Consider the following 72,089-nt stretch of genomic DNA (forward strand, 5'->3'; position numbering starts at 1 on the left):
AGCTGATTTCACTGCCTTTCACCTTATTCCACCGCTACTGCTAGAGTCTCCATAAATGAGGCACACAGCTGACGCTACTCTGCACACCTATGGGAAATGAAATAAACCCTTGTATATCTAAACCCCTTTCCATTTTTTCACAGTTTATTAAAACACTAAAGTGCCAAATATAGGACTATTTTTATCTTTAGCAGAATAAACAACAGAAGCAGCATCGCTGCCAAGATAATTACCTGGAAAAAGCTGAACTACGTAGTGTATACTTTTGGATCACAGAATTGTGTTACTGTGAATACTGTGTAAATACCAAAGTAACCACAAACCAAACTAAACCAACCTGTTAAAAAGTCTATTTCTGAGCTGTCACAGGAATTAGTCACATGTGCGCAAAAAACAGGGCATTGTTAGCCTGTGAATTAAAAACAAAGACTCATTATTTATTTTTCAATAGTTTTCTTTTTGTTTGGTTTAAAAATTGCATGTGAAAGGAAAACTGATTCACTTGGATTCCTCTTCAGTGACCTGACTGGCTCAGTCTACCTTCATGGTGTTTGAAAAAATAAAAAACTATTGTTCAGTACCAGAGCATGGCCTCAAAGACATCTCCTCACAGCTCCCATGATACAGGGGAGCATATTGGACGCGCGTAGCCACTGCCCCATCCTGCCCGAACTTTAATTGTTCAATAATAATTGAGAACCACAACAAAGATCAGACGGAACAAAACAAGGAAAATTTATCGGAATGCCTGGAGTGTGTCCACAACTCCTAAAAAGCCAACCTAAGGGGATGGGGAGAGCACTGTGTTAGAGTCACTCTCCGGTTTCGCAGCATTGCAGCTTGTGACCGTGGTGGGATGTTGCTTTCTCTTCACCTGGAAAAAATAGCAAGAAAATGAAAAGTTACAAAAATCTTAAAGTGAGACCATTCAAAATCATACATTTTTGTGATTACTCCATTACTTTGAAATCAGAAGAGGCTGGAGACTGAGTTTGGTTTCAGATCCTTAAGAAACCAGCAATTGAAGGAACCAGCCCAGCAGCTCCTTGCCTTTCTTTCCCCTCATGAATGGTAGGCTGCTTACAAAAACAGTTTAAAGAAATCGGAGAACCACAACTCCAGCAGGACCTATCCTCTCTTTGTTGTTTTTTCTCCATACCTCTGCACATTCTAATGTGCACTGTCCTATAAATGTCTCAATGTGATCCTGGTGATGCAATAAGAGGGGGGAACTAAGGACAGAGCTGAGAGGAGCCCTGTTGCAGGCAGGCTGGCCCTGGAGAGTGCTGCAGAGATCTACCTGCTGTGTGAGAGGGAGAGAGCAATGCTAAAAAAAACTGAAGGGAAAACTGCCAGAAAGGTGCAGGGCAGGGGAGAGATGAACCCATCTAAAGGCCTGAGAAAACAAGGGTTCTACTTTCCTTAGGAATAGCTGGGGTCCCTGGGCTGAGCAGAAAATGGAGGGAAAGCCTGCTGCTGAATGGCAGGGGAGATGAACCCTCCCCCACAGTGACAGAGACAAACAGCAGTGATGTTTCCTGCACAGAGCTTGGAGACTGCAGGGCTAGAAAAGGGCTTAGCTGGGGTGGGGGGCAGGGCAGGAGCTGGCCAGCCAGCTAACAAGAGTAGGTTGCTGAGAAATCAGACAGGCTTTCAGGGCACTGGTTTTCCAGTGAGGAGTGTGTATTGGCTCCCTGAATAGAGGTACAGGGAAGATTCGGACCCCAGGCATCCAGCACCTTAGTGTAGCCAATTACTTCATTTTATCACTATTTATTCTGTGTTGTGTAATGTTATGATTAACTGACATGCTATGTCATATATGCTAAATAGATGTAAATTGTAGGATTATAAGACTGATCAGTAGTCAGACGCAATAAGATCCCCCACTCGTAAGAGTCTAAGAAGGGCTAAAATGAAAGGCCCACAGGCTGAGGCCTGTAAGATGTCAGTGTAGCCATACTAGGCCATTGGCTTAAGAAAGACTTGACATAAGTCCCGACCAAAGAATGACCCAATGCTACAAGATTATGGGAAAAGATGTACCAATGGGTGGTATTGCAAAATATTAACCGCAAGAGTAATTTTGACTATAAGATACCTGATAGTCACATTTTTCTAACACATACACATGCGCAGAGTGTAAGGTGTAGTCAGAATCACAAGATAAAAGAGGGTTCCCAGACTGGGTAAAATGAGTTTCCTATGGGAAAACTCCAGCAGGAACCATCTCTCTACTGATGATCAATTTGCAAAACATCCATCAAACCCGAAGAATATCGTTAAGGATGTGAGTATGACTACATTTGTAACTTGTGCATAAGTCTTTATAGGACTTCTATATGCTTGGGTAATCATAATCCTAATTAAACCTTTAATAAATCTTGTAAACCAAACTAGACCTTGTACATGCGAATGTATATGTGGTCACTATCCTTGGTCTTTATGTGTTCCTAGAAACTCGAAGGGCTTGGCTACACTTGCGAGTTAGAGTACATTAAAGGAGCCCCCGGTGCACTAGCTCACTACCCGTCCACACTGGCAAGGCATTTCGAGCACTCTGACTCAGCGGCTAGAGCACTCCTGGTACTCCACCTCGGTGAGTGGAATAACGTTTTGTGCGCCCTCACTGGAGTGCTGCGGCGCCAGTGTGGATGCCCTGGTCTGTTAGTGTGCTCCAATCGGCCTCCAGAAGTGCCCCACAATGCCTGTCCTAGCCACTCTGGTCATCACTTTGAACTCTACTGCCCTGCTTTCAGGTGACCAACCGTCAGACCCGCCCTTTAAATTCTCTGGGAATTTTGAAAATCCCCTTCCTGTTTGCTCAACCAGGCATGGAGTGCTCTCAGCGAATCTTTCCAGGTGACCATGCCTCCATGCACCAGGCAATCCCCAGTATGGAGCAATGGCAAGTTGCTGGATCTCATCAGTGTTTGAGGGGAGGAAACTGTCCTGTCCCAGCTGTGCTCCAGCCGTAGGAATTACGATACCTTTGGGAAGATGCCAAGGGACATGATGGAAAGGGGCCATCATTGGGACGCACTACAGTGCAGGGTTAAAGTGAAGGAGCTGCGGAATGCCGACCTCAAAGCCCGTGAGGCAAACAGCCGCTCCGGTGCTGCCCCTGCAACCTGCCATTTCTACAAAGAGCTGGATGCGATACTTGGGGGCAACCCCACCTCCATTCCGAGGACCACCATGGACACTTCAGAGCCCAGTGCAATAAGGCAGGAGGAGGAGCAAAGCGGGAGCGAGGGTGCTGAGGTGGAGGAAGACACCCTGGAATTCTTAGATGCATGCAGCCAGGAGCTGTTTTCAAGCCAGGAGGAAGGTAGCCAGTCACGGCGGCCAGTGCTTGGGGAAAGACAAACACCAGAGGAGGTTCCCGGTAAGCGGCTTTTATTTTGGGAAGGAAGCTATTTGGTGCGGGCTCTTGGGGCGAGGGGGGTTAGGGCTGCACGCATGCCTAGATGCAGAATAGGGCATTGATGTGCTCTCTCACATCGTGGTAATCGGCCTCAGTGATCTCTTCAAAGGTCTCATTCAGAACTTGGGCAATGCGCTTGCGCAGGTTTCTTGGGAGAGCCACTGTGGTCCTTATCCCATGCAGGCTAACTTGTCCATGCCACTGTGCGTGAGGGGCAGGGGGACCATTGCTGCAGAAAGGCAAGATGCATATGGGCCAGGGCAGAAACCGCATTGCAGTAGAAGACCCTCCCTTGCTTCCCAGGTCACCCTCAGCAGCGAGATATCTTCCAGGACGAACTCCTGTGGAAAATGTGGGGACAGTGTTCAGTATAGGGGCCTCCTGCTGCTGTTGGCTCTTCCCAAGGCACAGAAACCCAGAGAACAGTACAGCCGTGAAACAATCAGTCACGCTTCACCCTGTGCTTACTCACCATTTTGGGGCTCCCATGGGTTATGTGCACTCACTTTGTGACGGGGAAATTATGCTATTGTGTAGACTGTGCTTGCCCTTAAGTACAGGGGAACCATTGCTCTGTCTGGTGTGAATAATGCTGCCTCTGTTAAGTGTTACATTTTGCCTTCACAGATGCAACCTTGAGATCTCAGCTGTCCGTGTTATCACCGGCCGAAAGACTCCAAAGAATCAGAAAGAGGCCACGCAGAAGCAAGGAAGACATGTTGCATGAAGTAATGCAGCAGTCAAGTAATGAAAATCGAAAAGTGCAGGAGTGGCGGGACAGCGAAAGGAGGATCTGCCAGCAGAATGAGGAGCACTGGCACAAAAGCGCGGTGCTCTAGCAGCAAAGCACGGATCGGCTGATAAGCATAATGGATCGCCACGCAGACTCGATTCAGGCGCTCATAGCCATGCAGGCAGAGCACTACCGCCCGCCCCCCCACGCCCCAGCCCTTGTCCCAAAACTCTTTCCCTTGTGCCCCCGTGTCACCTCCAACCCACTTTCCCCAACATCCGGGTTCTTACTACCACCAGCTGCCTCCAATACCTGTAGCTTCACCACCCAGACCTGAAAACTACAACCCTTACCCACTGCACTCACCCCCCATCACCATGCAGTATAGCCATCCTGAAGTGCAGCACCCATTGCACAGCACTCCAGACAGGAAGGCTGAGTATGATAACAGGACATACGCAAATCTGTGATTGTACCATTCCCCACCCCACCCCCTTGCCCCTTCTGTTTCCCAGGTAGTTGTGTTTCTTTTCAATAAATGGATTTTTTGGCTTTGAAAACATTCTTTATTATTGCATAAAGTAAAAGATACCTTAGCCCAGGAAAGAAACAGACACTGCAAGTCAGTGTAGCAAACACAGATTCCTACTAACATTGGAACCACTGCACTTCACTCCCGTGAGGACACCAGACATTACTGTTGGCTTTCAGCCTCAAATTGCTCCCTCAAGGCATCCCTAATCCTTGCAGCACCGTGCTGGGCCCCTCTAATAGTCCTGTTCTCTGGCTGTTCAAATTCAGTCTCCAGGTGTTGAACCGCTGAGTTCCATGCCTGACTGAATCGTTCACCCTTCCCTTCACAAATGTTATGGAGGGTACAGCACGTGGATATAATCGCAGGGATGCTGTCATGGGCCAGGACCAGCTTCCCATACAGAGAGCACCAACGGCCCTTTAAACGGCCAAAAGCCCACTCCACAGTCATTCTGCACTGACTTAGCCTGTTGTTGAACTGCTCCTTGCTGCTGTCAAGGCTCCCTGTGTAGGGTTTCATGAGCCATGGCATTAAAGAGTAAGCGGATATTCTCCAAGGATCACAGTGGGCATATCGAGTTCCCCAACAGTGATCTTCTGGTCTGGGAAAAAAGTCCTGGCTTGCAGCTTCCTGAACAGGCCAGTGTTCCAAAAGATGCGTGCGTCATGCACCTTTCCGGGCCAGCCTGCGATAATGTCATTGAAACGCCCACGGTGATCCACAAGCGCCTGGAGAACCATAGAGAAATATCCCTTCCGATTAATGTACTCGGAGACTAGGTGGGCTGGTGCCAGAATTGGAATGTGTGTGCCATCTATCACTCCTCCGCAGTTAGGGAAACCCATTTGTACAAAGCCAGCCACAATGTCACGCACGTTACCTAGAGTCACAGTTCTTCTGAGCAGGATGCGATTAATGGCCCTGAAAACTTGCATCAACACGATTCCAACAGTTGACTTTCCCACTCTACGCTGGTTAGTGACCAATCAGTAGCTGTCTGGAGTTGCCAGCTTCCAGATTGCAAAAGCCACCCACTTCTCCAACGTCAGGGCAGCTTTCAATCTGATGTCCTTGTGCCTCAGGGTGGGGGGCGAGCTCCTTACACAGTCCCGTGAAAGTGGCTTTTCTCATCAGAAAGTTCTGCAGCCACTGCTCGTCATCCCAGACTTGCATGATGATGTGATCTCACCACTCAGTGCGTGTTTCCCGAGCCCAAAAGTGGCGTTCCATGGTGGTGAGCATGTCCGTGAATGCCACAAGCAAATTCGTGTCATATGCATTACTCGAGTCAATATCATTGAGTTCTGTCACTTTGGATCATAAGGAATAATGTGACTGCAAAACGTGATGTGCTGGCGAGACTCGTCAGCATACTCCTCAGCAGTTCGGGGTCCATTCCCACAGACTGAAAGGGAAGACAGAGTGAGCAGTACAAAAAAACGTTGAAAGATGGCGCCAAATGTGGGGATGGAAGCACAGGGATTGCTGGGATGCAAACCGATGCATCACAGGGCATTGGGACAGGACACAGAATATCCTGCACCCCCCCACCCCCTTCCCACAAGCCACAGCTCCAGAATGGGAAGAGGTGCTCTGTGGTATAGCTGCCCATAATGCACCGCTCTCAATGCCACTGCAAGTGCCACAAATGTGGCCACGTCAGTCTGCTTGTTCCTGTCAGTGTGGATAGACTGCAGTGCTTTCCCTGCTGAGCTCTCCGAAGGCGGGTTTAACTCAAAGCGCTCTACACCTGCAAGTGTAGCAATGCCCTAACTCTGAAGCAGGTAGCCGAGGTGACTTTCACTCTCTTGATCTTGAAACTGTAGTCACAAAAGCTGAATCCACAGTGGTGTAATACAACATTACTAAATTCACTTAAAATAAAATAGAATAGGCTACATTAGAGATGTGAATTGCATTGTTCACCTGGGAAGAGACTTGGACTACAGCATGCTGAGCGACACTGGAGGGGGCAGCTGAGTCTGGAATGGTAGGAGGAGCAGAATAAATACCCACCATTACAGTGTTGCCAACTCTCATGACTTTATGGCAAGTGTCGCAATATTTGGTGTTTTTGTTAAAGGCCCAGCTCCAGTCATTGGGAGGAGGGAGGAGAGTAAGTTCTTAGCCCTCATGGTTGCACAGAAAAGCTTGAAAACATGACCTGCACACATAGGGGTGCTGGAACTAGGGGTGCTGCTGCACCCTCTGGCTTGAGGTAGTAATAACAACCCAAATACATGGTTTCTGCCTTAAGCACCCCGCTATAAAAACTGTACCAGCACCACTGCCTGAACATAACCTAAAGACTCAGAAAACAGAAGATAAGGCTGGGGGAGGGCAGGGATTTGTTAGTCTCTGAGGTGCCACAAGTACTCCTTTTCTTTTCATGATTTTTTTAAGACACTCATGATTTTTAGGACCTGACTGATAATTTTGGCATCCTTGGCATTGGCAATACTGGACTTAACAGAACCGGCGCTGTCTGGAAGACCGTAGCTTCAGGAACCTGAACATCTGGGACACCAACTCCACTCAGTGTGAGCCAGAGTGCTGACCTGACAACTGAATCAAAACCCACTTTGATGTTGATGTATGCCATGTGAATTGGGTGGTTAAATTCTCAGTGAAGCTCAGTCAGAAACTGGAGGGTAAGGACAGCATCCATTGTCCACCACCCAGCAGTGAAACCTGATTGCTGTGGAAGCTGTTAAGGAGCAGCTGCACTCTACCAAGCAGAATGTGAGTGAAGATCTTTCCTTAGAGGCAAAGCTCTGCAGTAGCGTGGAAATGCCTTGTTGCAGTGGGAGCCCCAAGGGGCTTTCTGGCTCACTTAACCAGAATGCTGCCTTACTCTCCCGGGGAGTGAACACCATAGGGGGAGCTCTACCATCTTTTTTGCAGGATGTAAACATGTCCTCGCCTCCAGTCTTGTCCAGATCCACTGGTTGGTACAAACAGTGAGACAAGAGGATGGTCTCATCTCATATCTTTTGGGGATGCTCACACCAAAAGCAAGTGCTAGCTTTATGCAATACTTTATGTTTCCCAGCTGCACTGTGTATAGGAGTGAAAGACTCCTTGCTCATCTCCACTGGACCTGACACAATCTGAGCATCTGTGGTATTTTAAAGAGAGGTTTCTTTTTGCTAGCTATTTTGTGTTTTCTGCAGATGGAAAATCATGCTGGCGGGGGAAGTTTGGCTACTCCTTTTGCCGTCTCATATGCATTCTTAAAGATTCTTTTTCTCCTGATCAAACTTTTGATTGAGCCTGTTGTGATGCTGTTTGCCATATATTGGGTCAGACTGTCACATGGGGCTGCAGGTTTCTTCAGCTGGCTAGTCAGCATGGGAGGTAAAGTGCAATGTGGCAAATTTCTAGTGCATCAAGAGGAGATGGGAAAAATCTGTAGGAGCAGTAACAATTACTCCATTTTACATGTCCTGGGGACTCCACTCTATTTTGGTGATTGGTTTTGGTCCTCTCCTTTATGTTCCATTTGAATGACTTCATGTCGGAGTGGGTAAGAGTCCATGATATTTGACTGGGAGGATTATTAGCTAGAAATGGTTTTCCAAGCTTAAGATACGGAAATAATAATAAAACGATATGGAACATGGAGGGCTGCATGGGTGACTAATACAGGCAGTGTAAAACACACCAGAACCTGTTGCTTCTGATATTAGTTTATTGCACATAACAGTCTTATTCAAAAAGCATACATCATGCTGAGGCAGTGATTTAAAAAAAGCTGGCAGGAGCATATAATGCTGGATGGATTTTGCCACTTAAGCTACATGTGGGTAATAGCTGGTAGTGGGTAATATGTAGTGTTTGACCTTTACATAAATGAATGAATATTACACTAGAATGTTGATTGATAAGAACTTTACTTCTATTAAGCAGTAGGAATTGTTTCGTGCTGTTTGGGGCAAAAAGGTTTTATATAATTGGAGTTGTAATTAGAAATGCCAGCCCTAATTACCCATTACCTATTTCTGTTTGAGGACTGTAGAAAAAATATTCACTTTTGACAGCTATTTCCACCCTCTAATTACTAGTGAGAAGGTCTGGACAGAAAACAGAGTCTAGATCATCTAGTAATAGGAAAGCCAATCAAAAGAAAAAGCAAGCCATTATTTAAGTTCTCTGGATGATTCATTGAATTATTGTGATGTCATTATCATCACACATTATATTCCTTCCAGTTTATTGGTAGTGTAGGGCTTTACACTGAGGCCCCTTTACCCTGCTCTGTCTGTTTAAAGGAGCCATACAGTAGGAATAAATTGCAGTGTAAAGGGACCTTTGAGCAAATGAGAATCAGGTCCCAAGTCTTCACAAATACTGGGTATCCCTTCACCACCCAGCCGTAAGGGTAGCAAAGAGTATGTCAATATGAATTCAGCTCTTTGGGTCACTTGCCTTGACATGCATGTCCATGGGGTTTGTCATTTCTCCTTGAATCAACAGATCCCACTGACACCTCTGAAAGCTAATTAACATGAATTGCCCACAGCCAGTATTTTTAAAGCAGCTAGTCCAAAGCAGAGCTCAATCTCCCATCTCCACATAAAGCACTGCAGGCATTAATGGAGGACAGCATTGTGGAAGCATTTCTGAAGTCTGTCCCCCCAGCAGAGATAACACAATATGTTAGCACTGGTATCACACTGGTTGATCTAATGTATGAGCGTGGGGGCATACTATATAGCCACATAATACTGTTGCTATACTCTGGGCCATTCTGTTTCTCACAAAGCCACCCCCTTTGTTGATTTTAATTCTCTGTAAGACAACTCTGTAAGCCATGTTGTCAGTCGCCCCTCCCTTCGCCAGAGCAACGGCAAACAATCGTTTCACGCCCTTTTCCCTGGATTGCGCGAGCAGGAGCAGATGCCATAGCACAGCAAGCATGGACCCCATTCAGCTCACCACAGCAGTTATGACCATTGTAAACACTCGCGCATTATCGTGCAGTGTATGCAGAACCAGCACCTGAAAAACCAGACAAGGAGGCGACAGCAGCGCGGTGATGAGGACATGAACACACTTTTCTCTAAAACCGCGTTCCCCTGTAATTTGGCGATTACGGTGTTAATGGGGCAGGCTCATGCCATGGAATGCTGATTCTGGGCCCGGGAAACAAGCACAGAGTGGTGGGACCACATAGTGTTGCAGGTCTGGGATGATTCCCAATGGCTCCGAAACTTTCGTATGCATAAGGGCACTTTCATGGATCTTTGTGACTTGCTTTCCCCTGCCATGAAGCGCAAGAATACCAAGATGAGAGCAGCCCTCACAGTTCACAAGTGAGTGGCAATAGCCCTGTGGAAGCTTGCAACGCCAGACAGTTACTGGTCAGTCGGTAATCAGTTTGGAGTGGGCAAATCTTCTGTGGGGTTTGCTGTGATGTAAGTAGCCAATGCAATCATTGAGCTGCTGCTATCAAAGGAAGTGACTCTGGGAAATGTTCAGGTCATACTAGATGGCTTTGCTGCAATGGGATTCCCTAACTGTGGTGGGGCTATAGACAGAACCCATATCCCTATCTTGGGACCGGACCACCAGGGCAGCCAGCACATAAACCGCAAAGGGCACTTTTCAATGGTGCTGCAAGCACTGGTGGATCACAAGGGACGTGTCACCAACATCAACATTGGATGGCCTGGAAAGGTTCATGATGCTCGCGTCTTCAGGAACTCTGGTCTGTTTAAACAGCTGCAGGAAGAGATTTACTTCCCAGACCAGAAAATAACTGTTGGGGATGTTGAAATGCCTACAGTTATCCTTGGGGACCCAGCCTATCCCTTAATGCCCTGGCTCATGAAACAGTACACAGGCACCCTGGACAGTAGTCAGGAGCTGTTCAGCTATAGGCTGAGCAAGTGCAGAATGGTGGTAGAGTGCGCATTTGGACATTTAAAGGGTCGCTGGCACAGTTTAATGACTCGCTCAGACCTCAGTGAAACCAATATTCCCATTATTATTGCTGCTTGCTGTGTGCTCCACAATCTCTGTGAGAGTAAGGGGGAGACATTTATGGTGGGGTGGGAGGTTGCTGCAAGTCGCCTGGCCACTGAATACACGCAGCCAGACACCAGGGCAGTTAGAAGAGCACAGCAGGAAGCAGTGCGCACCAGAGAAGCTTTGAAAACCCGTTTCATGACTGGCCAGGGTACTGTGTGACACTTCTGTTTGTTTCTCCTTGATGAAAACCTGCCCCCTTGGTTGCCTCTAAATTCCCTGTAAGCCACTCACCCTCCTCCCTTCGATCACAGCTTGCTTGCAAAGGAAATAAAGTCACTATCATTTAAAAAACATGTATTCTTTATTAATTGATTATAAAAATAGGGAGATAACTCACAAGGTAGCCCGGGTTGGGTGTGGGAAGAGGGTAGGAGGGAAGGAAAAGGCCACTTTAAAACTTGTTGAATGCCAGCCTTTTGTTGCTTGGGCTGTCCACTGGGGTGGAGTGGCTGGGTGCCCGGAGCCTCCCACCCCGCATTCTTGGGCATCTGGGTGAGGAGGCGATGGAACTTGGGGAGGAGGGAGGGTGGTTAAACAGGGGCTGCAGTGGCAGTCTGTGATCCTGCTGCCATTCATGAACCTCCACCAGACGCTGGAGCATGTCCGTTTGATCCCGCATTAGCCCCAGTGTTGCCTCAAGCCTCCTCTGATCTTCCTGCTGCCACCTCTCCTCATGTTCATCGGCCACTTTCCTGTACTCTGCTATTGTGTCCCTCCGCACATTCTGCTGAGCTCTGTCAGTGCTGGACGACTGCATGAGCTCAGAGAACATTTAATCGCGCATACTTTTTTTTCGCCACCTTATCTGAGATAGCCTTTGGGATGGAGGAGGGAGGCTTGAAACATTTGCAGCTGCTGGAGGAAAAAAAGGGAGTGAAAGCATTTAAAAAGATACATTTTACATAGCACGTGTGATTTTGGTACAAGGTCGCATTTTGCATCTTATATTGAGTGCCTGTGGCTTTGGTGTTAGAGATCACACATGCAGGACCGGGCAACAGAATTCGACTTGCAGGTGGCCATGGTAAGCCATAGTCTTTCGGCTTCTGCAACCTTCATAACAGCAGCCCCCTTCTTTCCCATACCAAACAAAGCCCACTGAGTTGGCCATTTAGTGCTGCAGTTTTCCTGTTAACGTGCAGCAGCAGAAACCAAACTAACCCCCTCCTCCATCCAATTCTCTGGGATGATAGCTTTTCCCCACCCCCCACCTCCTGGCTGGTATCAGGGAAGATCCCTGCTAGCCAAACACGAACAGCTCAGTGCCAATGGCCCCCCGGCACGTTGTGGCTAACTGCAAGGAGGATTTCTTTTCAGCCACAGGCAAACAGCCCAGCAGGAACGGGCACCTCTGAATGTCCCCTTAATCAAATTCCCCTATTTCAACCAGGTTACCATGAATGATATCACTCTCCTAAGGATAACACAGAGAGATAAAGAACGGATGTTGCTTGAATGCCAGCAAACATCAGGACCATACGCTGCCAGGCTTTGTCATGCAACGATACCAGATTACTTGCTACTATCATGACATGGTAAAGTGTCCTACCATGGAGGACGGAATAAGGCTGCTCTCCCCAGAAACGGTCTGCAAAGGCTTTTAGAGTACCTCCAGGAGAGCTTCATGGAGATGTCCCTGGAGGATTTCTGTTCCATCCCCAGACACATTAACAGACTTTTCCAGTAGCAGTACTGGCCACGAATGCAACCCAAGTCCTCAGGGCTATTTAATCATTAAAAAATGCTTGCTTTTATAACATGTATTATATTTTAAAAAGTACACTCACCAGAGGTCCCTTCTCTGGTTTCGCTGGGTTGGGAGGGTATTTCAGTCAGGGTGATAAGAAGATCCTGGCTGTTGGGGAGAATGGTGTGCTGTGTGCTCTCCCCAAACTCGTCCTCCTCCTCATCTTCCCCAAATGCAAAATCCTCAGCCATGGTGGAGAGTACCCCATCATTGGAGTCCACAGACAGGGGTGGGGTAGTGGTGGCGGCCCCCCCCCCCTAGATTTGCATGCAGCTCAGCATAGAAGCGGCATGTCTGGGCCTCTGTCCCGGAGCATCCGTTTGATTCTTTGGTTTTCTGGTACGCTTGTCTGAGCTCCTGAAGTTTCATGCGGCACTGTGTTGCCTCCCTGATGTAGCCTCTGTCCCTCATGGCCTCTGAGATTTTTTGAAATGTTTTGGCATTTCATCTTTTGGAATGTAGTTCTGATAGCATGGATTCCTCTCCTAATACAGTGATCAGATCCAGTACCTCCTGTTCGGTCCATGCTGGAGCTCTTTTTTGATTCTGGGACTGTATGGTCACCTGTGCTGATGAGCTCGCCTGGCCAAACAGGAAATGAGATTCAAAAGTTCCCGGGGCTTTTCCTGTACACCTGGCCAGTGCATCCGAGTTCAGAGTGCTGTCCAGAGTGGTCACAATGGTGCACTGTGGGATAGTTCCCGGAGGCCAATACCTTCGAATTGTATCCCCACTAACCCTAATTCGAAAAGGCGATGTTGATTTCAGTGCTAATCCTCTTGTTGGGGAGGAGTACAGAAATCAGTTTTAAGAGCCCTTTATGTCAAAAAAATGGCTTTGTTGTGTGGATGGGTGCGGGTTAATTTGGATTTAACGCTGCTAAATCCAACAAACTCATAGACCAGGCCTCTGAAAGCAGAGCTCTCCATTGATATTATGGTATACTCTGAAACCTCCAAGATACAGTCATTTATAATATTACAGCAGAAATATACAGATTTAAGGTATTGCAAATGTTATATATGACAACTATTGGGCTGTGGATCTTCAATAAGTACAGTAAGACCAAGAGTTAAGGTAAATGGTGATAATCAACGTTGATATGTCCAAAATGTAACATTTTGCATCCTTTAAAAATAAATGCTCCAAAGCAGGTCTCACAAACAGACCATGTCTATTTCTCTCGAAAAGGTGGAGGAAGAGGAGGAGGATGTAATTTCATGCTGTGCCTAAGGCTAGCTAAATCTTTAATCTATCCATTCATAGATGTATTGTACAGTTTGAAATAACTACTCCCTTAGCTCCATATTACCACAAACTGCCTGCAAGAACTGTCTGTCAAGTGAACCACATCAAAAGTCAGACCCTCATTAGACACATTCTAGTGTGAGCATCCCACACCAGGTAAAGTAGGGAGCTGTCTTTCCTTTTATTCTTTGCCTTTATAAGGCTGAAGTGTATTCCAATATATTTTCAGGAACTGCCCACATAACTGAATGATGTCTGTTTGCCCAGAAAAAGAATATAAAATGGCAGATGGATATCTGGGATTTAATATTTCAATTTTCTCTTCCAAATACTACTATTTACTTGGGGTTAAATTTTCATTTCTTCTTTTTCTTCAACACAGAGACATATGAAAAGATCAGCATATATGTTATTTCAGCTCCTGGATGATGGAAACACTACAAGGATAGCAAATCTCATGTTGTTTTTGTCCCAGTGACAGCTCTTCTAGCTATTAAAAATAGATGAAACACACGTACAAACAGTTGCTATCCCTAGGCTGCCTGGTATGTTTCAAACAATATTCCACTTCACGTCCACTAAGTTTTCCAACTTCAGCCTTAAAACCCATTTCTTGTTGTGGGGCAGACTGCCTGTATCAGAAACCAAAGCTCTGTTCCACAAGTACAGTCCAGAGCAGATCTCCTGCCTTCGTAATGCAGAAAATCACCTTTCTTCTGCTTACAATCTCAACAACTGACTATGGCTAACCTAGTATTAACCTTAACCTCCTCCAGCTGTGATCGCCTCGACATGTACATATTTACCAGTATTTTTCAGGACTGCCAGTGAGTCATACACAACATTCATGTGAGTACAAAACACAACTGAAAGATTCGGAAAGGACCATTATACAAAAAAAGGAGGACCAGTGAAAAAGTAAAACAAACATCATACAAACGTGCAGTGTCAGGGGACTAGCAATGGAATACAGAGACCTTCACCTGTCACGTAATGGTGTGAATGGATCAATTGTGCCCATGTTATTACTAAAGTTGGTCAAATTAATTCTGAATAATATCCAGTGTGAAATTAGGTCTTTTCTTCCTGTTCATTGAATGTTTGTGAATTCATCCTACTTTCCACTCATGCATTTGATATTTTTAAGTATTTACCAAATAGTTTGATTGAACAATTTTCAGCCTATGGAATGTCTGCAAACTGTTCACTTTTATTATTCACTAGTTATTATTCATCATTTGTGGCGTGTGATTGTTCACCTAAACTGAGATTTTCAAAAGAGCCCAAGGAAGTTAACTGAACATCAGGAGAATCTGGGAACCTAACTCATCAGGCTCCTTTAAAAATCCCAACCCTAATCTAATAATGGTGGTGTTTCCCCCCCAGATTAGAGGGCTGAAACTTTCTAAGCAGGAGAACAATAAAAGCAAATAATAAATACTCTTGTTAATCCACAAATATCCTTCTCTACATGGAGACACTGATATTTCTATGAAGAATAAACATTTCCAAACATTTATAAGATCAAAACCCTATTTTCACAAATATCTGCAGTCAAAAAAAAAAACCCAATTAAATTTCAAATGAATGGTTGTAAATAGTGGTTTGGCAGCAATCAACCAGCCCTAGTTACTACCATCCAATAGCTACAGAATCCTAGATGGTATGTGGCAAGGCACTTCTTTGCCTCGCTTGACTCAGTGTTTTCCCCTGTGGCGATGGGTTGGGAGGATGGGGGAAATTGGTCGCACTCCAGAGCATTTTTATTCATCGCTTGGGTTTTATTTTCCAATATTTACAAGGAGGGTCTTGGGGGAGGCCCAAGCAGTACTCTTCAGCCAAATAAAAAAAAATAAAAAAAGAAACTTTTAACGCAACAAGGGAATACCTTTCCCTGCCCCCTCTCTGGGTGTTATCTTATTATGCTGGCTGCTGGGTGCCAGGCTTTCCCCAAACTATCCATTAGCTCGGTTGTTTCCTCTATAGGGAAGAGAGCAGGCTTTCACCCAGGAGAAGCCTCTTCTCCCTGCTGCCATTAACCCTTCTGCAGTTTGTCTTTCACCTCTCCAATCAGAAGAGGCGTTTTTAAAGGCCACTGGCATCCCTTAATTGGACTCAGGTGTCCCTAGTTGACATGATGTAACTTTTTCAGCTCATAGAAAAAGGGCCTTTAGCATTCTGAGGCTAAAATACTTGTCTTCCGCCACGCTCTGGTGGCCCGCCCACTTCCTGGAACCCAACAGGACCACTCTCTGGTGGCTGTCCAGTATGACTTTGTCTCTAGAGCCTATGTGAAATGAATTGGCAGACCAGTTCAGTATCTCTGCAAAATTCCCAACATAAAGAATTAAAAGTGAATGAGTATAGAATCTGAACTGCACTCTTATCTTTAGGGTTGTTCTCTCATGGTTGAAGCAGATTGACAAGACAGTGTCTGGAAGCTATGACTGCACTGAAAATTGATCTATCATCCGGCATCTTTCACAAGTACTAAATAAAACTGAAATAAATTAGAGACCTGTTTCTGCCAACCATACATAAAGTAGTATCTTATAGTAGTTAGCTATTACTCCACAAGAGTAAGGGTGCCAGAATCTGGCACTAAAGAAGCAGACCACCTTGATTTTGCTAAATACTTGAATAGGAGAGCCTTCTTTCTTCGGTAACCATCCCTAAAATAGACAGAGAGTTAGTACTCCTTTAAGAAACAAATGCTAATTTCCATCTCATCATTATTCATGTAATACTCTCTCTCATTTTTGATGAGGAAGGATATCCTCTTAAATGAGTTCTGAATCTCTGAGTATTTTCCTGAACACATATATAAAACGGCAGTCTGAGCAAGTAACCCAAATTCCTAATTCTTCTTGTGTGGCATTTTCGTATAACATCTTGATAATGAGTATTTTCTTTTAACTGTTGCTTTGATTTATGGCATACTCAGTGTGACTAAGGATTAATTAATTCTGACTTGATAAAATATACATGTGTGACTCACATACTGTATCTAAATTTAAAGCAACTATAAACCACATTGCAATACTGATGTAAACCTTTGGCATGTCTTTGATGCATACAGTTAGAGATGGACTGAACTGGTACTGAAAAGTTCATTTGACTGAATATGAAGATGCCTTTTGCTTCTAAATTAAGCATGTTGAAAGGCTTAATTTAAATTATATATATTTGATTCACATACAGTATACAAGAATATAAAGTGGATGAATATTTAATTAGTTAAGAATAGACTAGGAATGTTGGCTTGTGCGCTGCCCATACTGCTCTTGCTTTTTGGAATGATACTAATCCACACAACCATGGAATGAAGATTAAATCAGGCCTGTTTGGATACAAAGTCTATTTTAACGTGAAAGAAAAAAAGGGGAAGATTGTAATTATGAAAGACTACCTTTTGTCTGCAACGGTCTTTGCTGTGACTATTACATAGAAACAAACAGCAAAGCCCATAATACGTATCTGATGCAAATGGAGTGCCAGTAAGAAACTGGCTTTTATTTCCTGGCCCCAGTCACATGATCTGGATCAATACCCCTGCCATCCAATAGGGATCAGTATGTACTTCCACAGCTACTGTTACTTCAGTTTTATAGCCTTTGTATCAAGAGGACTTCCCCTGCAAGATCTGGTCATAAGTAAATGAAAGCAAAAGTAATTAGCTGTGAGTCACACACACACACACACTGGAAACTTGATTTACAGGCACAAGTTCTTTATTATTATTGTTTATTATTTGTATTACCATAGCACCTAGGAGCCTTTGTCATGGACTTTGTAAATACTATTTTAATTGTATTAGTGTTGCACAACCTTACTTTGATCCTAGATGTCTGATCTGCAAACAATACTATTAATAAAGTTTCATGCAACAATATAAAAACATTTAAGAAAAATGTGACTAAAGCTGTATTTCCCCCTTATGTTTCTTTGCTCTTAAACAATCCTTTACATAGCATTTAAACAGAAAAATAAACCCCTCACCTACTTTATTTCTAGGGAAAAGCTGTGACGACCATATCTAGTGTTCCAGCTTGCAGTGATCCTGGGATTTTAGATCTGAGTTCATGAGACAGATATGAATTTGGTGGTTTCAGATTTCTTTGTTTGTGGTAACTATATGCTAAAAAACCTGAGCTACTGAAGAAGAAATTCTGCAGGTAGGCTTGTGCAGCATGGTGTAACTCATGCTCATAGCGTGGCTCATTGTCCTTTGTGCCTGTACTAGCTAGACCCCACATAGAGGGCTTAGTTCACTACTGCCTGTGAACTCGTGGACCTGGTTGTTTAGCAGCAGGGGCTCATGTTTTCAGATGCAAAGGTCCCAGGTCCCAGCAAGACTGAATTATTTCAGTGGCATAAGCCAGGTGGCATGATGTTGAATTTGAAAAGGCCTCTACAGGTATGTCTACATAAAAGACCCATGGCAACGTCCCAAAGCCCGGATCAGCTGACTAAGGCTTGTCAGGCTGGGCTGTGGGGCTCAAAATAGCAGTATAGCTGCTGTCAGGCTGGCTGGAGCCTGCTCTGTAAAATGCTCCCCCCTCGCAGGTTCTCAGACCCTGGGCTCCAGCCCGAGTCCGAACATCTACACGGCTAATTTTAGCACCACCGCCCAAGCCCTGGGAGCCCAAATCAGCTGACCCAGATGCTGAGACTCACTGTCACAGATTTTTTTTTTTACTGCAGTGTAGACATATCCTCTATGATCCAAGTGTTGTTTTAGGCTGATGACTGAGATCATCTTCATCTGCTAATAAATCTGAAGGACTACTATATTTTGCTGTATTTAGAAATTCCAGAACTTCATCTCTTTTTGGTAGGAGATCATAGAATCATAGAACATCAGGGTTGGAAGGGACCTCAGGAGGTCATCTAGTCCAACCCCCTGCTCAAAGCAGGGCCAATCCCCAACTAAATCATCCCAGCCAGGGCTTTGTCAAGCCTGACCTTCAAACCCCTAAGGAAGGAGATTCCATCACCTCCCTAGGTAACCCATTCCAGTGCTTCACCACCCTCCTAGTGGGAAAGTTTTTCCTAATATCCAACCTAAACCTCTCCCACTGCAACTTGAGACCATTACTCCTTGTTCTGTCATCGGGTACCACTAAGAACGGTCTAGATCATTTCTCTTTGGAACCCCCTTTCAGGTAGTCGAAAGCAGCTATCAAATCCCCCTCTCATTCTTCTCTTCTGCAGACTAAATAATTCCAGTCCCCTCAGCTTCTCCTCATAAGTCACGTGCTCCAGCCCCCTAATAATTTTGGTTGCCCCCTGCTGGACTCTTTCCAATTTTTCCACATCCTTCTTGTATGTGAGGCCCAAAACTGGACACAGTACTACAGATGAGGCCTCACCAATGCTGAATAGAGGGGAATGATCACATCCCTCAATCTGCTGGCAATACTCCTACTTATACAGCCCAAAATGCCATTAGCCTTCTTGGCAACAAGGGCACGCTGTTGACTCATATCCAGCTTCTCGTCCACTGTAACTCCTTGGTCCTTTTCTGCAGAACTGCTCCCTAGCACTTGGTCCCTAGTCTGCAGCAGTGCATGGGATTCTTCCGTCCTTCCTTGTTGACCCTCATCAGATTTCTTTTGACCCAATCCTCTAATTTGTCTAGGTCCCTCTGTATCCTATCCCTACCCTCCAGCGTATCTACCTCTCCTCCCAATTTAGTGTCATCTGCAAACTTGCTGAAGGGTGCAGTCCACACCATCCTCCAGATCATTTATGAAGATATTGAACAAAACCAGCCGCAGGACCAACCCTTGGGGCACTCCACTTGATACTGGCTGCCAACTAGACATGGATCCATTGATCACTACCCGTTGAGCCCAACAATCTAGCCAGCTTTCTATCCACCTTATAGTCCATTCATCCAGCCCATACTTCTTTCACTTGCTGGCAAGAATAGTGTGGGAGACCATGCCAAAAGCTTTGCTAAAGTCAAGGAACAACACATCCACTGCTTTCCCCTCATCCACAGAGCCCGTTATCTCGTCATAGACAGCAATTAGATTAGTCAGGCATGACTTGCCCTTGGTGAATCCATGCTGACTATTCCTGATCACTTTCCTCTCCTCTAAGTGCTTCAGAATTGATTCCTTGAGGACCTGCTCCATGATTTTTCCAGGGACTGAGGTGAGGCTGACTGGCCTGTAGTTTCCCGGATCCTCCTCCTTCCCTTTTTTAAAGATGGGCACTACATTAGCCTTTTTCCAGTAGTCTGGGACCTCCCACGATCGCCAAGAGTTTTCAAAGATAATGCCAATGGCTCTGCAGCGCATCTGGCCCCATGGACTTGGGCTGGTCCAGCTTTTTTAAACAGTCCCGAACCACTTCTTTCTTCATAGTATGGGGAGGAGGTGACCTTGTTTGTGAAGTCTCCCATAAGAACCAGAGCCTGTGATCTAGTAACTTCCGTTAGTTGCTGGAAGAAAGCCTCGTCCACCTCATCCCCCTGATCCGGTGGTCTATAGCAGACTCCCACCATGACATCACCCTTGTTGCTCACGCTTCTAAATGTAATCCAGAGACACTCAGGTTTTTCTGCAGTTTCATACCAGAGCTCTGAGCAGTCATACTGCTCTCTTACATACAATGCAACTTCCCCACCTTTTCTTTCCTGCCTGTGCTTCCTGAACAGTTTATATCCATCCATGACAGTACTCCAGTCATGTGAGTTACCCCACCAAGTCTCTGTTATTCCAATCACATCATAATTCCTTGACTGTGCCAGGACTTCCAGTTCTCCCTGCTTGTTTCCCAGGCTTCTTGCATTTGTGTATAGGCACTTGAGATAACCTGCTGTTTGTCCTGCTTTCTTAGTATGAGGCAGGAGCCCTCCCCTCTCGTGCTCTCCTGCTCGTGCTTCCTCCCGGTATCCCACATCCCCACTTACCTCAGGGCTTTAGTCTCCTTCCCCCAGTGAACCTAGCTTAAAGCCCTCCTCACTAGGTTAGCCAGCCTGCTTGCGAAGATGCTCTTCCCTCTCTTTGTTAGGTGGAGCCTGTCTCTGCCTAGCACTCCTCCTTCTTGGAACACCATCCCATGGTCAAAGAACCCAACGCCTTCTCTCCGACACCACCTGCGTAGCCATTCGTTGACTTCCATGATTCGATGGTCTCTACCCAGGCCTTTTCCTTCCACGGGGAGGACGGATGAGAACACCACTAGCGCCTCAAACTCCTTTATCCTTCTTCCCAGAGCCACATAGTCCGCAGTGATCCACTCAAGGTCATTCTTGGCAGTATCATTGGTGCCCACGTGGAGAAGCAGGAAGGGGTAGCGATCCGAGGGCTTGATGAGTCTCGGCAGTCTCTCCGTCACATCGTGAATCCTAGCTCCTGGCAAGCAGCAGACTTCTCTGTTTTCCTGGTCGGGGCGGCAGATAGATGACTCAGTCCCCCTGACAAGAGAGTCCCTGACCACCACCACCCACCTCCTCCTCTTGGGAGCGGTGGTCGTGGACCCCCCATCCCTAGGACAGTGCATCTCATGCCTTCCAATCAGCAGAATCTCCTTCTGTTCCCTTCCCTAAGATGTATTATCTAGTCCACTCTCGGCATTAGTGGCGAGAACATGAAAATGGTTGCTTACCTGTATCTGCACTGCTGGTACATGGGCGGTCCCCTTTCTTCTTCTGGAGGTCACATGCTGCCAAATTTCTTCACCGTCCTCCTGTCCCCACTGTGCAGCCTGCTCTGAATCTTCAGAACATTGTGCCCATAGAAGCATATCCTGACGTCTGTCCAGGAAATCTTCAGTTTCTCTTATGTAACACAGGGTTGATACTTGTTTCTCCAGACCTTGAACCTTCTCTTCCAATATGGAGACCAGCTTGCACTTTGTACGGACAAAATTGCTTCTGCCCTGTGGAAGAAAGACAAACATGGCACGACCAGTGCAGGTCACAACAGCTGAACGCTCCCCATCCATATTACTTTCCTTCTACGAGCTTCCTCAAGAGTTGTAGTAACTACTCAGAGAAGCCGGCAAAATGTAAGCCTCAGTGGGCTCTCCCCGGGCAAACTCCCAGACAAACTCCCTCTGTTAGCCTCTGGTTTGCAGCTGACTGGCTTTTTGTAACAGTCAGGCCCACCCAAGGCTCACCTGGAATAAAGCACTCCCAATTCACACTTTTCAAACAACTAATCAAGCACACGGTCAAACTGTCAAACTGTATAAGTCACCTGCATTTGCTAATCACCACCATGTTTCTGGCACTGCTGTATGTGTTATTTCAATGTTAATATGGGTGCTTTCAAAACATCCTCCAGTTCTCTCTAATTAAATATTTACCTGCTTTTACTTTAGTCAGTTTAGCTCCTTTTTATTACAAAGGTTTTTTCCTTACATTTTTGTTCAGGTACCATTTCGTAAGTGAGCACTGTTTACAATGGAGGAGCAAACTTATCTGAATTAGTTAGGGCTGCAGAGGAGCTGAATATTTATTTTAGTTAAAATGATCCTTTAACAACAGAGTCCAGACAAAAAAATTCTACTTCTCCTTTAGTCCAATTATTATCTTCTAGCTTGTTCTTTCACTCTCCTTTCCCATATGTTTTGCAGCCTCCTCCTATTCTTCCTTCCCTCATTCTCATATGGTTTCCAATTCCCTTATGATATCTGATCACCAGGGCCCTATTTTGCAAAGAGTTCAACGTGGGTAGACACCAGAGCCCATGAGGAGAACTGTTGACTTCCTTGCAAAATCTGGGCTCCAGTCATGATACACGAGCGTGGGCTAAGGGGTGGAGGTGGGAGTGATGGATGGGACAGGCCTTCTATAGAAAAGGAAGGGGAAGAATCGACAGAGAAGGGTCTTTTAGGAGCAGTGAAGGGATGTGAGATGATTGCAACCTCTTCTGGGCCGAGGTTTTATACATGCCTTTATATGAATTTGTATGACACCTAGGACAGGCAAGCCCTGATTATGATGGGGGCCTCACATAGTATAAATCCTACAAAATAATAAAAGGTGGATGCAAGGCTTATATAAGCTTCAGATAAATATCCAGATTTTAGATGCTGATCCATACTGAACTGACCTGCCACGCCGTATCAGCTTTGTCCTTCTCTCTCCTGTCAAAAAGGAAACTGAAGGAGCTATCTGCACAAACCAAAGAAATGCCTTTTAAACAGGAAAATGAAGTGCACTCTAGCCACTTGCCAACTCTGAAAAAGATTTGTTCTCAATAGCTCATTCAGTTTTTGTAGAATATTATTTAATAGTAAAACTTCACCTATTGTGTGCTGCTTTGCTTTTTTTCATTAAAGCAAATTACATAGTGTTTCTATTGGTTATGGTAAGTGATAGATGCTTCCCCTCGCCCCTCAGAAATATGTGGATAAAACCTGTCACTAGTCAGAATTGGATTTCATTCGTTTTAAAGCGCCACAGACACTTTCATTGTAAATGGGGCTTGACTGACAACACAAAGCGAATGAGCCCATTGAGAGCACTGACAGGACTCATCTATGATACAAATATAACTGAATCATGGGGCGTAAGTACAGACACAGACGGTTCAAGATTTAAACCCATGGATGCCTGAAGATGTGGCCAGGTCCCATCCACTCTACACATTTTAACCATGCGGTAGCTGGGTTATTGGACAGCTGTGTCATAACGGATGCCCTGAGTTGGTTTTATTTGTGATGCAGACAGGGCCTTAAGTCCCACCATAGCACAGTCTTTTATTCATACAGTTTTCTTGGGAAGCTGGAGAACAGCAATGAATGAAATATGAGGGGAAAGAGTCGAGTTAAGCTTCCGTTCCAGAAGAATATCCTTTCGTATTACAGAAAGAGTTCTAAAAGTCACTAGAAAAATGGGTTGCAAAGGGTTTATATATCTTCACAAAGTAAGTTTAGTTAAAGATGGTGTTTTTCGCTTAAAAAAAAACAAACCCTGAAGGAGTTTGAGGAGCCTGGCTATAAAAAGGCAGGTTTAGCACAGAGAACCTTTCCCATCTCAACACAGAATAGTATTTATTAATTAGTAATTATTCTTGTCAAGGATGGATTCACCCTGACAGCAGCAATGAAAAATTCATGACAGAGACTTACCATTTCTAATCAGCTGTATCACTATGTGGAGACTGCCAAACTTCGGAGACCAGCCAGTGCTAGGAACACAAACAAACATCATAGTTTCCATAGTAACTGAGATCACCTTGGAGATGATTAATATCAGTATGACGTACAATGGGTGTTCCAAAGATATCATCCTTTGCTGATTTAATCATGATCCAATATAATGTCATTTAACATCTTAGTGAAGAAAAAGGAATCTGTATCTCACAAGTATTTTCTCTTATTCATTAGGTGTTGGGTCCCAGAGGGAAATGCCTACTATCTGCTTTTATTCTATTTCTTGCTAGCAGAAGAAAAAACAACATATATGGCCATGGCATTTGAGCTATAAAAACACGGATAAAGTGGATACTTTATAGGAATGGTAGGTAATTTCCTGAAAGAAAAATACTATAAAAGCATGAATTACTCATCCACTGTATGAAGAGCCATGCAAAACAACCACTGAAATATTTCAGCTTGAGAAGCACTGCTCTAAAGCCTATCTGATGTGGGGGACCGGCAATTTTTTTTTCCAGTGTGTGCGCAGACCGGCAGCCGATGACTTGCGGACTGGCACTCGTCCACGGACCACAAATTTGAGTAGCACTGCTTTGGAGAACACATGAACTGGTGAAAAACGAATTTTTGCCTTCTGTGAGAAACACTGTTTGTATGACAAAATAATGGAAACATTCTGGATGGGAACAAATCCAAAAGTTTCCAAGTTTTTGCCCAAGGTGAAATTTTACCATCTTCACAAAAGCCATGTTGTGGAAAATCAGAACAGAGACAAAAATCCCATTTGTCGTGGATGCTGTCAGAAAGAAACTTGCATTGTCTAGGAACTAGCACAGGACTAGAAAAAGAAAGGTGTGGATTCTGTTCTTGACTTTCATTATGTCATTGGCTTAGTAAAAAGTGGATAATACTACTTATAAAAACAACGAGGAGTCCGGTGGCACCTTAAAGACTAACAGATTTATTTGTTAGTCTTTAAAGGTGCCACTGGACTCCTCATTGTTTTTGTGGATACAGACCAACACAGCTACCCCTCTGATAAATAATACTTATGTGGCACCAGTTAATCACTATTTCTAAAGCACTTGGATAGAAGGTGCTAGAGAAGTAATAATTTTATTATTTTCATGAAACTAGCATAAAATTTGATTTTCATTGAATTTGTCATTGGTGTGAATTTTTTCACGTATTCTACCATATATAAGTTTCAAAGTGGCAACTCCATGTTAGAGATATGAAATATTTCCCAAAATGGGCCTTGATCCTCTTAATACCAAAATAGCTATATCAGTTACATTCAGTTCTTATTTTCTCAAATAAGGACTGTGAACAACAGCTTTAGGATAGTTTTATCATTCTAATAGGCTAAAATCTTACACTGGAAAACTTACCTATGAATAAATTAATACTTACCTGAGTAAGGGGTGTAAGACGAGGTCCTTACTTTGTACCTTTTTTCTGCACATTAATTTTCTAATTCAGCTCAATTCAAATGCAGGATTCTCTGAGGAAGAAGTGAGAGTGGTTTATTCTTCTGCCAAAATTTTACTAAGGTCCAGATAATTAAAAGTATTTAGGTGCCTAACTCCCACTGATAGCAATAGATGTAGGTGCCTAAAGAACTTTGAGTATCTGGGCCTAACTTTTTGATTTGATTCTTACACCTAATTCCCAAGGGATTCATCAAGCAATAAAATGATTGATTGTGCTGGAAACTAAGAGCTGTATCATATCCTTTCCCAATAAAAGAGCATATAATCCAAACATATTGGTTATTCTCTGAACATTGTTATGTTGGGTACCAGATTCCTGCTGTATTCATCCCTTTCACTAACACAGCGGTTGTTCTGCACAGCCGGCAGTGGAACATACATGCCGATATGGGAGGGCAGCTTTGCAGATAATTAGGTGCAGATTCTCTTCTCACATATTCCAGTTTTATACCAGTGTCATTCCATTCACTTCAGTGGAATTACTCTGATTTAACACTAGCATAATTAGCCGATACTTTGCTCTAAATCTGAGGCTGTATTTGAACATTTTTAGTTAATTCAAGTGCTTCAGTGAGAACTCAAAGCATGCAGCAGAGTCTAACAGAATTAGGTACATTGTTTATTAACTTGTAATTGTGAAGTATTACTTTTTCTTAGTCATTTTAAATATAATAAATCATTTATAGGCTTCTACACAAAATACTAGAAGTCAAGAGATTCTGTTCAAGAAGTCTATTCTCAATTCTGCCTCAAATTTCCAGCGACAAATCACAAACAATCTGATTGAAATCAATGGGAGCTATAGGTGTCATCCCCCTGAAAATCAGGCCTTGAGCATTTCAAGTTCACTGTCCAAATTAATGTACCCTTTAGACAATTTTGAACTTACCTTCTCTCTCCCCTCTTTGGTAAAATGTGGACAATGCTACTTTTTTGTAGTACCTCCTGTTAATGTTTTGACGCTTATTTCATTAATCTTTATATCATTCTTTAGGAATCCTTGGATGTGTTCCTCACAAGTGCAAAGCAGTACTGTATGATTTGATATAAATAGGCTTTTGACTCAGGGAGTCAAACACAATTTTTGAGCCTATTTCTGATTTTGGCCAGTATGCTGAAAAAGTGATACCATCTGACACACCAGAAGTAGCCAAGTGTTGCAAACGCATTCATATCCTATTTCATTACTGGTTTAACAATCAAACTACAGACTTGATCTGACAAACACTTAGGCACATGCTTAGCTTTGCTGTTATGAATAGTTTAATTGATTTCAATAAGACTACTCATGGTAGTAAAGTATAAGCATTCCTATGCTAGTCTATAAGGGTTCTTATGCTGTGCTTATCACAATAATAACTGAGTGCTAGATGTCTGCAGGATTGGGTGCTTAATGTTGAAACATAGAACATTTTAATCAAGCTATTAAATAGCAAAATGTAGGCTCCCCCCTCCTTTCCCACCCCATATGCAATCAGTGCAAGTTTGAGCACAAATAGTCACCTTTTAACAGAGCTAGAGTTGAAAATGCCAATTGCAATTTAAAGCATTTCACAGTTTACAGACTTCACAGAAAATTATTTGGATCATATAAGCTTCAGAATACATACTAACAAAAATAAGAGCAATTTCCTTTCCTTTCAAAGCACCATACTGTGACTTTCAACCAGCCCTCTGTAGGCAGACAGACTTCTGATTTAGGGAAGCCACTGTAGCAATAGATAGAGACAATCCTCAGAAAAGTCTCAAATTTGTATTAATCAAGCATGCATTAATATGCTAATAATGAAGAGCTTTGTATAGTTTTCAGCTGCCCTCTTGCTCTGAGTGACAAGAACTGATTTGCTTTTCTTCTGGGATGACTTTTTTTTTTGTTTTTTGGATTAATTATGCTAAGGTGCCTGAAATAACACAGAAAAGTTCGAAATTCAATCATATTTTCCTGATACTTCTTCAGAGATGGCATTATTCTCACTGTAATCCAAGTGGGATACATGTAATATTAAAAAAAAAATCAAGGCTCTCATCTCAGTGCAACAAATATTATACATTTTATGTTTCTTAATGCCTCCTTAGAATTCAGATCAGTGATAGATATGGAATACAGGAAACAACTTGTTGAACTACCCTTATTATAAAAAAAGAGAAGGAAAGCTGCTTAAACAAATTTCTCCATATGTCTATAAAAATAGTCCACAAAATGATTGCTCAGTTCCTTCCATTTGAGAAGGATTCGCCAGACAAAAAATGAAAGATTTTTTATAAAGATCAATGGACTAGATTTGTTTATCTTTTTTCCCTTGTTTTTATGCCAAATTCTTCCAGGTAACATCTGTAAGATATTGCTTTTCCTATCCATCTGTACCACTAAAACTCTTGTCCAGGTTCTCAATCTCATTACACGATTATTCCAACAACATTCTCTCTGGCCTTGCAATATGCAATCCACTCATATCCATTCAGAATGCTGCTGAAAGATAGTTTCCTAGCCCATCACTTGGACCACATCACTCCTCTCTTTGAATCTCTCTTCTATTGCATCAGATATAAGCTGACTATCTTCATTTTCCACATCCTACAAATTATCTTTCATTCACTATTGAAATGTCAGCTCCCACCTCTGACTAGCCCATAACACTAGAATCCATCATCCACTTAAGTTTTCAAACATGCACCTTCATGTTTTCTCCCAGTCTTCCCCTCCTGCTTGGGAGGAGCTCCCTGCAACCAAAGTCACCTCGTTATGCTCCTTCAAATACTCCTTAAAACTCTCCTTTTCCATCATGTCTACAAAAAAATTGACAGCTGTGAGGCCTAGGTAGGCAACTGGTGTGCAGAGACCTCTGTCTATCACACGGACTAATACGGTCTCATTGTTTCCTTGTACCTCCCATCTGTCTGTCTGCTCTTTTCTCATACTTAGATTATAACTCTTTGGGGCAGGGACTGTCTTTTGTTCTGTGTTTGGATAGTGCCTAGCATCTGTGACTGGGACTACTAGGTACTACAGTAATACAAATAATAATGACAGGTTTCAGAGTAACAGCCGTGTTAGTCTGTATTCGCAAAAAGAAAAGGAGTACTTGTGGCACCTTAGAGACTAACCAATTTATTAGAGCATAAGCTTTCGTGAGCTACAGCTCACTTCCTCAGATGCATATCGTGGAAACTGCAGCAGGCTTTATATATACACAGAGAATATGAAACAATACCTCCTCCCACCCCACTGTCCTGCTGGTAATAGCTTATCTAAAGTGATCATCAGGTGGGCCATTTCCAGCACAAATCCAGGTTTTCTCACCCTCCACCCCCCCACACAAATTCACTCTCCTGCTGGTGATAGCCCATCCAAAGTGACAACTCTTTACACAATGTGCATGACAATCAAGTTGGGCTATTTCCTGCACAAATCCAGGTTTTCTCACATCCCCCCCACCCCCATACACACACAAACTCACTCTCCTGCTGGTAATAGCTCATCCAAACTGACCATTCTTCAAGTTTAAATCCAAGTTAAACCAGAACATCTGGGGGGGGGGGTAGGAAAAAACAAGAGGAAACAGGCTACCTTGCATAATGACTTAGCCACTCCCAGTCTCTATTTAAGCCTAAATTAATAGTATCCAATTTGCAAATGAATTCCAATTCAGCAGTTTCTCGCTGGAGTCTGGATTTGAAGTTTTTTTGTTTTAAGATAGCGACCTTCATGTCTGTGATTGCGTGACCAGAGAGATTGAAGTGTTCTCCGACTGGTTTATGAATGTTATAATTCTTGACATCTGATTTGTGTCCATTTATTCTTTTACGTAGAGAGACTGTCCAGTTTGACCAATGTATATGGCAGAGGGGCATTGCTGGCACATGATGGCATATATCACATTGGTGGATGTGCAGGTGAACGAGCCTCTGATAGTGTGGCTGATGTTATTAGGCCCTGTGATGGTGTCCCCTGAATAGATATGTGGGCACAATTGGCAACGGGCTTTGTTGCAAGGATAAGTTCCTGGGTTAGTGGTTCTGTTGTGTGGTATGTGGTTGTTGGTGAGTATTTGCTTCAGGTTGCGGGGCTGTCTGTAGGCAAGGACTGGCCTGTCTCCCAAGATTTGTGAGAGTGTTGGGTCATCCTTTAGGATAGGTTGTAGATCCTTAATAATGCGTTGGAGGGGTTTTAGTTGGGGGCTGAAGGTGACGGCTAGTGGCGTTCTGTTATTTTCTTTGTTAGGCCTGTCCTGTAGTAGGTAACTTCTGGGAACTCTTCTGGCTCTATCAATCTGTTTCTTTACTTCCGCAGGTGGGTATTGTAGTTGTAAGAAAGCTTGACAGAGATCTTGTAGGTGTTTGTCTCTGTCTGAGGGGTTGGAGCAAATGCGGTTGTATCGCAGAGCTTGGCTGTAGACGATGGATCGTGTGGTGTGGTCAGGGTGAAAGCTGGAGGCATGCAGGTAGGAATAGCGGTCAGTAGGTTTCCGGTATAGGGTGGTGTTTATGTGACCATTGTTTATTAGCACTGTAGTGTCCAGGAAGTGGATCTCTTGTGTGGACTGGACCAGGCTGAGGTTGGTGGTGGGATGGAAATTGTTGAAATCATGGTGGAATTCCTCAAGGGCTTCTTTTCCATGGGTCCAGATGATGAAGATGTCATCAATATAGCGCAAGTAGAGTAGGGGCTTTAGGGGACGAGAGCTGAGGAAGCGTTGTTCTAAATCAGCCATAAAAATGTTGGCATACTGTGGGGCCATGCGGGTACCCATAGCAGTGCCGCTGATCTGAAGGTATACATTGTCCCCAAATGTGAAGTAGTTATGGGTAAGGACAAAGTCACAAAGTTCAGCTACCAGGTTAGCCGTGACATTATCGGGGATAGTGTTCTTGACGGCTTGTAGTCCATCTTTGTGTGGAATGTTGGTGTAGAGGGCTTCTACATCCATAGTGGCCAGGATGGTGTTATCAGGAAGATCACCGATGGATTGAAGTTTCCTCAGGAAGTCAGTGGTGTCTCGAAGGTAGCTGGGAGTGCTGGTAGCGTAGGGCCTGAGGAGGGAGTCTACATAGCCAGACAATCCTGCTGTCAGGGTGCCAATGCCTGAGATGATGGGGCGCCCAGGATTTCCAGGTTTATGGATCTTGGGTAGTAGATAGAATATCCCAGGTCGGAGTTCCAGGGGTGTGTCTGTGCGGATTTGATCTTGTGCTTTTTCAGGAAGTTTCTTGAGCAAATGCTGTAGTTGCTTTTGGTAACTCTCAGTGGGATCAGAGGGTAATGGCTTGTAGAAACTCGTGTTGGAGAGCTGCCGAGCAGCCTCTTGTTCATATTCCGACCTATTCATGATGACAACAGCACCTCCTTTATCAGCCTTTTTGATTATGATGTCAGAGTTGTTTCTGAGGCTGTGGATGGATTGATAGAGACAGATTGATAGAGCCAGAAGAGTTCCCAGAAGTTAGCTACTACAGGACAGGCCTAACAAAGAAAATAACAGAACGCCACTAGCCGTCACCTTCAGCCCCCAACTAAAACCCCTCCAACGCATTATTAAGGATCTACAACCTATCCTAAAGGATGACCCAACACTCTCACAAATCTTGGGAGACAGGCCAGTCCTTGCCTACAGACAGCCCCGCAACCTGAAGCAAATACTCACCAACAACCACATACCACACAACAGAACCACTAACCCAGGAACTTATCCTTGCAACAAAGCCCGTTGCCAATTGTGCCCACATATCTATTCAGGGGACACCATCACAGGGCCTAATAACATCAGCCACACTATCAGAGGCTCGTTCACCTGCACATCCACCAATGTGATATATGCCATCATGTGCCAGCAATGCCCCTCTGCCATATACATTGGTCAAACTGGACAGTCTCTACGTAAAAGAATAAATGGACACAAATCAGATGTCAAGAATTATAACATTCATAAACCAGTCGGAGAACACTTCAATCTCTCTGGTCACGCAATCACAGACATGAAGGTCGCTATCTTAAAACAAAAAAACTTCAAATCCAGATTCCAGCGAGAAACTGCTGAATTGGAATTCATTTGCAAATTGGATACTATTAATTTAGGCTTAAATAGAGACTGGGAGTGGCTAAGTCATTATGCAAGGTAGCCTGTTTCCTCTTGTTTTTTCCTACCCCCCCCCCCGATGTTCTGGTTTAACTTGGATTTAAACTTGAAGAATGGTCAGTTTGGATGAGCTATTACCAGCAGGAGAGTGAGTTTGTGTGTGTATGGGGGTGGGGGGGATGTGAGAAAACCTGGATTTGTGCAGGAAATAGCCCAACTTGATTGTCATGCACATTGTGTAAAGAGTTGTCACTTTGGATGGGCTATCACCAGCAGGAGAGTGAATTTGTGTGGGGGGGTGGAGGGTGAGAAAACCTGGATTTGTGCTGGAAATGGCCCACCTGATGATCACTTTAGATAAGCTATTACCAGCAGGACAGTGGGGTGGGAGGAGGTATTGTTTCATATTCTCTGTGTATATATAAAGCCTGCTGCAGTTTCCACGATATGCATCTGAGGAAGTGAGCTGTAGCTCACGAAAGCTTATGCTCTAATAAATTGGTTAGTCTCTAAGGTGCCACAAGTACTCCTTTTCTGTTTACAAATAATAATAATGAGTGTTCGTTATCTTGGTATCAAATCTTAGTAGAGACAAGACATAGCTAGATTTTATCATAAGGTAGTTAGGTAAGGTCAACACTAGATCCTCCACCCATGATTGACCTCACCTGGATACATTGCAATGAAAACTACATAGCCTTGTCTCCATTGGATTTTACAATGAAATCACTAATGTGTATTATTATACCCAGTATATACATAACTCTTTTGGCAGTGAAGACACAGCCTAAGAGCTAGATCATGCCACTGAGGAACTGCCCTTAGCAGGGGTCAATATGGCACTGCTACTCATATGCAGATTCTCACTGCAAACTCTGTTTGTTTTTATAAATAGAAATGCTTCCAATATTTTAGGCAGTGCTAACTAAACTGACTTTTCAGTCGTTTAGATGCATTCTTTGATCTTCTCCAAACTTTTCTTTGAACTTAAACCAAACCTAATTTGCAAACAGAATATCTTGCAAGTTGCTTGCTCATTAATGTAGAATTAGTTCCTTTTGATATTTTGACAAGGAGAATGTCAAATAATTAAGCACCACTACAAACTGGGTTTACTGAGATTTCTGAAACACCACAGGCATTCATGTTGTTCAGACAATAGAAAAAACAGCACTTACGCCCTTAGGTCATTGCGGAATCCTAAGAAATCTTAAAGTATATTACTCCTATGTTGAGACTTTGTATGCCAAGTTTCAGCCTGTCATGGTTACTGGATGGTCTCCCTCCCACACTTGCCGCCCTACATATATTTTGTAGCTTTAGATTAGAATTGTTGCAAAACATTTCCTTTTCTGAGCTATTTATAGATCAATCATTAAGCAGTAATTAAAGATTTAATTAACCATTTTGATAAACTATTATTTTCAGTTTAGATGTGTAGTGAAGTCACTTAAATCAGCGCCCAATGATAAAAAATGCCTGTCAAAGGAATTCAGTTACTTGTGGACTAATTTCTGTAGCACTTACATTCATACAGAATTCTGGGTCTGATTCTCCATTATCTTACACCTCGTGTATTCAATTAAGGCTTGGGCCTACAAACACTTCACTTTAAACCACGGGTTCTCAATTCAAGCATCCACCCTGCCTTTCTCATATTGCAAATTAAGAAGGGAATCCTGGCTAGTTGGGAGAAGGTACTAGAGAGGGTCTTGCTATGGAAAATGGGTTTCCTGAATGGGAACTTTGAGAACAGCTTTAAGCATACGAGTAGGCCAACTGAAGACAGTGGGAATACTCCTGCTTAAAATTTTGGATGGGTGTAAACTAAAATGTTCAAAACGTTGGGGCCTTACAACTGAGCAAAGTGGGTATAAAATGCTGCCAAATCAGAATTCTCCTCTTCTTCTGGTGGTAGTTTGTAACACTCACTTTTGTCAGGTACAATTACAAAAGGAGCAAAGCAGATGAGATCCAGCCATCCTGGCTTAATTTTAAACATCAGAAATACTATTATTATTCCTTGTATTACCGAAGTGCCTAGGAGCCCTTCTCTTGGGCCAGACCCCAATGTGCTTTAGGAGTTGTACAAGCACAGAATGAACTTGTAAGGAACATTATCTTATGGTACATGTGAGCCCAATATATGTTGCATTGACATTTATTTAAGGGACAAATGTACAGTGGCTCTAACTTTTGTACAACTTCTGCCCTTTGTGGTATAACTACAACCTCACAAAATAAACTGTAGCTCTGACTTGAGGAACATGCATATCCAAAGGCAAAATAATGAAATTAGGAATAAATGGCTGGGTAGATGGTCATCTTAGATTAAAAGCTCTTCTGGTCAAAGGACCATTTCTTCACATGCATTTGCACAGCACCTAGCAGGATTGGGTACTAGTCCTGATGGGAGTATCTGGGCACTGCATTAATACAAATTTTAAATACATACATAAAAGATTTTGGACGTTGGAAACAAGATCTATCCCAAATTCCCAGTCATTATCAGTAAAATGTATATCAGAGCTGGAGAATGTTATTAAAATTCAATTTAGTAGATTTGAGGCCTGTCCCTCCAGGGGAAGACAAGCTCATACTGACTTGTTCACTACACAGCCATAATGAGAAGACATCCTAGAGTGAGTGTAAGGTCCTGTAATATAACAAGCTCCTATTTTGCACACTTTTTTAATTAAGTGGCCTATTCTGAGTGCTAATGTCACACTGTGGACACTAACCAGGAAATGCCTACTAGCATCACTCATATGAATACTTTATTAAAGGGAGACTGCATGAGCTTTCAGGTGTAATTAATATAATATGAAAAGCAACCTCTGATTTTACATCTTGCAGATTTGCATCCAGAGCACATTCCCCTCCATGCACCCCGCAGCCTTATATGTACATTTCACTTAGAGTAATTGCAATTAAAAGGTACTTTTTACCCACTAAAAATGTGTCACAACTTGGAGCTAGCATTGCTGCAGGGTGTTGTTTTGCCCACACACTATATTAACAGCCTTTCTTAATTTACATTGGGCTGTTTCACTTGTTTTGTCAAACCCTTTTTCTTTTCTGCAAGCATACAATGTAATCCACCCTTCATGCATGCATCTGACTAAGTGTTAACATATCTACCTCTTTGTTCACACTCAGCTAGCTTCCCAACTGAGGAAAACAGAAAGCCTCTCCTTAGAGCACCAGTGCCTTTAGAGATTTCTTTTCAAGACCATACACAATGAGTAAGATGACTTTAAAATGAAAATGTCTGTGCGAAGTTGCCTAGTAAAAGCTTCAAGCCTTATGGGACTAAGCTGACAAGTAGGCTGTCTGGCATTCATATACCTACTTCATTTCAAGCCCCAATTGATTTTGATTTAATATTCATTTAGGCATTTTAAAGGGAATATTTTCATGGGTGTCTGCCTTCCTATGTGTCTATAATTGAGGACATGGGATGGAGGGAGGTTGTTAGATTAATTCCTCCTGAGGATGAACTTGACATTTCCTAGAAACATTGTGTCATGACCAATGGGTCTCAAACTCAAGTCCACAGGGTTCATGAGAGGCAAGCCTCCACCTAGCAGCATTCTGACAATGGCTTACCTGGGACCCAGGAAGCCCAGCCCCAGTGCGAAGCTCCATCCCTGAGCTCCAACTGGTGGAGCCCCAGAACAGCTGATTGGCCCACTGGCCCTACTTATGCCAGCAGCAGGAACAGGAAGCTGTCCAAACAACTCAGCTCTGGCTCTGGCTCCAGAATTTCCTGGCATTCCAACCCAGCTTGACTCCTGACACCTGACCTGTGATTTCTGACCTCCAGTTGGTTTCCTGTCCTGTCCTGACTTTGGTTCCCAACTTGTGATTCTGATCTCCAGTTTCTCTCCTGCTTCTGATCTTCTGGTATCCTGACCCTTGACCCTGTTTTGTGACTGTGGACTCTGGCTTTCGCTACTAGGTCTAGCTGTCCACAGCCTGACTGTGACATAGGGTTTTGTTGTACACCACCATCTTCTCTGACATTGACTAAAGAGAGATTTCAGTGAGCCATGTAAACAGTCACTCTGTCCCCTCTCAGACAAATACTAGGATAAAGAAAAGACAAAAGGCTATTTCAGTTTTTATGTTCCATTGCTGTTGATGCAGCAAAATGTATACAGTGTCTTTGCTATAAATGTCTCTTGTGGAATTGTGTGTTCACATGTCAAAATGAAAAAAAAAATAATCTGAATTCAGACATAAACTGTTAAAAATTGGGTAACCCAAAGAAATTAACTACTCTATATGCAATTGCAACCAAAGAAAGGAATATCATAATTCCTTGATTTCTGGACATGAGAAAGTCCAATAGTGAGTTAATGAGTTTTTAAAAATAGAATTTATATGGTTACTTCACTGTTCTATAAAGCTCATTCTGATGGTCTCCAAAATGAAACTGAGCCTGGAGGGAGCATGTTCTAAAAGGTTACATAAACCTGAAAAAGTTTTGGTTGGTTTAGGAACAATTTCTCAGAGCCATTTGTAAATGTACATCAGCCCCTGCAACTTAGTATATTTCTGAAATGTTGCTGTGGAACTTTTCTTAACATTATTTCCATGTAGCCCTGGGGGAGCATCATAAAAGTACAGGTGACCTATGAAGAGAGCTCAAAAATTGCTCACAAATGGCTTCTTTTCAGATTCTCAGCAATACTAAAGGTGGAAGGTTTTAATTGAATATTCCTAACACCCCAGTTTATGTAAATGTTAAGTTATCTCAAAATGTGGAAATTAAACAATGATGCTGTTCAGAAAAGAATACACTAATAACTCTCCATGTGTTTGCTTTACTCGGACTGTACACTTGAATGTTGATTTCTATTCCACTGCTTTTCATACAAGATACTGTTGCAATGCTCCCTAAAGCCTTCCCTGGGTCTTTTTGTAGCAACTGATTTATATACCAAGTATCAAAACCATTAAAGACTCTGAAAGTGACAATTACATTATACAGTGTACTGTCTAGTGTTAGAAAAGGGGCAAATTAATTCCCAGGGTGATCAGAGTGACAAATATATCAGGAAAAGTCTTAAGAATAAAAGATAGTTCTCAGCAAAGAGAGACTTCAATTGTCTTCAGACTTTAGATCAGGGTCTAAATGCACCACAGACAGTGGTGAATGTCTACAAAGTTTTATTTTAAAAATATATATTTACTGAATATTAATATCTTCAACATGAATGCTTAACATGACATCTGTACCCATAAGCATAGTTTGACTTCTATATGGGTGGAGAAAAGGGCAGCTCCAACCAGTCCAACAGGGCCACACATTCAGGGAGGGCAAATTCTGTGCCTGCCAAGACTTGCAGTTTAGGGGTGGCAATGCCCCCCATGCCCATCCCAAACTACAGCCTTGTCTGCACTCCCTTCTCCACACACATATGTAACATGGTAGAAAGTTCTATTGCTCCAGAGGATTGGAGTTGGTGACCACAATCTTTATCCTGGAGGTTTAGTGGGTCTTTTTGATATCTTGGGCCGAGGCCATAGAGCACCCTGAAGATAAGGACTAAGACCTTTTCATTCATTCAAAATTCTATAGAAGCCTGCATAGAAGGTGCAGGACAGATCTGATGCATTTGTGGTGGCCTGTATTGTTGAGAATAGGTGTAGTATTCTGTATTTGTTGGAATTTCCTGTGTGCTGAAGGCTTCATTCCCAATACATTTGTATATTGATTGCTGTATTCCAGATGGGAGATGATGAAAGCATGAATAACTGAGGCCAGGTCATTATCCATCAAGAAAGGATGTCGTCTCCTAAGAAAGCATTACTTGGAGATGCAGCTATGTGAGAAGTCAGTCAGTGAGGAACACAGGAGCACTCCTGAACTACAGTCTGAATTGACCGATTGTGGATATGTACAAAGGAAAGAGAACCATGGCTACAAACTCTTCATAGTACTTTTCTCTGCCAACCAGCATCACCTGTGTATTGTTTGGGTTTAGCTTCAACCAGCTGTTCTTCATTCATTAGCCGATATTGTCCAAGCCCTAGCTCATCTTGATGGTAGTGGGGTGGTTCTGAGTGGTGAAGAACATGTAGAAATTTGTCATCCTTATGTTGTTGGTACTTGAGTCCATATTTGTCTGACCAGTTCAACTAGTGGCTGCATATAGATGTTAAATAGCACTGGAGAAAGAATTGATGCTTGGCTGGCAGGCAGACTTTTGTTTTTCTGGGAGTGAGACAGAGCTCACTATATAACGTTTGTTTCAGGACAGTCTGCCCAAAAACTGCACAAAAATGCTTTGAAATCTGAAAAAAAAAAATTCTGGAATCCAGCAAAGCTCTAAAGACTTCACTAAAGGTGGTTCTCAGTCTTCTTCTTCCACAAAATGGCTATCCTAGAAGAGGCGAGCTGCGTGGGTACCTCTCTCTTTTTTAGATGCCACCAACACTCTTGACTAACTGAATAAAAAAACGTGAATGGTCAACCAACTTTTGAAGTTGAAGTCACTTTATATCATAGAATCATAGAAATGTAGGGCTGGAAGGGACCTTAAGAGGTCATGTAGTCAACCCCCCCATGCTAAAGCAGGATCATGTATACCTAGATCCTCCCTCACAGGTATTTGTCTAACCTGTTCTTAAAAACCTCCAGTGACAAGGATTCCATAAACTTTCCTTGGAAGCCTAAAATCTAGTGGGAGCATCTGATGCGAATAACTAGTGTTTCATATACTGTATGTATGATAACAACATGGGAAGACTCCATTCTTATTAAACTAAACTACTTACAGAGATGTTCCAGAGGCACCTTAACATTCTTAGCTACACAGACTGACTTCCTCGTGCCTCTTCCAAATTCTTCCCTCCTACAACCAATGTCCCCAGTTGCATGCAGGTTGACACAAACAGGGGCACTTCTGTGTGGAAGAAATATGCAGAACGACAAGAGCCGAGTCTTTTGGATCAAGGATCTGACTAATTATCAGGATCACTCTCTAAACAGCCCATGAAGAAAAACACATTTGTTTTTTAAGATAGTAATTTATGTATGAGACTTTTGGAGAAAATAAAAAAGAACATTCCCAAAAATATAGCATGGATATTTAGTTTTTATAAGAACATATTTTGAAGAATGTTAAGTACTTTCAGTTGCCACCGTTGAGCCTTATTGGTTCCCTGTTTTACACCTTTTGCAAGGTGTTAGTTTATAACATGCTGTTCTAAAGTGATGAAGAATTTATCTAGCATGTGGGGGCATAACTCCCAACCCTGAAGCCTTTATGGTGCTAATAGGCCTGGCACTGCAAGGCCATTTACAGCTAGTAGCAGTTCAGCGTAGCTCAGCTGAAGCTGTCTCCTTCTGATCCCCTCAATCTCCCCTCCACTAGAAACTGCTGCCAATGACTTAGGACTTCTTCTACATGTCCTCTTAGCTGTCAACTCCTCTGCCTTCTACCACCTCACTCAGATTAGTGTGCATTGAAGGCTGAAGACATGAGACACTCTGCTTTTCTTATACTTAATATTATAACTAAGAATTTGCTAATGATGCCAAGCAGAGAGCCTCTGAATCTTCATTACTTTCTCTGAATATTCCCATTCCATCCCTTGTTACATTTCCCCACACCTACAATGAGTTTTGATGGGGGAGGGGTTGGGGAGAAAATGCATTGACCTAGAGTCATTCATTTCCCATAGAAATATTCATCACTTACACACCATAATTTCAGCAGTAACTCAAGCAGTATGCTTACGGCCTTTGAAATACAGAAACCTCTTTCAACAGCTTCTTGGAGAATCCATTTATTTTAAAATAAGGGAATTTGTTATGCATGGAGAACCAAATGCTGCTGGTACAAGTGATTTTGAAGTACTCTGCAAATGTTTTAGGTAATATGTATGATAATTCTTCACAATAAAGCCACTATTCATGTTTGCAGCAAGACACTAATAATTTATATTCCCTGTTCCTGCTCTGCCCTGGTTTTTGCACGATAGTTGCTACTGCTATTACAAAAAGCCAAATAGATTTCTATATTATTGTTTACTAGGTAATACACTTTTTAAAAGCCTGACATGGGGGAGGAAGGAGTTTAAATATAAAGTAAAGATCAAATCCAAGGCTTCGTTCAGAGCTACGGGTCTGGGAATTTTGGGGCTATTTTCCTAGTGAAGTATATTTGTTTTAAATGTCAGAAATGTAGTTTCTCTATGAAAGGCTGAAGGATCACTGTCCAATTCCTGGAGAATAACTGTCCACATCACCAAAACCATCATCACAATTGGCACTAATTGGCAGCCCTTCTGGAAATCTCAGCAGAGAGACAAACACCCACTCACCCTTTGAGGTTGGCTTCTCCAAGGCATGGTTGAGACACATTGTCATAGCATTAGGGGAAGTTTGCACTGTGGTGCTGTAGATAATTAGAGGATTTGAGTCTCCAGACCTTTTATTCTGGAACCCTTCACAACATTAAGTTCATTCATATTAGTATTAACTATTCTTATTTTAATGAAGGAAGAATAAAGTTGTTTCCTTGAAATACCTGCAGTACACAGTTCAGCTTGTAGACAGCACAGGAGAGCACAAGGTAGACAATCCATACCACCTCTCAGTTCTGATTAATCCTTTTGTACAACTACAGACTAACGAACCTGAACAAACCTTAGTGCCTTGCTGATGTTTCTCCCTTAGACAATGTGAACTGCACCTTACTTACCTGCCTTTGAATGCTCTATTCAATAGATTCTTTTTCAGTTACTTCCTGGAAGAGACTTTCGGGGAGAAATTAAGGCTGGCCCTGCAAGAGTACACTAGCTAGAGCGTGTAACGGGTACATAGAACTCTCCCTCAGCACACCACACCACTCTAGGGCGCAGGCACAGTCGGGCTGGCTGCATGGTGCAGGAGGTGGCCTGTATTGGTAGTTCCAAAAGGGGAACATCCAGAGAGGGAAAGAGAGGGACCACGTCCACCAATCCTGCACCAGCAGACCTGTACTGCAGGTGTGGGGAGGTGGCGGTGAGTACTGATTACATTTTTAACAAGATCTAGAACGTGAAGCAGTGCTGCCTCCAAGACACAGCTTTGTTGTTCCCATAACTCAGGCTATTATGAGGAATAACTGAACACAAGCTTTTCAAAGCGTATATGCAGCTGTTCTGTTGTGTGTATGTGTTGACTATCAGAATAGCTAATAGCACGTAGCCCTTGGGAGCCAAGGGAGCACCAGAGGCATTCATAAGGCTTCTCAGAGTTCCATGGCACCACACACACTGTTACGCCTCCTTACGGCATGCAGTATCCTCACCAGCTTTTACGGCCAGAGCATTGGTGGGGCACAGCCTGGTTGTACCTAATAATATGCCCTCATTCCCCCTCCATTCTCCACTATGCTGTCCATTTACATACACACACACAAAGAAATATGCACACTACTATATACCTATTATTATTTGTACAGGCAAATAACAGACTAGCCCTACCTCAATGAGCTTACAGTTGAAGTCTCTGATCCTACAAATACATACATACAAGAGTAACTTTACCCAACAAGGTAGTATAGCAAACAGGCCTTGGGGTGGCAGGATGAGGGTAACAGTGGGAAGAACAGATAGTAATGCAGGATGGAAATGTGTAGAGTTTTGAGGGATCAGGGGCATTGGTTGGGATTTTTTTTTAAAGGTATAAATAAGCAAGACATTATAGATGGCAATTGTCCTTACTGGCTACCTAACTAATCATTATATAATGTTCTGTTAACTTATAACCCATAAAATTGAATACATAAAATAGGTTGCTTTTTCTAAAAAAGAAAAAAAAAGGACTAAATTTGGAATATTATTTGATCATTTTCCCTCCTGCATCATAAACCTTCATACCTCCCACATGTGTTAGCTAATTACTTAGTGAGGACAGGAGAAATAACTAACATCAGGTACATTAGATCCAATTAGAATTCATATATTTAGCTCTGTGTGTGCCTTGCTGATTCATTTATGCTACACACCAGGTGACACTTGTTTTACTTACAGTGGGCTGGGAGGGCTATCCAAGAAAGCAGAAGGGAGAGAGAGTGAGAGGCATCATTAAGAAGCATTTTTGTTCTCATCAATTCCCTTTCATGCTTGTTTGCTTTGATCCCATGGCAGCAGTGCTGAACACCAATACAGTAAGGAGATTATCCTAGTACTTGCACCAAATTTAGGCAGTCATATTCACATTAATAATCTGAGTGGTGCACACCAGACCAAAATCTCTGGATGCGGTTTTTGCAGGGAGGTAATCTGCCTGTTCATAGGTTATTTCTAATTACTCTTAATTACAGTCCAGAGGAACCATAGCAGGGGAAAGTATTTTAATTCTACCTTGTCTCTATGTTAGCCCTTCTAATGAAGCGCAACAAAGGATGATATAAGCTCTCTCTGTACCATCCAAACAGGAGAAGCCAGCCCTAGAGCTTCCTTAGTTCGTCTCTTGTGGATTCCCATGCATTGAAGAGCCCTCAGGCTGCAGAGAGTTGCTTTAGTGGCTCCTATATCTACCTTTTGAGGTGTAGGGGACTTGTCCAATGGAAGGGGATGTGACTGGGTTGTCTCTACACTCTGGTGATTCCTGGCTATTGGAACATCCTCTGGGGGTCCACAGGTAGCTTGCATAAAATAGAGCAGCTCTGATGATCCTCTAAATTATGCCAGAAATCCAGACCACAGATTGTCCTCAGGATCTGGGGGGCTGCAAATGTGTGACTTAAAGCCACCCATGTCTCCTTCCTGCCTGCACCCCTCCAGTTTTGTGACAAACACAGCATGATTAGACTGAAAGGTCTGCCCCACTGAATTTGCAAAAGATAGGCTGTTCCCTCCACTGTAAATCATGAGGAGATACACGGGGTGAAACTGGCTTTAAGTGAAAGCAGAATCAAGTCCAAAGGGATCGCATTCTAACTAGAGCTTGTAAGGATGTAACTCGGGATAAAACTTGGCCCACCTATTGTCAACAATTTTAAATCAAAAGTAATTGACCCTAATTGTCCACAGCATCACTGAAAATGGCACCCTCAGATAACCAAGGATACAAAGGCCATGAAGCCTGAATTGCTGTCTCTTCTTTAGAAACTATCCATCCAGAACAGTGCTGAATGGCAAACACATTCTAATCAGATTAAGGGGTCATTTCTGCAAAGTGTACTCATAATCCCAATAGTTTATTATTTTGTAAAAGGACTAAGCCTCAATATTTTCAGCTTTGTTCTTAATTCAGAGACCCAATTTAAAGAAAGAAAAGGAAGTTTCTTCTATGCAAACAGGGTGTTTTATTTTAATAGCAAATACAGTACAAGTGCAATGACAGCATGCTAATTAAGGGCCTGACCCTAAGCTCTTTTTTTTTGACTGAGTAATGATGGCTGAATTGAGTTCAGACAATTTTTAGCAGGCTAGCTTGCTCAGAGCGAATGCAGATAGGTCTCCTTGAGCTGGAATTTATACTTACCAGATCTAGTGTAAACATACCATAGATTGTGATCAAATCACCCCTTAACATTTTCTTTAATAAGATAAATAGACTGAACTCCTTGTTATCCAATCCCTTAAGCATTCCTGGGGCTCTTCTCTGAACCCTCTTCATTTTTTTCAACATTCTTTTTGAAATGTGGACACCAAAACTGGATACAGTATTCGAGTGGTGGTTGCCAATGTCAAATACAGAGGTAATAATAACCTCCCTATTCTTACTCTATATTCCCCTATTTATACCCAAAGGTAAGCAACAGCATTGCACTGAGAGTTCGTGTTCAGCTAATTATCCACTATGACCCCCAACTCTATCCTGTGAAGCAGTGACTCTGAGAAAGAGTCTCCCATCTAGTAAATAATCAATATTTAATTCTTGGTTCCTAGACATATAACCTCACATTTGGGTTTATTGAAACACATATGGTTTGATTGAGCCCAATTTAACGAGCAATCCGTATTGGTCTGTATCAGTGACTCATCCTCTTCATTATTTACCATTCCCCAATCTTTGTCATCTCCAAACTTACTCAGTAATGATTTTATGTTTATTGGTATTAATTATATTATCCTCCTTTAGTTCTTTACCGAGTCCCAGACCAGCCATTCTATTATTTTGTCAGGGTCAATATCAGGCTGACAGCCCCTTGGTTATCCTGTTTACTCTTTTTAAATATTGGCACAACATAGGCTTTCTTCTAGTCCTCTGGAACTACCCCAGTGTTCCAAGATTTATTAAAAACCAATATTAATTGTCCAGAGAGCTCCTTTGCTATCTCTTTTAAAACTCTTCGATGCAAGTTACTCAGACCTTCTGATTTAAAAATTTCTAACTTGAGTAGCTGCTTGCTATGTAACACCATCCTGAGTAACTGTTGGGAGAGAAAGTATTTCATCATCATGATACAATATGAATACACCCCACATTCAGACAAATATTTAAATAATAAAATAATAATAATAATAATAATAATAAAATGTTGCAAACTGTTATGTATAAAGGAGGCTTTTTTTAGTCTGTGAATAAATATAGTCATTACATTGGCAAACTTCATTATTCACAAAACAGTTGCTATCCACACAAAACTGACAAAGCAATAACCTGTAGCCTTTAATATAATTAAGATAGCATTACTAGGAAGTAAATTGGATGTTTTGATTTCAGTAAAAATATTTTATAATGTAGAAATATAGCAGTTATTAGTAAACTGTTATTAGTAAAATAAAAAATTAGTAAAAAAGTCAACAATTCTGTTTAATCTTTAAACAAAAGTTCATAGCTAAACAGGAAAAAATTACTGGCAGTTACCAATCTGTGCTATCTAGACAGTATAAGGAAATATTAGGAGTATTTACTGTAAAGGCCTCTTCTTGCTTCACTTTTCGGGAGGCTGCAAAATCCTGCCCTCTTTCCCTTTGGGTTATTGGTGGGAAGAGTATTGTTTGGAATAATATCTTTAGGAGACATCTTGTATAGTGAAATGCTTAATAAAGTCACAGCACTTCATAAGGATCCTAATTCCTGTCTATTTCCTCCTGGCCCTCTGGCTACTGCAATACAGATACAAACTAATAAACAAATGGCCATACTACGAGAAAAAACTAAACTAATTTAGCTGAACCGTGTTTGTGAAGCAGCTTTCAAAGTAGGTCCGTGTGCCTCAGAGTTCCCAGAACTGTAACAAACTGGCTTAGATCAGAACCACAAGTCACTTTCTGTAAGAGGCCCTCAGTTTTGGAGTTTGTTTCCCCCCATCCCCCTTCATCTGCCAAAGCCCAGATGTGTTAAATTTCTTGGGAACAGGACAAAATTCATCTTCTTTCCTGAACTTTTGAGGATGGGAAAGGAGGAAGAGGTGTTCTTGTATTTCAAAGGAGGGAATGATATTTTCTTTACTGGTGGGTATTGATCTATTCACTGAAGTGGGTTAGGTAGTCCATTCTATCAGATCAGTTTATCTTTTATAATGTGAACATCACACATGCCTAGCCTGTCATAGCACCGTTTCAAAATGACACGCCCTGCTAGGTGATTTTAAATCGTATTAAGGCATTTGGCAAAATGAACAGGATTGTAGCAGTCACTGCATGCTTCTAGCATTTCTCTACTTATGTCAAATAAGAAATACAAATCCAAAACAACAATTAAAGGGTAAAAAAATAAAAGACACACAAAACAGGTGGACAAGAGCTATTTGGACTAACAGGCTAGTGGTGGTGCAAATCTTAGCAGGGCGAGCTGTAGGTTTTTTGCCGCCCCAAGCAAAAAATGTTTGGCTTTTACACGTTTGCACTTTGCAATGTTTGGGATTTTTGTTTGTTTTTTTACTGCTTAAAATTTTTAAAAAATGAAAACAGAGAATTTGTAGTTAGTGAAATAAAACAATTTCCTACGAGTGTGCTCATTTACTCACCGGGCCGGCCACGGAGTGAGCTGAGCTGTGTCTGCGTCTGCCTGGGCACAGCTAGGGCTGCCCCGGCTCTGGAGGCCTTGGCATAGGCAGGACGTCAGCGCTGCGCCCAGGGCTCACGTGGTCCGCACGGGTCAGACCAAGTCATGCTGCTGGCGGGGTGTCCAGCCTGGCTGTCGCTGCCGAGTAACCAGAGGGGCCTGGAGCTGCATGGGAGGCATCGAACAGCTTTGCCTCCTGCCTCTCCTTCCCCACCAGCACGCCCGGGGGCTTGGTGCTGCCTCTGGAGCTGGGTGTCACAGCCCCGTGCCAGCAGGGGCAAGCAGCGGGGGTTGGGGGGAGCTGCACGGTCCCCTCAGCCAGGGCACAATCACTTCTACTCCCCCGGTGCCAATCCCAGTCTGAAATGGCTGTAGCAGCCCTGCCTCCCGCTCCTCCTCCTGTGCTGCATAGAAAGACGTGGGGCTGTGGGCAGGGCTGTTACAGCCATTTCAGACTGGGATTGGCACCGGGGGAGTGGAGGTGATTGTGTCCTGGCTGGAGGGACCGGGCAACCCCCCCCCCCCCCGCATGCCCGCTGCTTGCTCCTGCCGGCATGGGGCAGCAATACCCAGCTCCAGAGGGCAGCGCCAAGCCCCCGGGCGTGCTCGCGGGGAAGGAGACAGGACGGGCTCTAGGCACCAGCAAAGCAAGCACATGCTTGGGATGACTGGAACGCCGCTCCTGGAAATGTGCCGCCCTAATCACGTGCTTACTTTGCTGGTGCCTAGAACCGGTCCTGGATATTGGATGTGGTTATGCCAGGCATGTGAGCAAGAAGGGTTGCATATTGCGGTGAAGGGCAGTTTTTATTCTGCAGTCCTGCTAGCAAGAGAGCAGAGCATAAGAGACTGAATACGGATAATGGAACATACTGATCTAAGTAACCATCAAAGTGAAAGAGCAAGGAATCAGTCACATAAAGGTGTTGAATGATCTGTAGCCATTCACCCTCCCATTCATACAATTCTGGCTGGGCATTTTCCCTCCTGAGATCTCTTGCCCTTAGCATTTCTTTTTTAGTTTCTTGCAAAAGCAATTCCTGTTCTCATTAGCCTAATTTTTACCTCACATGGGCTCTTATTAGAGCCACCTGTTGTCGGTAGCTACCGGTGTGGTGCTCTGCTCTTGTTCGATGATGATAACAGTCGGCTGCATGCGTGTTCCCTCTGTGTGCGGCCCCAACTCTGTGCAGATAGCTGACATAGAAGACCCCGAGAGAACCAGCAAAGACCACAGACTCTAGTAAGATACGAAGGCACCCGGCCAGGTTTGTTGTCAAACAAAGCACAGTAATAGTTTCCTATAGACTCTACAGGACATACTACGAATATGTGCCCCCTGGCAATGGACACAGCTCGGTCAGTGGCAGGACACTCCACTGCCCCGCTAGGCTGGACAAAGATATGCGCTCCGGGACCTATTTTTATACAGTTGCAGGACAGATTACTCATCCCTACTGACGTATTGAGGTACAGCCCCTTGACTCATTAGGGTGCTGTCTCCCCCTTTGATCATGTTGGTTCAAACAAACAGATCTGTCCATCATGCTGTCCTTTTGACCCTGTCTTTGGGATGCACCTGGCTGTTTCTTGTATCTCTGTGAAGTGTCCTCATATCGGGATGTCCAGGTGCTATCTTGGCACACATTCCTCTTATTACTACTTATATCATTAGTGCGTGCTTTCTAGGATCCCTTTTCTTGCCAAGTTCTGCAATTAGGGCCTGCCTCTGGCTCACAGCCCAGCTTTACTTAGCAATGCCTGGAAGTACTTTGGTTCAGGCTTTAGGCCTCAGACCAGGCCTCTGATACAAGTGTTTATGTTTCAGGGCCTCTTATTACACCACCCATTCCATTCAGACTTTATGGGTGGTGTAGTAAGAATGAAGACAAGATCCAAAAAAATGATCCCTGCATCAACCCACTTGACACTTCCTCCAAAAAGTGATACAAACACTGGACCAGACTGTACCAGTGACCTTCCATGTGTGAATCTCTTGCTCCCATGTGGGAAAGGAGTCCAGCCACCTCTGTGCCAGAGTTTCTTCTTCTCCCCTTTGTGGATGGCTGTCAACAGCTCTAGGTTTCTGTGCATTGAGAGTGGTTGGGCTGGGCTGGATGTGAGATATACATTAAACCCCAGTCACTCAGCAATGATAATACAACAAGAGGGTATAACTTCCCAGCAGGGACCTTTCCATACTGGGGAACTCTCTTAAAAAGGGGGTGCTAAAGGTAGGCATTGGATGAGGAGTCTCTGGCAATGTGGGTCCAATGGAGATGTGCTGTGAGGGAGAGGGAAAAGGGTCACTGGGGCCCCAGACTTGGTGCAGAGGCACAGGGCCTCTATTCAGATGGCCCTGTGGCCCCAGTGAATCCTTGAGAAGAACACAGATCTGAGGGGATCGGTGAGGTTTTTAGAATGGAACACTGACCCTGCCCATTTATACCCCCCTGAGGATCCCATGCTATGATGCAAAACAGAGAAAACTCCCCGTTGAGGACAGCCTATTTCTGGATAGAGGTATTATCTGGGCCATCGTCATTTATCATTCTTTCTATATAGTCCTTCAGCAATTGTGCATCCATATGGTGTTATTGCAGGCTAGATTCTCATCCCAGTTACACTGATATATATCTGCTGTAACTGAGATCAGAATATGGCCCAATGCCTGAGGAATTAATGTATAATAATCAAGAGAAATGGGGAACTTATTTAAAAAGAAGAATGCATTTGAAGCTCAGAGTGCTTCATTACCCTCCATTTCACTAGGAGGGTGGTGAAGCACTGGAATGGGTTACCTAGGGAGGTGGTGGAATCTCCATTCTTAGAGGTTTTTAAGGCCCACCTTGACAAAGCCTTGGCTGGGATGATTTAGTTGGGGGTGGTCCTGCTTTGAGCAGGGGGTTGGACTAGATGACCTGCTGAGGTCTCTTCCAACTCTAATCTTCAATGATTCTATGAATGTATTATTTGTACAACACTGTAGCCTGGCAAGTGATTTTCAGCAGTCCAGAGGGAAGGAGACATGTGAAGGCAGAGACTATGCTGGTGATAACTTTCACACCACAAGATAAAAAGTAGCATTGGTAGAAGCTCCAAGCCATGGGCTGGACCAATAAGTGTATGATCTGACCTTCTGACCCTCAATACAATTACAAAGGAACGGCTTGCCGTCACACAACTTGCTGCAGGCTTGGATTACACAGAGCTCATCTGGACAAACTGACAACTACCAGGAGGGGAAAGTATAAAAACTCTAATTGTTTTCATTAGAGCTGTGAATGTCATTCTTGATTTCTACTTGATGAAGGGCACCAGAGGGCCAAGTGCCATGACCTGTAAATTAACCTAGATCCTGGAGAATGAGATATTTTCTCTATCATGAAAAACCATTCCAGCTACAAAAAATAAAATGCAAGTAATGCCTGTTTCTCCTTCACCCATGTCAAGATCATTTCAAAAATGAGATCTGTATCTGGGTTTGATTAACAAACGAAAAGAAGTGATCCAAACTGTACTGGAATCTGCCTCAGATGTTTCTCTTGAATTTTTAGTAACATAACATCCTAGACAGAGTTCCAGAACTGGGAGGCGTTCAGCAACTCTTTTTTTACAGTTGAAAAATCACAAATGAACGTTCATAAGTATTTAAAAAAAATAAATGGTTTAATGAAAAGGTGCCGCACTGGCAGCCCAGAAAACAGACATTGTATATGGATCCATAGAACAGGTACAGCACTGGCAGCAGCAAAATAGGCGTATCCAGACTGCAACCAGTGTGCCCAGTTCTGCTCTAGAGCATCCACCTGTGGGGTGAGAGGGCAATCTAGTCACTATTCCCATTCAATCCTTGGCAACTCTTCTGAGACTGAAAATATGGCCACCAATTAGAATGATAGAATATCAGGGCTGGAAGGGACCTCAGGAGGTCATCTAGTCCAACCCCCTGCTCAAAGCAGGACCAATCCCCAATTTTTGCCCCAGATCCCTAAATGGCCCCCTTAAGGATTGAACAAACAACCTTGGGTTTAGCAGGCCAATGCTCAACCCACTGAGGTATCCCTCCCCCACAAAATCCTGGCAAGATGTTTCCACCTGGACTGGTCGTGTCTGCTGTAAACAACCATTCTGACAACCTCCCCACTTCACATAAGGCAATTAACGGTGATCATATGGTAACAAGTTCCAAGTCATTACCAGCCTGAGCTGAACTTAAATTAGTACTCCAGAGGTTAGCTCCATTGCTTTCAAAGGAGCTAGGCCAATTTACACCAGCTAAGGGTCTGATTCCATTTCCAAAGCTTTGCGTCCCGTTGCTAAATCCCTTGAGCCACCCATTGTCCTTTTGTTCTTTTATGTTTGTTTTGTTTTATTTGGGACCAATGTTCAGTTATCCAGCTAGCTGACTGGCCAACAGAAATTCCTGTGCTATAATTTACCATATCAAGCATAAACTATCCAAATGCCACCAACACATCTTTCGTGTACTTTGGTTGATCTTTTGCCATACTACTGTGCAGCCAAGACTCATCTTTCTGCACAGAAAATCCATGGAGGGGAGGGGAATTGGTTGTTTGCAAGTGCAGGAAGTTAAAATGAGCCATCTGTTGTTTTCAATAGCTACATAAAAATAGTGCTTCTAAGCCTTATGACTGTAGTGCAAGGAAAGTGCTTTCATGTTACTGATTTTTACTGAGTCATCTCAATGCTTGGTAATAAAGTCATAGCTTTGAGGTCTTGTTTTGTTTGCTTTATATTATGACTTACATTGTGCCCAAGCTTTACATGTGTGCACAAAGGAATAGCTCACAGAGTTTCTCCCTCTTGTGCAATTCCTCAGCAGTAGCTAGACACAACAGGAAGTCCTACACTCAAGGTGTATGAGGAGGAATTTCAGTTAGCAGTGAATCTCTGCAAATGAGGTAAGAGGAGAAGGAAGACGAAAGGCGACAGTTCTTCCTATTCCCCACATCTATGACGACATATGGAATCGTATCTTCTTAAACAGGAGGCATTTAAGAAAGAAAACAGCTAATAACTATAGAAAAACAAACAGCTTTAGTTTCAGCTTTGTCTCCTTCATTTACCAGGGACCACACCCTGCCTGAAAACACTGTAGAGCACAGAGTCGTCTAATGGATGAAAAATATATTGCAGGTAAACATACCATTATACTGTGCTGCAGAGCTGTCTATTGTAGAGAGGAGCAAACATCTCATTTTCTTTAGGGTGAAACACAAGCAGCTTGCGGTTGTTCATATTCAGGGTTTAGATTCAGGAAAGTCTCTGCAATGGACAAATATTTTCTCATCCCTTTGTATTTTCATTGAGAACACCATTTATGCATGCTCAAGTTAAATGTGCTGCATGCTATAAGTACAGTACAGACACTTTTCTTGCACATTGTAACTACACTGTAATTACCATGTAATTTGTTGGGGTAAATACATACATCATAAAATATAACTAAATCACAACTACAGGTATCTGGACCCTAGAAATGGTCACGTTTGAGTTCCGAGCCCATGATGTTAGAGTTCCGAGTTTGCCCATCCATACAATGAACCATAGAAGATGTGCATTCTTTTCTCACTTAAATCACCGATCAAAGTCCATGGGTATTTTGAGTGAGTCAGGACTGAAAAATTGGGCCATAGATATGCATATGTGGGTGATGGTTGTTCCAAATTATTTTTAAACTCTATGGTCCCTCATCAGGCAGCATCAACACACTTTCCTGTCCTCTCACCCTATCTAAGGGAGAGGAATTCCCCCCACTGCTGTGTTGCCCTCTTGTGGGAAGGTGGTCAGATGGACTGCTGCCCTTTCTTGTGTTAGGGTATCCTCTTCAGGGAATACCAAGTGTTTTCAGGAGACACCCTACTTTGCCCACTTTACCTGTCACATTATGTATTTTCTTCTAGGGCAACAAGATGTCTGCTCCTCCATTGTAATACAACAGAATCCAGGAGACCCCTGAACTGGATCATACTGATCTGCCTCTTTAAAATTTAACACACACACACACACTTACACTTTTGAGTTTGCTATGGATTGTAAAATCCTGGAATACACAAAAATCTGTTCTTCATAAAACCCCTGAGGCAGGAATGGGGGAAAACCTGCACCTCAAACAGGTTCAGGTATGCTTAGAGGCAGGAGCTTTGCATCAGTGCGGTTCTTATTTTTACTGAGTAACATTTCACTAGGGAGGGGAGAATCAATTATTTCCAAAGTAAAAACTGTGTTTTGGAGTAGAAATTGTCAAACACAACACACATTATTAAAACAAAGGCATGTTTGTGCTTTGTTCCATCTGTAAAACAGAAAATATCAACTTAAGATGAGTCACTGCCAATGACCATTGACATAACTTGGTACATCTATTTGAATATAACCATAAATGTTGGCCAAACTTTTCAAGCCTGGTGTCTACAGTCAGGCTTCTAATTCATATTCAGGGTCCTCAATAGATGAATTATTTAGGAATCCGTATATGAAGAATTTAAGACTCTAACCGTAGACTTGAAAAGGTGAGCCAATATTTATAACTGTGGGCTGGGATAATAAAACATGTACTAGGATGACCTTTTTTGGTGAAGTGCAAATTATTCTTTCAACATCAGAAGTGTGTTTAGAAGGGGGAAAAAACGATTGGATTAATAAAACATTCAGTTATGCAGAACATGAAAGACAAGGGTGGATTTTTAACTGGATATCATGCAGTGTAGTTTCCTTTACAAAGATGCAAAATACTCTGTATGTACTGGAGAAGTCATATGCTGGCATGCTGCCACTGGAATTTTTTATTATTTCATTGTGGTAGAATGAAAATAAAGGCATATTGCCACTGTGATTGTGACCAGAGTCATTACAGTTCTTTAAACCACAAAGCACCAATTGAAAGAAAATATTGCCATTTATATTAGCAGTGAAATTAAGTTTTTTTAAAACTGTAATACAAAAGAGCAGTGCTTTCTACGCTACAGCAGCCTCTTACCAACAGAGTTGAGCATTTTTAAATCACAAGATAATAGTGTATGTTTGAATAAATAGAGTCTGATTAAAGCCACAAAATCAAGGAAATCCAAAGTAATGAATGAAAAGTAATCAGCAACTCACCATGCTTTGCTATCAGAGTACCATATACTCTAATAATCAAGTTCACTGAATCACACACAGTGTAGGTATATTTCACCACCGAGTGCTGGGCCTGAGCTGCACAATTACCCTAAAGATGCTCAGTCCCTTTTGGCATTAAGAGTTTTCTAAATATTGACATGTACTCTTAAGATGGGTTTGCTTCTGTATATATGCACCACTACCCTCAGCTGTGGCTTATCTGCTCACTACTCTATGTATATAATTTCATCCAGCTGACTTGACCCCCCAGACAGCTGCACTATGATATTAAGTGGTGTGGAAAGGAAAAACAAACAATGTTTGCTCATCAGCTACCCAGACAGGCCTTTGAATAATTTAATCAACAACAACAACAATTTTCTATTACTTTCTAGTGGTGGATGTCGTTTCTTTAATGCCTTCACTTAGTGGTTCAACTGATTCATGATTATGAAACGGATTCAAACCTTATAACCAGAATAATTATTCAGTTTCAGAATTGTTTCTCTTATGATTCCAAGTGTTTGTTGAGTGTAATTACAGTTACTTAGGTTAGTATATAAAGAAGGGGCTGCACCCATAAATAATTGTACTTGCTGAACTCCTTTAACTCTCAAACTACACATTCATTGTGGGATTCATATATTGAGCACTGCAGAAATGTATGTGGGAATTTAATGTTGCATTTCTGAATTTTCATGTTTTGCATCTCTGGAGCATCTTTTCCTCAAGCTGTCATCTCCTCAAAAAGTCATTCAAGTCTTATGGAATTGCATGTATAACATTTCATTCACTATCACAGAAAATGCTGTAATGTTTCTGCACTTACAACAACCACATGATGTCACAGGATGGGCTCTTCTAGGACCACATGCTAACTCACCCTATTGTACTCTCAGGAACAAAATCTGCCTCAAAGTAAAGCTCTTCTCTTATAATGTATAAGCACAGCCCCAGAAGAAAAACAGACCTCTTTCTCTGATCTTCTGGTCCACAATCTCCTTTTCCTGTGATGAGGTGTGCTTGCTGCATACTCTAGCCCCAGGCTCTCTCACCTGATATTTAAAGCATCTGAGCCAGGTTAGCTGATGAGATCCAAGATCTCAACTTCTCAGACCATTAGCTCTTTCCTGCTTGTTCCCCAAATCCTGTGAACAAAAATGGAGTTTGGGATGGGTTCCCCCAGGGAAAGCTGTTTAAATCTAAATATCTTGAAATACTTTAAATTATGCAGTATGAGTACCCTCCTCCGCCCACTTTTTTTTTTTTTTAAACAGGAAAAATCTTCTGAAAAAGTGGTGGGTTTTTATGTTATTTTAGAGGAGGGACCATATGAGGCAGCTGTTCAGGAAGCAAATTCCACACCCTTGGAGCCACCATATCAAAATGTCAATCACCCACTAAACTTAGATGCTCCGATAAAACCTTGAAAACTGGGTGGTGTCAGACCTATTGGTACCTGCCGGAGAAAGGTTGAAAGATGTGGCATTGAATAATATCAAATGTTTTCCCTGAATCTGCCCAGGTTAAAATAAAATGCTTTCTGAATATCAGGGGATTTCAGGAAACCACTAACCTTTTTGGATAGTATAATTATTTCACTTGAATTTCTCAAGAGAACAAATGTACAGTTTTATTTCGTATAATCACTGCCTCAGATTCCCATAGAATATTTATTTAAGATGAATAATTCACAGTTACAAGTGAAGTTTTAACAATCTGAAGCATAGTCATTGCTCTTGCTTCAGTAGCCTCTGGACCTTCCCAGCACTTCATAAGTGTGTACTTTTGGGCTGGTTACCCTTCTTTTTGTATATCATTCATATATTATAGAATATATATACCAGTACTGTAAGCTCTTTTTTTTTGGCAACACTCTACTCTGTAGGTGACTATACGAGTTCCCACTTATGTTTCCATATTCCCTTTGGCCTAAAACATGACAGATTGACAATATTATAATAATGAAAAATGCTGAAGGATAAGATAATTAGAGAAGCTAGAGAGACCTGGCTGCTAGAATATGTGACAGATAATTCAACAAACAATGAACTACTTGTTTGATTTCTTGTTCATTAAGAAATGGTTCAGCCAGAATTAGAATCCTAGCTGAGGCTGTACTTGTAACAAGGATTTTCACAGCTTCGTAGGAATAAAATGGATTTTAAAATCATGACATATGACATGAAAACAAAAGACTTGAAAAGCTAAAGCTAGTAGCTTGGAGGACATGTCTGATAAGTTTCTGTTTGAATAAAGGATAAATATATCCTCTCCTGTACATTTTCGGATTGGTGCATTTAACCAAGTTTGAATCACGGATAAGAATTGAATGAACAAATTAAAATATAGAAATGAATTGTATATAGAGTAAATATGCTTGCACAAGTAGCTAGAGCTACAGCTTGGCAGCATTACTGGTCTTAAAGGGGGAATCATGCCATCAGTCTTTGAAGATGAAGAAAGGGGTGGAATAGGGAATTTGAACATTTAAAAGCACATGATAAGAAGGCCCAGTGCATCCATACACGCACAACTGGTCAGCATGTGATTCACAGTACCCAGCAGAGATGAACTGAGTCTTCTTCAATCTTGTGATCTTGTTACACACAGAGAAGATTAAGCAGCGCTATTTAAAACATTTCAGGTTTTAAATAGAAAAGGAGGCAAAAATACCCCAACCAATGTGGGCTGTTCCCTTGGTCTTACAAAATGGGGAACAGATTTGGTACATTTTAACTCAAGTGAAGATTTTAAAAACAACAATGGAAACATTTTCTCACAAAATTCAGGTGGGGAACTTCAGAAAATTCAGAGGTTAGTTTAAGATAAATATCCATGTGTTTGGGCATTCATTAGTACATTATTTATACTTTTAGTTCTACAAAATAGGACTGCCAAGGTAAAAAGAAAAGCCTTTTAACATGCTGTTCCTTTCCTTCCCTGCTGAATCTACGAAGGGCAAAGAGTTTAATTCAGCTTCTTTTTGAAGAATGGGTGAAAATTCAGGTCAGTTTTTATTTGATCTGAACTGGTTCTCCTTTCCTGCAATAAGAAAGAACTTGTGAGACTAAGTTTTCTTGAATGCTTCCTTGTCCTAAATCCCAGCCTCACTCACTCACTAACTAAGCCAAATCTTGAGCAATGGGGCAAAACTTGCATAAATGGGCTTTCCTCCTTAAGAAAAAAAGTAACATGTCCAAAAGACAATCTCAGCCCCAGCTGCCCAGGTGTCAGTGCATCAGAACTGCAGATGTCACTTCTGGGTATGGGAAGCAGAAGCAGTTGCCCTAGCCCCAGAGTGGGGATTCAGCCCACTGCATCCACACTGTTAGTGGATCCACTGGACACATGTCCAACTTGCCCATCAGTGCCTCTTCCACATAATGGCTCAGAGAGCTGCCACAGAACTCAACTCTACAACAAGCATGGGATTGTTGTGCAGAGAGCCCTGTATTTTCACCTGTATGTACAATTATTCATGAAAGTCCACAAAAAATGGAGAAAACAGACTGATACACACAGTGTTGTTTAAGTTACAAGTACCGTGTTAAGAGGTCTTCAAGGTTCCTGGTAAAGTCATTGGTTGGCATGACAATGAACTAAAAGACTCTAGAAATGGGAGAAACATTTATGGTTGAAAAATCACCAAAATGCATTTGGATTGGGTAATTTTAATAAGATGGAGGTTTGTCACCCCTTCTTAGGCATTGCTTATCTGAGGGTCACTGAACAGGAACACCAGGGTGGGTGGACTAGAAGAAGATTTACTATCATGACTGCCACCCCCATCATATTGTGGGATTCCAAAACCCACCAAGACACTGTTGGGCCTTTGTCACCCTCATCCGAAAAGGCATCCTGATCAGACCCAGCCCAGAGAGAGGGACTCAGATGACACCACCACCTCCACTTGGTTCTTGTCTTAAAAGGAGACAGAATCAGATGTCAGCAACAACCGCTCTAGAGGATCTAAACTACTTTTCCCTCCTCTCCCCACCAACAGAAGAAAATTTAATATCTTATTATCTAAAAGACTGCCAAGCCAGGGTGCTCCCCTATAAGACAGTCTATGTAGCTAAAGTGAAAGGGAATAAGGAAAACTGTTAAAATGAAAGCTTTCCTTAAGGCTTTACATTTCAAATGCTTTACTTGTGTTTCTTTCCCCCCTTCTATCTTTAATAAAAGGCTTAAAATATTTTAAATGGTGATTGTTACAGCGCAAGCTGCCACCAATAACTTGACATGAAGCCTCAGACCACACTTAACTGTTCAATGTTGTAACAGAGAAAAGGGGTTTTATAACCATCTTATCCCTTTGTTATCAACACAACAGGGTGCAGGTTCTTCCAGTGAGCAGTCCTTGTTGCCTGGCTCTCCTGTGTAAGGGAACCATATCTGAGTCCTTGTGTAACCCACATGCCTAATAGGGAGGTATCGCTAAGAGATCTAGAGAGGAGAGGAGAGGGGAGGAATGAGTTGTGCCTGGGTCATGGTTGCTTGGCAAATGCACAATTAGGATTCCATGCCCAGAAGTTTCTGGAACTGGGTGTGGTAACTTTGGGCATGCTCAATCGGCTCAATGTAGCTGGACTAATAGAATGTATTGAGGGCAAATAGTCAGGGCAGCTGCTTTACAAAAGGACATTTGACCTGCCTGAGTTGGGAGAAGCTCAGACACAGGAGCAGAAAGCAGGCTGATGTCCCCAACTTTGCAGTGGGTTGTCGATATCATTAACTTTACAGCAAGGACGCACTGGGAGTGTTTATAGAAAGGGGAAATTGGGAGGGAAAACTAATTAATATAATTTCATTTGTGTACTTTGAATATTATATAATTGTAGCCAAATTGTTTTAATCAAATTGCCTTAACCAGTCTGGTTCACCAACTAACTCTTTCTTTATATAAATGGGATGATGTGGAAAGTGTTATCTATATTTTGCTATTCTGTTTTGTATTTTTCTTGTAACAGGGTTTTTCCATGTATATACTTAATACTGATTGGTTAGTTACTTAGCTGACTAGCTAATTGAGAGATTCCACAGTCCAGCAGGTGGAGGAGAAAGTTTGCAGGGGTTCCTGCTAGAGATTTTTGCGAGCAAGAGGAAGAAAGACATTGCTAAGGCAAAAGCACTGCAAACATTATAGAGCTGATGAACAAAGACTCTGAGGGTATGTCTACACTGCAATGAAACATCTGTAACTGACCCATGTCAACTGACTTGGTCTTGAGGCGCTCAGGCTGCTGATCTATAAATTTGCACTGTAAACTTTTGGGCTCAGGCTGGGGTCCCAGAGCCCAAGCTCCAGCCTGAGCCTGAACATCTACACTACAATTTTGTAGACCCACAGCCAGAACCAGCTGATGTGGGCCAGCCATGGGTGTTTTATTGCAGTGTAAGTCCCTCAGACTCAGGTGAATGCAACCTAAGCTTTTGGAACTCTGTGTTTCTGTGGGGACTAACCTGTTCTGATTTAATGTGTTTCTTTTGTTTATATGTATGTATAACTCTGAAGATAATGTATGTGGATTATGAAGTGGCCTTGTTACGTAGTAGAAATTAAGCTATTATGTTTATCATTACATTTTACAAAGTTGGTACTTAATTCTTGACTGTGGGGAGGCTGGCCCTGTGCAATCCTTGCTGAAAATCCTCAGTGACTAAATTCTGGGTCTTAGTGTACTTTTCTATAGGAATTGGATTGATGCAATAGAAGACGGGTGGTAAAATAAATGCTAGCCCAACCAAAGGTTACACTTGCACTCCAATGCAGATTGACCACATGGTAGACAAACGAGTTGTTACATAGATTATTACAGCTGTTACACTTCATTATGGTCTGGGCAAAGCCAGGGGCAGACTGTGCTTCCTGCTGGGCTCTGTATTTAGCCACACTCCATGCTACATCTGGCACAAAAGATGCAAGGAGCTACAGCCACAAAGGGATTTAGGCATTTAACTACCACTTAAAGTATCTAAAGTACAAATTTAGACCCTCAAAACCCCTGCTCAACTGTCCTCTAACCCTGTAGGTACCTAAATTCCCTAGGCACCTAAGCTTCTGCAGGTGGGTGTATGCACAGCCAGCTCAGGCCTGGTGCCTACCTTATGCTAAAACCCTGGCAGGATTAACAAACAAGGCATTCTCCCATCTATCTTTTCTGTGATCCAGTAGGTGTGCTCTAAGGCTCAGAGGATGCCTACTGGATCAGGTCTGAAACAAAAGACAGCTGGATATGGTGGTGCACCTCCAATAGCCTAGTGGTTAGAGTAGACATCCAGCATTTTGGAGACCCAGGTATAAATCCTCACTCTTCCTGAGAGAAGCAGGGACTTGAACCCAGACATCTCCTCTTCCGGGTGAGTGCCCTAACCACAGGGCTAAATAGTCACTTTCTCTGGCTCAATGAATATGTTTCATACAAAGTGGAACAGCTTCAACAGGAGAGATTGAGAGAGAAAGACCCATCCCAGAATACCCCATAACTTGACATCAATCCTGAGCAAAGAAATGGAATGGCTGATATGAGATTAAATCAATAAATAATTAAAGAATGAAAATATAATTAATGACAATCACCACAACTCCATGGAAAATTGATTTTGTCAGATAAACTTGATACCATTTGTAACACATGGCCAGAAAAGGTTAAACATCCTGCAAAATAAATAACCATCAAAAGACATGTGGGGAGATGATGTTTGTGTTTTTGTGTATTTACATATGTATGAGTAGGGTCGATAATGTAATCAACAGTCCCTGTCTATGCTGTATTCTGATAATTCAGAGGTCAAAAGAACAGCGGATCATTTAAATGAATTGTAAATGCTGTATTCTTCTCTCTTTGAAATGTATAGCAAATAATCTGTGAATGGTGGAGGAACAAGCAAATTGCCTTATGTTAATTCTATAGCTAAGTACCAGTGATGGACCTCCTTCAAAGTCATGCTAATTACCTCTTGGACTCGAACTTGTCAAAAAGGACATGAAATTGGATAAAAGATCTTTGGGTCCTGATTCTTTTATCTCAGATCTGCTTAGGCTTCATCAGGGGATGTTTGAGTCACAAGACTGAGGTCCCGGTTATGCTACTACACCCTGAATGTGATATTTGGACATTGGACTATACCCTATGAACTATTTCTAAAGGAACTCTTTGCAACTACAAAGCTCACCATCTCTGCTATGAATCTGGACCTAAATTAATTGAACTCATGTCTGTATATATACTGATGTTTTAACCATACTCACTCCCTTTTGTTTTTTTTATAAAGTTTCGTTAATAAGAATTGGCTGTAGCATGTATTTGGGTAAGATCTGGAATATTCATTCACCTGGGAGGTAATGTGTCTGATCCTTTGGGATTGGTAGAACCTTTTCTTTTAGATGATGAACTATGATGAAAATTTCTGTAAATCTTACTTGATGTGGGTACTTGGATGGAACGTCTGAGGCTGGATCACTTTAAGGGAACTGTGTTGTCTGGACTTCTGAGTAACCAGTAAGGTAATAAAGAAGCTGTTTTATGCTGGCTTGGTAAATCTAAGTATTGGAATATCCACCAGTTTTGGGGGGGATTGTCTGCCCCAATCTTTGCAGTTCACCCAGTTGAATGACCACAGCTGGCCCACTGGGACCCTGGTCACACCATTCTCTGGAAAAATTACAAGTTTGATTGTAAAAGGTAACTGCTGACATAGTAATCAGCTTTTGGAAGGTATTTGACTTGCACTGGGTGATACTCAAATTTAAAAATTAGTACTATACAAAACCAACATGATACATATGAAATGGATTAAAATCTGGTTAACTGAGATCTCAAAGTGTAATTGCTTATAAAGAATCATCAACAAGAGGGGGTGTTTTTAGTGAGATTGGTCATCGACCCAATGCTATGGCATAATCAACATGCATATCAACATGCAAATCCAAGGTCGTACATTTAAGAATAAAGGACACATTTATAGGATTGGGCATTTTATCCTGGAAAGCAGAAACTCAAAGGAATTTAGGAGTCATGGAGGATAACCAATTGAATACAAGGTCTCAGTGTGATGCAGTGGCTAAAAGAGATAACAGGAAATTTGGATATGTAAACAGAGGAGTAGGGAGATATTACCACCTCAGTGTGGCATTGGTGAAACAACTACTGGAATACGTTGTATTGCATCCACAGTTACAAAACATGTTGAAAACTTGGAGGGCATTCCGAGAACAACTACAAGAATGATTTCAAATCTGGAAAAACAAGTCTTTACAATGATAGTTAAGAAACAATCAAAGAGAAGGTCAAGAAGTGACTTAGCATTTTCTATAAGTACCTACACAGGGAGAAGGTAGCTGACACAAAAGGGCTCTTTAGTTTAGTAGACAAAGGCATAACAAGATCAAATGGCAGGACACCTATGCTAGAAAAATGGAAATATGAAATAACATACAATTTTATCAGTGTGTAAATAACCAGTGAAACAGCCTAGTAAGAGATCTGGTAAATTCTGCATCACCTGAAGTTTTTAAAAGATGGGACGTATTTTTTATTGATATTCCAAGACTACTTCAACCATAAGTTTTTAGGTTCAATGTAATAGACACTAGGTCAGGTTCTCTGGCCTGGGATAAGCGGAAAGTCACAGTAGAAGATCATAATAATCTTTCTGGCCTATAAATCTATGAATCTTCAGATAAGCATCTATACTTTTAGGTTCTTATCCATACAGAACCCAAAACACCAGTCTCCTGAAGTTTGGCTATGACAAATAGTCACTTCTCCGATTATTGAACAGTTACAGTGTAAAATAATCCAGTTTGGGAATTATACGAACATTTAAACCTACATTTCCTCTTCAGTTTACTGGAAACAGTCAATTCAGACACTAAGGAGTAGATTTTTCAGCACAAGAGAATCGGATGCTGAGCTCCCAATATTGCAAATGGAAGCTGTGCATTTTATTGTCTGTTCATTGTGATTAAGAGTCACCTTAGGTTTCCAGGTCTAGGCTTCCAACACAGCCACTGAAGGGAAAAGATAAAAAGTGATCCGAGAGTTTCCAGTAAGGTGACTAGCTGTCCTGATTTTATAGGGACAGTCCCGATTTTTGGGTCTTTTTCTCACATATGCACCTATTATCCCCCACCTCCTGTCCCGATTTTTGACACTTGCTTTCTGGTCAGCCTATTTTCCAGATGTTCTTCATTGCCAGGGAAATGCTCACCTTTGTGAGCACCAGTTCATAAAAGCTGTTTGAGTGGGGACCAACATTTAGACAATTAAGATTGTTAGGAAGAAGTTGGATGGGGAAAAATAGATTAAAAATACAGCAACTGGACAAGTAGCTTCTATGATGTGGTCTGGCAGTGGAGAGGGAACAGAATTTCCAATTACTCTCTAAGGGCTTATCCACACAGCATGGGCAAAGCGCCTTAGAGGGATCTGAGCTGTAGAGCACTCTAATGTGTTATGCTTTAACTGCCCTTTCCAGACTCTGCTGGCATACTCTGAAAGGAACCTAGTTCACATTTGATGTAGTTCTGTTTCAAACAGGACTATATGAACTAGGTACCTTTAAGAGCATAGGTCAGCATGTTAGTGCGCTTTACAGATCGCAGCTCTCTGGTGCACATTACAGCACCATTAAGCTCAGGGGCCTGTGCCTAGGGGTGCCGAGCAATTGGGGGGCCCCCAGAAAAATGGACTCCGCCACACACCAACCTGCTCCCCCTCCCAGCACTCCTGCTGAGGAGCAGGGGAAGCTCCCCACATCCTGACCCCACTCCCCAGCAGGAGAACTGGTGTGGAGGGGACTGCAGGCAGGAGGAGTGGGGAGGGGCCCCGCACTTGCTCTGGCCCAGGCCCACACAAACCCCTAATCTGCCTCTCCCTAAGATAGCTACCAATGTCTCAAACAAAACATTCCAAACGTTTTAGGAAGCCTTTTTAAAAATAATCAGGTCCCTTCCAGTCCTAATGTTCTCACACAGAAAACAAACAAACAAAACCCCACCACAACCCCCCATTAACTGCACAAAGATTGAAAAGGTGTGAATTATTCATACCAAATAATTTATTGTATGAATTTAGCTATTATCTGTACATCAGTGCTCTAGGTAGTGGTAAGGAAGAAGGAAGGGGGAAGATCCACTACCAATAGTTCCTCTAGGCTTGCCCAACTCTGCACTCTCGTGTGCAGGCAAGTCTCTATGGAGCTAAGCTCTGAACTATATGCATGGCCTTCCCAAATCCTACCCCTCCTTCTGAGAGGTTTTGTTTCCAGTAAGGACCAAGTCCAGAAATGCCACAAGAGTGGCTGTTCTTAGCAGGACTGGAATCAGCTCTTTTCTATGGTGACATACTGGCTCTATTGAAGTCAATGGGAGTTTTGCCATTGATTTTAGCATATCACCCATGGTATTTCTGTCCACCCACCATACTGCACCTTGAATATGTTTGATTGCGTCAAATCAAGATTTTGGAAGGGGTAAGCAGGTTAATGAGCCTCCACTGACTCAGGCAGACAACGTAAAGCTAGAAGAGCCAATTACTACTGACAGTGGGAAACCTCCAAATTTAGATTAGCATCTAAAGTGCTTCATAGCAATCAGAGTTGTAACACCTACTAGGACATCCATGGGATGGTGAGACAATACTGTGGAGCCCTGCAGCTTTTATAACACGGGTCCTGCCCCCACAAACCTATGATCCTCTTCTCAACATATCTCCAGGAAAAAGGGCTTCCTTGGGGAGCAAGAGAAGGGGGTGGGAAAATTTCCTTCCCTTCCATGCTGGCTAAGGCAATCATGCCTCTGCCTTCGTTTATCAGCAGCTAACCTACCTGCTACAATTTTACAAACTCTTGGATTTATTTTACTACGAAAAAGATGTTCCATTTTTCTACCCAGTGAGTCAACAGTTTCAAATGAGAAGTAGGTCCATTCTGTGTCTTCAAAAACATTACATTTAAAAGTTCCTTTGGAACAAACAGGCATGCTGAAGTAGTGCAGCACAAGGCAGGAAGAAAAAGGGTTCAAATTAACAGCAAATACTGAGTATATTACACAAAACCTTTTCATTCTCCAGAGAAAATACCCCCTTTTAAAGAACAGTGCATTATATTGATCGATAGAGAACTGGAAATACTACAGTAATAAGAAACAATGTAAAACTTATCATAACATGAACAGACAGGAAATTGGGACTCTTGTGAATTGGCTAAGGACAACAAACATTATTATTAAACTGGCAGACAAGGGGATCCATTGTAGTTATGAATTACAGTGATTATTTTAGGGAAATACTGTAGCATAGAAACAAAAGTATCAAAAGCTTCTTTATATTATTAGCCTCCTGCTTTCCAATACAAGAGTGGAAAAGACACTCATTTTTATCTCATCCATGTTTGGGCCATATGGTAAGATGACTAGCTTGAAAGATTTTATAAATCCTTCACTAAACCCCAACAGATACTTTGTAGCATCTAAGGCTAAAACATATATAGGTTGGGGTAACAAAATAAAGTAAAAATAACTTGTTAGTAAATAACTATTTAAGGGCACCGTTTATTTTCTAAATAAACCCTTTTTCAATGGAAACTCCTTGCCTGAGTAAGAGCTGCAGGATTTAAGTCCTCCAATAACAGGAAAAATGTAAAGATCACACATAGAATATAAAAAAATTGGCCTTAACTAAATACACTCAGGAGCCTTGAATAACTGATATTGGCATGTCTTACATTGTCCATGCTTCTTACTTTTTCCCTTAATTTAGGCTGGTTTGTCTTGCTCTTCCTACTAGTTATCCCTCCTAGTCCTCTACCGGAAAGGTAGGAATACATCTTTACTGTGTGTATTTTTAGTAAAAGACATGGACAGGTCACGGGCAATAAACAACAATTCACGGCCCATGACCTGTCCATGACCTTTACTATAAAACCCCCTGACTAAAACTAAGCATCTCCTGGGGCCTGGGACACCGCTGCTCTGGGAAACCCCAGGGGCCGACAGCTGACCCCTGCTTTGGCAGTGGGAGCTGACTTCCCCCTCCCCGCCTGCTGCCCCAAGGCCCCTGGGGACTGCTGCTCTGACAGAATCATAGAATCATAGAATATCAGGGTTGGAAGGGACCCCAGAAGGTCATCTAGTCCAACCCTCTGCTCGAAGCAGGACCAATTCCCAGTTAAATCATCCCAGCCAGGGCTTTGTCAAGCCTGACCTTAAAAACCTCTAAGGAAGGAGATTCTACCACCTCCCTAGGTAACGCATTCCAGTGTTTCACCACCCTCTTAGTGAAAAAGTTTTTCCTAATATCCAATCTAAACCTCCCCCACTGCAACTTGAGACCATTACTCCTCGTTCTGTCATCTGCTACCATTGAGAACAGTCTAGAGCCATCCTCTTTGGAACCCCCTTTCAGGTAGTTGAAAGCAGCTATCAAATCCCCCCTCATTCTTCTCTTCTGCAGGCTAAACAATCCCAGCTCCCTCAGCCTCTCCTCATAACTCATGTGTTCCAGACCCCTAATCATTTTTGTTGCCCTTCGCTGGACTCTCTCCAATTTATCCACATCCTTCTTGTAGTGTGGAGCCCAAAACTGGACACAGTACTCCAGATGAGGCCTCACCAATGTCGAATAGAGGGGAACGATCACGTCCCTCGATCTGCTCGCTATGCCCCTACTTATACATCCCAAAATGCCATTGGCCTTCTTGGCAACAAGGGCACACTGCTGACTCATATCCAGCTTCTCGTCCACTGTCACCCCTAGGTCCTTTTCCGCAGAACTGCTGCCTAGCCATTCGGTCCCTAGTCTGTAGCTGTGCATTGGGTTCTTCCGTCCTAAGTGCAGGACCCTGCACTTATCCTTATTGAACCTCATCAGATTTCTTTTGGCCCAATCCTCCAATTTGTCTAGGTCCTTCTGTATCCTATCCCTCCCCTCCAGCGTATCTACCACTCCTCCCAGTTTAGTATCATCCGCAAATTTGCTGAGAGTGCAATCCACACCATCCTCCAGATCATTTATGAAGATATTGAACAAAACTGGTGGCCCCTGGGACTGCTGTTGCTCCACTGGCCCCTGGAGCCAACAGCTCCAGACGCTGCTCGGGCAGCCAGGGGGCCACCCCAGCAGCTGCTCAAGTGGCCGGCTACAGGGCCCACCTCAGCAACTAGCCCCTGGGCAAACTGTTCAGATGGCCCTGGGATCAGACGCACCGGCAGCTGCGGAAGTCACGGAGATCTTGGAAAGTCACAGAATCCATTACTTTCATGACCTCCATGACAGATTCGCAGTCTTATGTATAAGTGATTTTTAATACCATTACTACTGTTACTTCAGGAATATGGCCACTCTTGCTATCACTTGTAGGACAGATGCATGTGGAAGCTCCATTGCATTCTTCCTCCCCCAAAACACAATCCATTTATGACACCTTTTAAGCTATAAATCAAACCAATATGCCTCAAATATCTCTCTCCCGCTGACTTCTCTCTATCAGTGTAAATACCATAGATTCATAGACTGTCATCCTCATGCCTTATAATGTCATCCTTACAATCTCTCAGGTCTGTAGACCTTCATTCCACCACAGACTGAAACAGACCAGCCTAATTTCACTTTGTAAAATGTGTGAAATTTGGTTACCCCCCCCCCAGATTTTAAAGATTTCAATTATTTATAACACAGATAAAAAATAAGATGAAGTGAGCTGTAGCTCACGAAAGCTTATGCTCAAATAAATTGGTTAGTCTCTAAGCTGCCACAAGTACGCCTTTTCTTTTTGCGAATACAGACTAACACGGCTGTTACTCTGAAACCTTTTTAAAACCTTGTTACAGTTCTCATTATAATGAAATGGGTCATTCCATACCAGCAGTTTTAAAGCAGGACTCCACTGAATGGGGTCTTCTGCTTATAAACTGAATGATACAGTTCACAGGTAAATATGTATGTGAATGTATGTAATGCATTCGGTATTTGACAGATGGTCTTTCGGCATCTTAACATATCCAGCAGTTTAGTAGGTGAGCAATTTCAAAGTGAAATGCTGGTAAAAAAAAACAACACTCAAATATATGGAAGAATATGCAGGGGAGTACATGCTCAATAATGCCAAGCAGTAATAATTTTTAATCTGATAGCATCCCTTTTATATGCAGCTCCAGAATGTCCACAGTATATCCATAAAACAATGATACAACTGTTCTTTGAAACAATAATCTAGAAGAGCATCAATTTTTCACAATAATTAGTAATTATGGGCCACAGCTCAAGGACTGATTTTGTTCCTTTATTTGTGGGGATTAATAGTTGTGTGTGTCTGAAATCAGACTGCTACTCTCAGTTTGAAAGGGATGTTAAGAGTGCACATTCTATTTTAATAAGGTCTAAATGCATGTCTTGCAAGCAACAAACAGGATGTGCTGTTTCCATAGAAACAGAAGCTGGTATTATTAAAAAGGGATAAGCCACTCTGTGGCTGGTTCCCCTTAGACACAGTATCATCAACATATATGATCATTTGGATTTTTATTTTTAAAATTGAAAATTAAATCCAAGCCTATTTCCACCTGACTTGATTTTGGAAGCTACTGCTTCTCATTGTCCTGAAGGAAACTCATATGCAAAGAATTAGGGCCCAATCCTGCCTGTAGTTATTCAGGCAAAATTCCCACTGGAAACCTGATGGTTTTGCCTGAATAAGGACTGCAAGATTGGCCTCTCTCTAAAAAAAAAAAAAAAAAAAAAAAAAAACGCACTAGACAAATAGCATCAGAAATGGGGAATAATATTTCAGAAAGTTACTGCTCAGACATTACAATTATGAATATATATATCCTGTGATTGGTATGTAATAGATACAATGCTTTCTAGTGCCGGAGGATAAATAATTTTAAATATAATGATGTTCAAGATAAAAAGAGGGTTTTTTTTCTTTTTCTTCTGTAATATTATGTCAATAAGACTAAATTCAGTCTTGTCAGCGTCTCATTTTTTCAGTGCTTAAAGAGTAAATGGCAAAGCAGAGGAGTGGTGAGAAAGAGTATCCAGACCTTTCTGCCATTACCATGCTAAATTAGAAGCTGATAATCCAGCTCAACACATCACCAGTGCACAATATTGCTCTATGGAAAGAGAAGTAAGAGGACTACATAATAAATAGGGGTTTAAGCCGAGTGTGTGCTATGCTCTTCCCCAAATTTTATTTTATTTCTAGGGCATAAGGATAACACTGTCATTTCTCCAAGTCTTCTACAAGCAGCCCGTGCTTTCAATTCCATGTTTATATATAATGGAGGCCATATGGGGCACTCTATATTCATTTCTATTACAGTTACTACGGGGATGTATAGTGCTAGCTGCAACTCATTAGGGAACCACTAAAGACAATGACTTGCATATTGTACATGGATCTCACCTGCACATTGCTGAGTATGGGTGGCCAAATACTGCCACTGCAAATACACATACTGAAGCAGCAACCCACAGCAAGTTTTGTATCTCCATGCATGCCATTTCTCTTCATATCAAAACCATTTGTCATGATTCGGCAGCACAATATTGAAAACAGTTCTCACTTTGAGGCAACTCTTTCATGCACTAGTGGCCTTCTTTGTTTCCCCCTTTTCTGATAGGCCTAAGTCACATTTGGATGTAAAATACCTTTAGGGCCATGTGTGTTGGCAGCACCCTATCATCACATTGGTTATATTGGAGCGATTTCATATTTTAAAGTAGCTTCAGAAAGGTGTTCTTCCATGTGTAATCATAGTGTGTGCATTTAGAATGGAAATTTGTATTCAAGTATATTCAATGTAGAATATTGAAGTATATTCAGTGTAGAACCTGGACACTGTTGTATGCTGGTATGTGTCCTGTGTGTATTTCACCATCAATTCTAAGAAATATGCATCCAGTTATTTTTAGGACACTCATAGCATTCGTTCTATTCCAAACCACTTTGATTGCTATAGGGCTTAGAAGGCGTGTGGTGGGGATGTTCATCAGAAACATCTGTCTCAAAGTTTGATATTATTTATTGGTGGAAAGAATAGCAAGATTTTACTGGTCAGGACAGTTTTAATTTGTGATAGATATTTCCATAGCTGACTTTCTCTTACTAGAGGTTATCAGAAAATATACCCTTATTTTCTTATGCCACTGCTTACTGTTTTCTTGTCAAAAGTAGAGCTGGTTGAAAGTTTTCCAAATAATGGTTTTCTATTGGAAAATGTCAGTTATCAAAATCAAAACTTTCTGCAGGAACATGTTAATGCAGACTGTCACGGAGTCCCTGGGCGATGCTCTGGAACTGCTCCCCATGAAGCCAGTCAGGATTCTGGGGAAGTCTCCTTTCTGTGAGCAGCCTATCTTCAGGACACAAAGCTCACACAGCTTCCACCTTCCTGGGTCTGACCTCGGAGCATTCAGCATCCTCTGCCCCTCCGTGTGCTTCCCACAGCGAGCCCGCTCAGGCGGGGCTCCTGGGGAAGCTAGAGGGTCCTGCACCCCAACTTCGCAGTCAGACGTGACTCTCAGCCAGCCAGTAAAACAGAGGTTTATTAGACGACAGGAACATGGTCTAAAACAGAGCTTGTAGGTGCAGAGAACTGGACCCCTCAGCTGGGTCTATTTTGGGGGGCAGTGAGCCAGACAACCATGTCTGCCCTTCACTCCATGTCTCCATCCAGCCCCAAACTGAAAACTCCCTCCAGTCCCTCCTCCTCTGGGCTTTGTCCCTTTCCCGGGCCAGGAGGTCACCTGATTCCTTTGCATTTCAATAAGGTATGGTAGGAGTCTCACATACTGCTATACACTGGCTGAGTGGGTATCTTTTTGTACTAGTTTTCCCTACCCATTTTTGATGTCACTAACCTCCACTGATAGTGGAGTTTAAGTAACCAAATAGAATATAAATCAGATTCATTCTGCAAAAGAAGCAAGCAAAACAAGCAAGCAGTGACAGGTAGGCCCCAACAAGATCAGGAACAACCTACAAGTTCAGATGTTTAATATAAACCTCTAGGGTCTGCCAAAGCAAGCCTGAAATCTCACAGTAATAGACTCTCATTTTATTTCTGCTTTCTGTCCCAGCCAGAAAAATGAAATCTAAGGAGAGAAAAGTTAAATGTTTTTCAAACTTTAACACATATTTGGTTTGAGTTTGGGGCAAAAGTTTGTAAGGAATCCACATTGGTATGTAGATCCCTAAAAACAACATGCAAGGATTTCAAAGCTGGTAAGTAGAGGGGTGTGTGCGTGCATGGAATACATAAAGTTACTCATCTCTTCTTGCGCTGTTGCTATAAGAGTTTAGGTTACTTTACTGTCAAGGAAATTAACTATACATTTTCTTAATTGTCTGCCTAGTTTGTCAGAACATTCAGCCGTGGCTGCTTAGAGAGCTGCCCAGTAAAGGAAGATTAATCTCTCAAGGAGTCACCTTATATTAAAAGCAATATGATACGCTGGAAAGGGACCTCTGGAGATTTTTTCAAAGTGTTAATTAGAGCTACTGTGGAAGAATATGTTTTGAAGGCTGGGTTTTTAAAATGTGAAATTTTGGAAAAGATTTCAACTCAAAGGCAATTGTGCAGACAATTTAACTGTTCAAAGAATGTAAAACAGCTTTTGCTTTGCTCTTTATGTCCCACCTCTGGAGAATGACCGAGCCAGTCTCAGTTTCCACTCCTCAAGCTTCTCATCCCAGTCCCCTTGCACAGGCCATTCCCAGCCCCTCCCCACAACTACTTGTTCCCAGTGTTCTTGCTCAGCCACTCCCAGCTCTCCCCTGACATCCTGGCTCCTCATCAAATCCAGCTCCACTCCTCACCCCACTTTTTCCCCCCACCCTACTCTAGTTCTTGATCCCAGTGTCGTTGACTAGCAAATTACAGTCTCTTTCCTCTCTTCCCTGGCTCCACATCCATTTTCAGCCTCCCACTCCTACTAGCTCCTAGTCCTGTCCCCCTGCTCCATTTGCCTTTCTGGCTCTCAGTCCCAGTCTACTTGCCCAGCCAGTCCCAGTCTCTTCCCCACTCCAACTTCCAGTCCAATTTTTCCTCTCCCTCTTGCTAGCCTCCAGCCCCAATTTCCACCACAACCAACCCTCATCCCCAGGCTCCTTGTCCCAAGCCACCCCACTTGGCACATCCCACCCTAGCAGGTCCAGCTATTATCCCCTTGGCATTACAATCAGATAGCTTTCTCCTGCAGGCTACCTGGGCCCTATGTGTGTGTGGCTGTGGGGTGTCACTGAGATCATAGAAGAGACTGGTCCCCCTGCTTTCAGTTCAGGTGCCTGGCCCCAGACCTGACTGGGCCCATAGCAGCTCAGAATTACCAGAAAAGTCCAGCTCAACCCTGCACTGCAGCATGCTGAGAGTAGAAGGGATCTTTGCGGCATTTAGTTGCTAAAACCTAAGGAGTCTCTACTGAACATGAGCAAACCATGATTTTTCAAAGGTTTATAACATGGCCAAATTTGGGCAGATTTTCATGGGAGCAGCAAAGAGCACGTCCCTGACACCGGACACATCTACAATGGAATAAGAGACCCATGGCACAGCCACGGCTAGCCCAGGCTCACAGCCCAAGTTGTGTTGACATTTGGGCTCAGGCTGCAGCCCAAGCCTAAACATCTACATCGCTCGAGCCTTCCGAGTCCAAGTCAGCTGACCTGGGCCAGACGCGGGTGTTTAATAGCTGTGTAGATGTACCCACAAAGGCCAACTCCCCTGCCAAATTTCAAGTCCCTGCTTCAAAGCATGAAGATGCCAGAACTTTTCAAAGAAAAGGTCATCAGAACTGACTTACATGGGCAAAACAACATTTTCTCCTAGCTTCCTTCTCAGAAACAGCTGAGCCATTCTGGCTGAAATTTTCCAAAAATATTCAGCTTGAGATAGACACCAATGTGGAAGATTCCAGCCCAAAGAGTCTGGCAAAGTTATAAGCAACCAAAAAACTGGGTCTTATAACAGGAAGTGTCATGGACCCTAGTAGGCAGTGCAACCAGCCATACCTATAATGACTTATAAAATATCAATTAGTGAATGATATAAATAATCATGATGATAATGATATAAAATATCAATTAGTGAATAAATCACACATTGTAATGCATTCTATGCTATATCTGAAAAAATTACAATAATTGTTTAGTTTGCTTTTGGTTATCAAAATAGCGGTATAGCCAATTCTTGTGATTTTATTATGTCTCATAATTTGGGGGGTTTTCTTAAAGCCCCAGCCCCTAGAAGAATGTGATTAGGTGAGAACCGCAGCATTCATTGAGAAAAAAAAATGTTTCTAGCACTCATGGCTGTGGAGAAAAGCTTGAAAATGTGACCAAAGTGGATTGTAAAGATTCAAAAACCAGAAGGCAAATTTAAAAAGTACCTACCATTTATTTTTTAAAATCTCAGTACTTGTAAGCCAGTCTCATGGTGTAGGGGGTCTGACTCATGACTTTTGAATGCAGGGGTTGGCAATATTCAAATACTACCACACGAGAAGAGCAACTGCTGAATGCAAGAGGACTGATTCTCCAATCACATAGTCTGATGTAAACCTGGAGTAGCTGTACTGAAATAA

At 42.5% G+C, this 72,089-nt stretch overlaps 1 long non-coding RNA gene across 1 annotated transcript; it reads right to left on the reverse strand.

Moving 5' to 3' along the window:
• Positions 1-416: 416 nt before the first annotated feature.
• LOC311518124 lies at positions 417-23,878 on the reverse strand. Its single transcript, XR_014710899.1, has 3 exons — positions 23,816-23,878; positions 21,344-21,616; positions 417-874 (listed from the first exon to the last, which is right to left on the reverse strand). It is a non-coding gene; the product is annotated as an uncharacterized lncRNA (long non-coding RNA).
• Between the last annotated feature and the right edge of the window lie 48,211 nt (positions 23,879-72,089).

This window comes from Lepidochelys olivacea (genome assembly GCF_965140295.1).
Source record: "Lepidochelys olivacea isolate rLepOli2 genome assembly, chromosome: 3".
Lineage (NCBI taxonomy): Eukaryota > Metazoa > Chordata > Testudines > Cheloniidae > Lepidochelys > Lepidochelys olivacea.